The sequence below is a fragment of the Prosopis cineraria genome, unplaced genomic scaffold (genome assembly GCF_029017545.1).
Source record: "Prosopis cineraria cultivar Desert tree isolate PC_DT_omini unplaced genomic scaffold, ASM2901754v1 PC6, whole genome shotgun sequence".
Taxonomy (NCBI): Eukaryota; Viridiplantae; Streptophyta; class Magnoliopsida; order Fabales; family Fabaceae; genus Prosopis; species Prosopis cineraria.
In genome coordinates this window covers 8,898,854-8,970,942 of record NW_026555337.1, presented here as the reverse complement: position 1 = coordinate 8,970,942, position 72,089 = coordinate 8,898,854, and the positions used below count along the sequence as shown (strand labels likewise).

Here is a 72,089-nt window from a genome sequence, read left to right as displayed (position 1 = left end):
AAGCACAGCTCCAGTGCTCTACCTTTTCAAATCTAAGAAGTTGGGATGGTTAGCATTAAGTTTAATTTGACATTTTAATTTTATTATAGCGTGAACATTTTAATTAATATATATATAATATACTCCCTTTACACACTTCCCTCTCTAATTATAGGTGACAATTTTTACCTTTATGTCCTTAATTATAAGATATTTTATAAAACATTATTTTTTTCCTGAGATGTTCTAATAAATTATTAAAATGATTATTTAAATTTTAAATTTTGAACGCATTTTTTCATCAAAGAATTTTGAACGCATTAGAATTTGTGAAAACAATGTCATTTAATCGAGGGTAAAACTGGAAAAAAGAAAAAAACATATAAACTAAATTTACATATTTTCTTCATATATATAACTAGACAAGTTACAATGTCTTGTAATTATTTACGGAAGGAGTAGTAACAGCTTTAATAAATTGTAGTACCACCCCTAAATAATTTTAAAAAATAACATTAAAAAAAAGCAAAGACATAAACGACAAACCATAGGAAGAGTTAGATCATCCAAAATGTAAATGCACCTTCCGTTGTTCTTCGGGAGACTGCCAACGCGTTTAGCTCTGCTCCACTCACTCACTCACTCCCTTCTTAGAATTCATGGCTGCAGCAGCACCGGCTATGGCTTTGAACGGAATAAAGACAGGCACAGCATCGCAGGGACACCTAGAAAGAACAGCAGCGAAAGAGACCGAAGTTTTAATTTCTGGGTTCTGTCGCCACTTCTACAATCGTCGATGGGTCATAGGAACTGCAGGAAGCATCGCCGTTAAGGTCCATAATGTCTACATTCGCAAGTCCCAGCAGCTTATGGTCATGTCCCCATCAGGTATCATCCCATGCCGCCTCGAACTATCGTTCATCGGTGTGCATTGTTTGCGATTGTTTGGAATAATTGTTAGTGCATTTCGTTTGATTTCAGTATTTGTATTTTCAATCTTCAATTTGGTGGCCTTCCTTGTCATTTTGGCACTGGCATCTTTCTGGTTATTGGCATTCCTATCCTTACCTGATACCAATTGTGTATTAACTCTACGTTGTTTTTGTTCTTTCAATTTATATATCAGTTGTTGCAATGGATTTTAGATTGTTATCGATGTGCTTGAGTGGAATTTAGCTATGGCTTGGTGAAGGATAATTCATCCGTTTTATCATGTACCGTGTTGTTTTTTTTTTCTTTTTCCTGGAAATTTTCATAGGTGGTTTGTCTGCTTCATCTTCGAAACCTTGCCTGCGTAAAACTACAAAGTCTTCTGGTTGTGATTCTCTCTTCATGAAGGTAATCTATAATGGACTTACAACACCTGAGTGCTATTCTTTTTCCTGTTTTCCTTTAGGAAATGAAGAAATTTTGTAATATGTCCATCGCCCCCCCATTCTTATGTCTTCTCCTTTTCCTTCCCAAGAAAATAGACTATGTCCATCAAGGATGAACTTTCAACTGATAAATTTGGTCCTGTCTATTAAAGTTTCTTGGAATCTTTCGGCCATCTTGCACGTCCAATTTTCCCGTAAGCTTTGGACCTAATCGTTTTATTGTTTTATGTTATCTAGTGGTACTGCGTTCATGTGATGAACATTTGTAAGTCAGGAGCTCTACATGATTATATGGCACATACAGAATCCTTTTAAGAAACTTCCATTTTTATTTTGTCCTCCTTCATCATGCATGATGCTGTTTATCTCTGATTTGTGGATTGAAGCCTCCCAAAGCTATAGCTGCACTTGTTTGCAATGTTGCCTATACATTTGGGGGGACTTATGGATCAGCGTTGGAGCTCAATTTTTATTTGTCTCTGGGAAGGTTGATAGAAATCAATAATCTATATGAAATGTCCATTTGGATTATCTTTTTAATAGTTCCAGGACATTTACGTCAATTTTGGGTTGTTCATTCATCTTGTTTTTGCATAAACTGACGATTTCTCTGTGAGGCTGAGTGTTGTCACAACTTCTTTGTTGCTTTTATTAAACTTTATCAGCGGGCACTAGACTTGTCTTGTCCAAGTGATGGTCCAATACAAAGAGTACGAAGTAGTTTGGGGATTGGCATGGAACAGAATGTGTCAACCAAGGCACGGAAATCTGAAGGTGAAATTGATCCATTCCCTGTGAGTTCACATAATCTTACCTCTCTGATTGAAACTTAGACCTCTATAGTTGTTGCAATTTAATTTTCCACATTCCTTGAACAATATCCTCTGCATACTGGTAATTCTAACTTGCAGTTTGTAGGGTATTTGATATATCCTGCAACTTTGTGCCTTATAGTTTCAAATTAGATGCTTCATTATTTCATCCATCTTGAATGCAGCACTGCGTTGTTCTTGACATTGAGGGGACCACTACTCCCATATCATTTGTTACAGAGGTTCTCTTCCCTTATGCACGTGCTAATGTTGGTAGGCATCTATCTACAACATATGACACCCCTGAGACACAAGATGATATTAAGCTGCTTCGCTCTCAAGTAAGTATTTTATAGAGTTGTCTGACTACTGTATTTATAGAGCCATTTGATACTTTGATACACTGGTATCTTACATTCTTAGATATCTTGGTTATCTTGGTGTAGGATAAAGTGACATTTAAGTTGTTTATGTTTAGTATAATATTTGGAAGGCATCAGGGAAATGATATAAAATGTTATTTGTATAAGTTTGTAAAAATTATGGGATGAGAGATCAATACATTTTTGGGTGGTATGAGATATCTGGAAAGTGAGGGCATCCAGGCATCTAATTCAAATTTGTAATTAAGTTTTGAGCATGTTTGAATGTATTATCAAACAGCTTCGATATACATTTTGAATACTCTTTTGGAATTCTGAAAAAAGAAACCAGCAAAAACCACTTATATATGTAAAGTGTGGTCATGGTAGTAAGGCAGTATGGAAGCCTCACCATAATTGAGTTTCTAACAAGCGATTTTCAAACTTTCAACTAATTGAGAACTGAAGATTTTTATTTTTATTTATTTCTTGTTGCGTTCAAATTATTTGAAACATTGACCTCGTGATCACAGGTTCAAAATGACCTGGAACAAGGGATTGCAGGTGCTGTGCCTATCCCCTCAGATGATGCTAGGAAAGAGGAAGTCATTGCTGCTTTGGTTGCTAATGTAGAAGCTATGATTAAAGCAGATAGGAAGATCACTGCCTTGAAAGAGTTACAGGTAAACCTGATTCAGTAGAACTTTTATCTTTATCGAATTTATATTTGTGTAGTTGAAATCTTGTCGTGCAGGGTCATATATGGCAAACAGGTTTTGAGGGTAAGGAATTGGAGGCAATAGTTTTTGATGATGTACCAAAAGCTCTTGAGAAGTGGCATGCCTTGGGTAAAAAGGTTTGAATTACGAAATCTTAGCTCTGAAACTGATAATTTTCTCATTCTATTTGTCTTCCTTAGTTCCTTCGTAAGAGTACTTCCAGTGCTGTCGCTTTTTAGCCCCCCTTCAATGAGAGATGACTTAATTAGATAATGCCCCCAATTTATAAAAAATATACACAACCTTCCCTAACCAAAAACATATTACAACTAACCTTAATTTTAGATAAGGATTCATTTATTTTTCCTTTTCAGGTCATCAAAGACCTAATGCTGCATTATTTTTAACAGATACTCCTTCATTGGGTCTCTTTCTTTGTTTCTTTGTTTTTTTAAAACTTTTTCTTCCTCTAACATGGTGGCTGGGGGGTTCCTTTTATATGCAAGTAAATGGAAGATTTGAGATTGGTGGCAGCATAAAGACCTTCATCGTGAAGAAATTGGTCTTATTCCCCATCTATCTTAATCTATGCCTTTGTTTGACGTTAACTCTGTTATTGGTGACGCAGGTAGAGTTTTTTCACAAGAAACCAATGGTAAATGGATCCCCTAAAAATCGGGTTTAATTGTAACTTGCTTTTTGGTTTTAAAAGAGGCGCCCCTTTTTTTCATAATAGGACGGGTGTTCTTATGAATAAAATATCTCTCAGAGGAGGGTTGAATATTTCACTCCTTGTTTTAATTATCTGCTGGATAGTTATGGAACAAATGAAGTGATCAAAAGTTGGACGTGCTTCTCACATGTTGCATGGAAGGTATGTTTCCTTGCACCTTAATTTCTATTTTTAAACTTTGCAACAGGTGTACATATATTCTAGTGGTAGTAGGTTGGCGCAAAGGCTAATATTTGGAAATACAAACTATGGGGACCTGAGAAAATACTTATGTGGGTTTTTTGACACCAAAGTGGGGTAATGTTTTCTCGATACTGCGTTTTGACAGTGCTTGTCTTAACTCTTATTTCAGCTATCTTCATGCAGAACTCTTTCTTTTGCAGTAACAAAAGAGAGACATCCAGTTACGTTGAAATTTTTGAGTCACTTGGTGTTGATAAACCATCAAATATTTTGTTTCTGACTGATGTCTCTCAAGAAGCCACAGCTGCAAAGTCTGCAGGTTTGTGATTTTCTATTAATACCTCTATTTATATACTCATTAATAGATATGATTGACGCTTTTATAACTATTAGATTGCTTCTCCGAGCTATTGCTCCTATTAGATTGCTTCTTCGAGCTATTGCTCCTATCAATGCACAGGTCAGGAAGCCAAAACCTACCGTTTCTGCACCGATGAGTCTTATTTTTACTTCTTTATAATATAGCATCTGAATTACTGACTTTCCAATGAAACCAATAAAAAAAAAATCAAATAAAATTTGATAAATTATTGATTGTGTAATGGTAAGCGCCTTGAAAAGCAATTCACATAGAATATGCTGCAAGCTAGCTTTCTCTTCACTTCCGAATAATTCCTTGCTTCAGCTGGCAAATCAATGTGCAGAGATTCCAAAAAAAATTAAACGGCATGTTTCCGTTTAGATGTAAATAAAAACATTAAGAAGTATAGTAACTTCCATCTTGATTGAGGAACCTCAAATAAATAAACATCTAAATATGTCGAGCTCACTTTTTGAGCACTTTGATCATGATATTTGTCTGTCTATTGCAGACCATTCTACCTTGAATATGCAGAAACAAAAATAGGGAATTGACACACACAGATTTGTGTCTATGTTTCAAACTTATTTAAGAAATGCATGCTTTTGCAGCCCTACGGTTATATGGCCAAGTGAGAACTGTTCATTTCATTATTTTCTGCCCACGAATTGGTTTGTGTCCTTGTTTCAGGATTGGAAGTGGTGATTTCTGTTAGACCTGGAAACGGACCTCTTCCGGAAAATCATGGGTTCAGGACAGTCAATTCCTTCTTGGAGGTATGAGAATGAGAGTAGTACTTAAAGTGATTGTGTAACGATGTTAAATGTGCAGCAACAACTACGGATGTATACCTTATAACGTTCACTTCCAAAACTGAAATCTTTTTGATTCTAACATTTCAGTTGTTTTCCTTGTGTCTCTCCAACTTTAAATCCTTTAGTTACAGTTTAGTCAGTTTAAGTTTCCACCTTTAGACTGTTTTTAATGGTGGGATATAAATGTTTTGACTGTTCATTACTTTTTTCTTCAATTTAAATCCTTCACTCTACTGATACATGCAAGTGACAATTGTGTTGTTCATAAATGCATGAATTGTTTGTAAGCTTTTAGTAAATCCTTCACCCTACTGATACATGCAAGTGACAATTGTATTATTCACAAATGCGTGAATTGTTTGTAAGCTTTCAGTCTCGGGGCCTCACATTTAGTTAGCATTAAAGGTTAGTATAGATGATGTGATAAATTCTTTAATTGGCGGTGACAAGATGATATGATTGTTAATATTGCAAGTCTAGTAGAATTTTCAGTTGTTTTGTCTCTTGACCATACTTGAATGATGACAAGGTATTTAAGTTGGTCTAAAGTTATCTTCGTTCACTAGCCATTGGTATTTCCAACTTGGTGCCTTTTCAAACCAACCCAATTTCCTCTTTTTTTGGTTTTGGCCAATCAAAGCAACCTAATTAGTTTCTATCTTTTTCAAGGAAAAATAAGTTAGAAACACTGTTTTAACAAAAAGAGGAGAGTTTAAAATATTAGTTTAATTTTATTTTTGGATAATATAATTTTCATTCTTAATTTTTTTTCCTCATTGAACTTTTTTTAATGAATTAGTCATTGAGTACAACTTGATTTTTATAGTTTATTGACTTAAAAAATTATAATAATTGAATTGTTTCAAGTTAAAAAGTTATACAAATAGGGTTGTTTTGAGTCAATTATCGAGACTGGGTTATTCTGCTTCAAAGTTTAGAAGCTTTATTGATAATTAGAAAAACTGAGAGATTAAAAATTACATCCTCTCTCTATCATAGTACTTTATTAACTTAAATACATTACTTTCGTCAAGTTTAATGGAAAAAATCTATTCCTTATTCTCACTATATATATTTGAGTACTATCGTGTAAATATAATGCGGTTTAATGATTAAAGTTCACGAAGGCTTTGTAGGAAAAAAATAAAGATGAATTAAAGTATATATTTGAAAAATATAAATAAATTAGTGATCTATATTTTTTGTTGCTAGATGCAAAATAATTAGAATTCATGTTATCCATATATATGTGCGCGTGCGTGCGTGCGTGCGTGTGTGTTTGAACCAAAATCGGAGCGCCCAGCCTAATTATCGTGATTCTTGAAGGTCAAACTAGAGGGAGAAAGCTTGGCCCAATTACGATCCAACGACGCATGAATAAATAGGATAGTGTGTTTTGAGGGAAAGTTTGACATGGTTGTGCCTATTTTGCCCATTCTCCTAAATTTTTGGTAGACCCGCGTCCGTTGCTTCATACGATGGAGCTCTCCTCAAAGATTCAAAGGCACGAACTGTTATCTACTCTTGCAGGCACCAAACTCAAATTTGAAAAGGAGTGCATCGTTGTCATTTGCTTTGAATAAACAACAAGCACATAACTCAAGGATTCTTGACACCCTGCAAAATTTACACTAGACTTGACTAACACAGTTACTCAAATATCGATCTTGCATTATCTTCAACCTTGCCTTGTGTGACTTATCTTCTCCATGCAAACTTAACTTCGCAGGGTAGTTTCTCATATTTATCTGCTTCTCCGTATTCAAGGCGTAACATCCCAGTTTTATTTTGAGATTTAAGTGACATTAATATAATATATTTTTTAATAATTAGAATTTATCATGCAATTAGTTGAGTAAAGTAAATTTAGTCAAAAAAAAAAAAGAAATTAAAGATATAATTTTTAGAAAAGTAGAACATTTATAAGATTAGATGAGATTAGATAAAACATTTAAAATAATTATCTAATTTAACATATTATATATTATTTAAACAAAACAAATAATTAAAATTGAGAAAAATGCGCAAAGTGTTGTCTTTCAGATTTTAAGAGTCTTAATTATATACATATATAATGTATGTAATAAGCTTTTATTTTATATATATATATATATATATATATAAACAATATATAAAGATATAAAAAATTAAACATAATATGACAATTATCAAATAATGGGGGCCCTGCCCTATACTTGAACAGATTAGGGTATCATTGATACCCACGTTGCTGTGCGGAAGCGGAAGGAATGCGTCTTTTTTCTATAGCAGCGCAGCAGCACTGTGAGAGGTGCGAGAGTCAGATCACATTGTGACGGAGAGTGAGAGCTTTATTTGGGTTATTTAATTCACTTACTCTAACTCCTAAAAATTAGATAAGTGATCTAGCGCTCTCTCTCTCTGTTTTTTTGTTGTTGATATTTTTGAGATCTTGTAAGGAAAGGAATTAAAATTAGATGGATTTTAAATTTGTTAAGTATTTCCAACTGATTATTAAAATGTTACACGAGCAAAAAAAGATTATATTAAGAGTCTATATGTATTAATTTTGCTCAAATTATTGTTATTGAGGACTTGAGGGTAGTTTTTAATGTTTTGGGAAACTTACTATAAACGAATAATAATTTATTTATGATCTCATAGGCTAAGAAAAATTCTATAGAAGCTAAATCTATTTATAAATATCCCGAATATAAGGGTGTCAATTATATGAAACTGATAAATTGATACTTAAACTTTAGAGATAGAATGTGAGTTTTTGAGGGAAACTAGAATATATATATATATATAGTTTCATTAAATTTATGCTAGTTACTCCTTGTCTTTGTGGTTTACTCAAGTGTTCTTTAACTGCAACACACGAGTTCGAACTGACATAAAAAAAAAAATTATAGAGGTAGAAAAAAATGGACAAAATTTATATAAATTAATTTAAGTTGAAGAATGAAATAGTTTAGAGATTAAATGAAGAATGTTAGGAACTGTTAGAGTTAATTTTTGGATAAAATAAATTATTGAGGCTTATTAAATAATTATATTTTTTATTATTAATTTTTGTAGACTAGCATTTGCGTTGGTGGTTTTGTGGACATTCCAGAATGCATAGTTTTAGTTTAGAAAAGAGGAATCAATGGTTATTCTTTTTATATTAGGAAGCTTTTACACACTATTATATATATATATATATATATATATATATATATAAATGGTTCTAGGAGTGTTGTGTCCACTGGAGGTTTATTTGATTGATTTTGGATTGAAAATATATGTTTTGAATTGTCTAGCATGCTTGTGTGATTTCTGAAATATATATATATATATATATATATAATTACTTTATTCCTTCCAAGCATACTAATTTTTTTGAGTTATGATTGAATTGTGAAAATAAATTTTTATAACAATTTAATTATGTCAAGCATGCTTGTGTATTTGGAATTATTTCTGAATGTGATGCATTTTGTAAGGAGTATAAGAGAGGTTATGTTTGTGGTGGATGTATTGGGGATCTTATTGTTATTTTGGCCATATAGTAGGCTATCACCATTAATCTTGTGATTTGCATTTTTTATTAAGGCACATTTCCCTTAGTTTGGGACTGTGGAACAATGTACACCTTTTTTAAGGGAGGAGTTTAGTTTTTATAGGCAATGCATTTTTGATTAGGTACATTCTCAAACTAGACTCCTACTATTGAAATAAGTTGGATGGAAAGCACAAGGGAGGGTTAAGGATTCCATTACCTATTGTATGATTTTTTTTTAATATACTTTTGACTTGTAAAAGCAACATTCCTTTTGTGAATTGGTTTTGCAAAAGATATTATTTATGTAAATACATGCTATGAAATGAAATTTTGAATTGGTTTATTAGTATATTTAGAATTCTCATATGTTATTAAGACATTAGATCTCATGTGTTATCTCTTACAATTTTCAGGTGAGGCCGTGAGGGTTCCGATAGTTTACAAGAAAATATGTTAGAGAATTGAGTGATGACTCAATTGTCTTGTAGGTATTGCATATGTTCAATTTACACTTTTTTTTATTGCCAGGACTTATGAGCGTGCATTTAAGTTATATTTTATTGATTTTGAAACATTTAATAAATTATGATATTTTGAGTCACTACAAAAAACAGTGAATTAGTGATAGAATTTAGTGATAGAATAAATTTTTGTTGCTAAAATTTTGTCATTATTCCGTTATTAATCCATCAAAAATAATTTAGTAACAGAATTCACCAATGAAAAATTCTACCGCTATTTTTCAAGATATCTTATTCCAATTAGCAATGGAATTTGTAATGAAAAATTCTGTCACAACTTTTTGTCATAATTACATGAAAAATTATTTTTAATTTTATTATCTATAATATGTATTTATATATAATTTCTTATTATGCCATAAATAAATTATTTAAAAAATATAATTTAAAATATTTTATTATTTTAAATTATTTGTATTTTATGAATAATAATTAAATTGTATACTTAATTCTTCTTATTCAAAAATAAAAACAAAAAATACTATTAAATAAAAAATTTAAAATTGAAAAAATATATATTATATAGATACAAATTATAATATAATATATAATGATAATAAAATATTTTTCAATTTAATATTAAATTTATTATCAAAAGTAATTTTTTAAAATATAATGTAATAAAAATAATTATTATATATAAATTAATTTTACCATATTTATAAATAAATATAATGTTAAATAAATAAGTAAATTTAGATAATATATTTATTAATATATGTGTTTGTGTGGGATTAAATATTATATATTTAATTTATCAATTAAGATTAAATTTTTTTAGCTCAACTGGCAATATGGTAGATGCAAAGGCAATAAGGGTGTGAGGTTGTGAGTTTGAGCCTGGCCAAGATATAATTAAAGGTAATAATATTTGACATGATAGTGACAAATGATGTGGTGGTGAGGTGATACTAGTCTACTGGATGATGAGGTAGCATTGGTCTGTCGAGTGATGTGACAATGATGTTTTGGCCAACCTAAAAATTAGAGACGGACTAAATCTATTAAAAAATTAATGATGGATTAGAGATGAAATATATTCCATCACAAAAATAAGAATGACTTATACTTGTTTAGTAATGAAAATTTTTCATCACTATTCTGTCTCTAATTAGTGATGGAATTACAAATTCAATAGTATTTTTATGGATGAAAATATTCGTCACAACCTATTTAGTGATGAAATTTTTATTGATTATTCTGTTGCTAATCAGTTATTTTTTTGTAATGAGTCCTGTGAAATTATTTTAAAGAGCTATTTTATTTGAATTTGAATTGAGCCCTATGCTTTTTTTTATAAAATTCTCTCTCTTTTTTATGCTTAATCTATGGAAAATAGTTGTAGGCTTGAAAGCTTTAATTGTTTTATTGGGATCCCAATGTCTGTTTGACAAGTTATTAATAGTTTTATTAATATATGATTTTTTTTTGTTTATAAAAATAAAGGTGTTACACACGGAGCACTTAATTGTACTTATTTTCTCAAGTAATCTTATCAAGTTTCACGTTCATTCACAGTACACCTATTTTTATTCTCACAAATCACTTGACTTTCCAAGAAAATCATAATAAAGGACTTTGGAAACTCATTTCTATCTTCTGATTACAATCATTCTTTTGAAGACATATCCATCTAGCACGCTTGGCATACTTGAACATCCTAAAGGTCGTGACACCGAGACCCCTTCATTGAAAATTAGACCAGCAATATAAAACGTGAGAATTAGGAATTCATATCATATATAAGTAATAAATAATGCCATTTATTTAATTGTCAGGGGTGATGTTATTGCTGCTTTTGAATATTAATTAGGTGTACTAAAATATAGTCACATTAATTAATGAATTATCATGTTCACGTGTGTGACATCAATCCAATGCCAAAGTTTTTTTGATTTTTGATAGATCAAATAACAGTTTACAGCTATAACGTCCAAGACAAATTAAATACACGTACATGCACAAATTATATAATATCTTTCCACTGTGTTAATGTGTGTGTGTGTGTGTGTGTGTATAAACATATATTTTATTAGGTTATACAAATACTTGTATTACTAATTTTTGAATAGAAGTTTTCATTAAAAAAAGAAATTAGCTCAATAGCTTCAAAAAATACAGCTCCCATAAATTCTAGATGAGATTTTTGAATATTTTAAAATATGGCCAATTCATAAAATCAATTAGATATATTTACTTTTTTATCCTCATATTAAATTTATTATTAAAACATAATATATTTATTGTAACTAATTCTTAACTGACTGAATCTTTTCTTTTTTTTTTCTGAATATAAAATTGCTGATGTCTTTCTTCATCGCAGAGCTTTTCTTCTCTTTCCCTCTCTGTTTTTCCTAAGAACACTACGAGGAGGACATTAGACGAAGAGGAATCTTCATTTTTGGAAGCAGAAGACTAGATTGGAATCTATTATCTATCATTAGATTTTCACTATTTTCACATCTTTCGATAATATCAAATTTTTTGTGAACTATGTTTGATTCATTTTGAAAAAAATGATTATGTATTTTTCGTGTTACTGATATGCAATAATACATCATTGATATATGTATCTGATTGTCTAGTTATGTTTATTTGTGATAGTATATTAGTGATATATAACAATATATCAACGATGTAGTATCACCAATTAGTAACACAAAAAACACATAATCATTTGCCCAAAATGAATCAAACATAATCTATAAAATTTTTTGGACTCTTAGTTTATCATAAAGAGTCAAATACCTAAACTAATAATATAAAAAATCATGAATTTGTAGCTTCATTTCTCCACTGATGTGCTCCGTTCAGTCGATGTATCTCACTTCACATTTGTTTCTCACGATCATCTCTCTCGTATTCATTTTTTAAAAAAGGCCATTTTAGACTATACATCTCGCATTTATTATGTTTAGTTTTAGAAATTTTTTACGTTTTGAATCTTCTGATATTTGCAAAAAGCATATATTAAAAGGATAATTTTGTAAGTTAATTATAAACTAAATATTAAAAAGGTCATTTTTAAAATTTAAGAAAGCATGGGCTATTTTCTTTACTTAGTCTTATGATATGGGTTATGTGTACAAAAGCCCCTTAAATATATATGTTAGGCTTTTCTTTTCTAAATTATTTAAAAACACTTGAATAAGCTTATTTTCATTATTTTAATTGCATGTAGTCTTGATCAATGATTGTTTAAGTATATTAAACATTAAATTTATGTTTTATAAAATTTAAAGATGTATCTTAATCTTTTATCTAAATTATCAGTTTACAAGGAAATATTATAAATATATAAAGAAGTTATATATGTTCTATATATAACTATAACTAATATCTTAAATACATGTTTTTACTTTTTACTTTGAATGATTTTTTTAATTTTTTAAAATATTTTATAATTATCAATAGTTATTATCTTACATATGTTAGATAATAAGATTATTTTAAAAATTTAAAAAAACCAACAAACATTATTTTAATTTTTTTATAAATTTGGCCCCCCCAACCATATCCATGCTCTTCTGCCCCTGATTTTAGTCTATGCAATTAAGATGAGAATGATATGCGTTGTCCCTTTTGTTTCAAGTTTCAACTGCGGTGTAGTGATATATTTTTACTATTGTATTATAGTAGAATCAAGTTTGATTGGCAATAATCATCGGATCAGTCTCTCCATAGTGACAATCAATTCTTAAAAACTTGGAATATAAATTCATGACTTTATACATGAAATATTATTGATTAAAATATTAATATACCACAAAATAAATACTTTTAAAATGTTGGAGAATCTGATTTTGAACAATTCAAAATTATAGTGAAGAGAAGTAAAAGAAAATGCACTTTGTAAAATATTTCAAGACTGGTCTTTTCAGTATGTATAGACACACATAAATTGAATCGTACATAAATTAATTCATGACTGGGACATGTTGGTGCTTGTGGACGTAGACTCCTCCGAATATAGTACAGAGTAAAAAATTAGAGCCGGTTTCGAGCTCTGTAATATTGAGTTTGAAAAACTTTAGTTCGGGTTCCTACTTACAAGTCTCAGAGAGTCTCTTGGACAACGGCTTAATTAGCATAATGAAGCATTTGAGAGGCTTACATTACCAAATTAAAGAAGCTAGGGAAGAAATACCAACTGTGAAAAGGCTGGAAGAAGAAATTAAGAATGAAGGAGGGTGGGGGGGGGGGGAAGAGAAAAAGAAATTAAAGGCAAATAAAGTATAAATGCCCACCTGCAATAATGATCAAAACATGAATTGGAAGCTTCAAAATAAAAGGCTAAATGAAAAAAGAATGAGGGAAAAGAAGAAAGAAAAAGACGAAAAAGGAAAAAAATAAATAAATAAATAATCATGCACGCACACGAATGGATGATCAGAGAAGGAAAAAAACGAAAGGGAGGAAAGGAAAGAAGAAAAAACGAGAACAACAAATATAAAAGAAGGAAACGAAAGATAAAAAAAAATAAAATAAGTAAGAAAAAAAAAGAAAAAGATAAACCCATCAGATCAATGTTAATTCTTCCCTTCAATCATTAATCCTAAAAATCACATGTATAACATATGAGAATATTGGCTTTCTTTAGAACATCCAAAAACATTAAAGGATAGTTTATGAAAAATAATGTGTGGATGGCATTTTTATGAATTTATAAAATATTAGAATTTGTAATTTGTAAGAATATGTCCGAGTCGTGAACATTTTTTTTTTTGTCTGAGCTTTCTAATAACTAGATTTTATCTTCTGGGATATAAATTTTTATTTTGATTAGAGGGGAATGGAGAGGAGGAAAGATTTTAATAGATTTGATTTATAAAAGGGATAAGTGGGGTTGAAAATTTTTAATAAAAATAAGATACATTAGAGGAAAATATAAGTAAAATTAATTTAAAATTGTTTAACCCTACTTTTTCTTTTTTTTTTCTTTTTTGTTAAAATCTATCCTATACATATAAAAAATATAAACAATAATTTGTTTCGTTTTAAAATTTTTATTCATATACTTATTAGTTTAATTAAATTTATAATTTCGTTGTTGTCACGCACATACCCTTGTTTATCATTCATTTTTATTATAGGTCCTGTGCTTATCCGACAACAATTACTTAAGATTACAGATATACATTATAGGTAATAACAAACAAACAAATAAATTATTGTTCACAATTGCTAATCTATTCGGGGTCAACATTTCTTCGCATTCTCGCCTTAGCTTCTTTCGTTTCTCCTTTTGTTTATCGGTTCACCTTGTTTCACATTCTTGCCTTCCTCTTGTAATATGTTCTTGCACCTGTCACTGGTCACTGTTATAGCTGTGCCTCTCTTGTTCATCTCAAATGTATGCCAATTCATTTCTTGAATATCCGTCCGATTAATATTAACTTGCTTAATTATTGGATAATTTTTTCTGAAGAAACTTACCGGCCTATGGATTTTTTTTATGGAAAGTAAAGTTTGGAGTGTGTTGCACATTTTCGTGAGATATATATATATATATATATATTTGTTAATTGAATGATTGATAGCTATAATATATCTTGATTTATTTAAACTAGTATTAACTCACTCATAACCTAAGTGCGAGAGAGAGAGAGAGAGAGAGAGAGAGTAAGCTGGTCAAATAAGGGAAAGTAAAAGAGGGGGGGGGGGGAGTATGCTGGTCAAATGAAAGAAAAGAAAAGAAAGAAAAAGAGAGTGTACATGTGGGTGCATATGTGTGGGAGAGTGTGGGTATATAGATACAAACATTCAAAATATGTGGAGAAGGAAGTGGGAAATGGTGGGGTAGAGGAACTCAATTAGTATTCCCTGCCTAACACGTTAGTCAAGGAGTTGTGTTAGTCTCTTGTTATTTTAATATAAATCCTTTCCTTTGAAAATTAATATACAATAAAATACTAAGCAGTTAATATTTTGGTAGGAAGATTTGAGCATTTGGAGTTAAGACAAGCGAAGCATTAAAAGTGCAGCTTCATACCTATTATCAAAAGCAAATGTTGCTAGACAATAAACATGTTAATAAAAGATAAGTAGTAGTGGCTTTAACTTTATGAGATTTTTATCTTTTCTACAACGATATTGTTAAACAAATGAGCTTTTATGGGAAAAAATCGACGTATTCCCTCTCCTTCCAATTTTGCAAAGTTATATAACTTTGTGTTCAACATCCATATTTTTTTGAATGCTCTTTATTATAATCCTTGGGAAGAAGAATTGAAAAAGCTTCTCCTTGCTCGTTTGATGTAAGTATTTAGTTAGATTCAGTTCATGTTGACTCGCTCATTCATTTCTGGTATTTGCATTAATACTGGCATGCATTTTGCATATTCTATTCTGGTATTTATTATAATCAGTAAAATATTTTTCATTCCAAATTAAAGCATACGAAATCAAACCAAGCTGCGATTACATTCCAGCCAGTCCCTGGTCAGAACAATATTAACTCATGAGGCGCTTGTCAGATAGCAGGAAAGCAAGGCATATTTGTGAAAAGTCCCACTCTGTGAAAATCAAAGTGAAATAGCCCACTTGTTGTAGCCGCAATTTGTGACCCATGCTGTGATTAAATTATCCAACCACGTACACGTGGCGTGCTTCCACGGTTCCACCACCCTGCCTGTGTGTAGACTAACTCTCACTGTGCAGCGTTAGTCCTCGGGTTGGCTGACAAGCTCATTCTTTAACTCGAGTTAAGTGTTTGCTTAACCCTTAAAACTTTCAAGCAATCACGCCATTATATATATATGTCAAAATCGGGCGCTTCTTTTGAAGGTGTGACAAAGGGGAGCTCCCACAAGAAGCGAGCAGCAACTTCATCAACATGCCTCGATTTCATGCTCATCACTTCAGGTCAGCGTCCATCTTTCTCACATTACATTCTCCCTGCTTCCTTTTAATTATTGCTGTCATGGTAGAGTTCGAGCACACGTAGCAGAACTCTCTAGCCTCTGAAATCCCCCATTCTTTGATCGAAGTCTGGAAGTGGGTGACTTACCACCCCGGAAACATGGCTGGCGGCCCTGTTAGGCGACATCCTCATTGAACAACGCAAACAGATACACCTCCAGGTTCATTCTCGGCCTCAGAGGCGTCCCTTCGTTCGCAATTTGCCTTCTCAACAAGTTCCCGTTAAACGTCGCCGCATTCTCAATGTGGCCTTTTAGGATTGAACAAAGACGACGACGACGACGACCTGGGTTTCAGGGTGTGCTTTCTCTTGAGGACCAACACAGGCTACGAACCTTCCTCCCATGGCTTGCTCGCCATGCTTTCCAGCGATTCCCTCACCACCTGCTCCAGGAAATTCAGCACCGCCAGCGACCCCTTCATGCAAAAAGCTGCCTGGTCGTAGGCGAGGGCAGCCAAGCTGCCTGGTCGTAGGCCAGGGCAGCCGCCTCCGCCGTATCGAACGTTCCCGTCCACACTCTCACCCCGTTTCTCGTGGAGTCCCTTATCTCCGCAGCGAGTTTCCCCCACGGCCTCCTCCTCACTCCCCTGTACTAAGTGAGAAACGGGGTGAGAGTGTGGATATAACGTAAGAAAGACAAGAGGCCGTACGGGGGAGTGAGGAGGAGGCCGTGGGGGAAATTCGCTGCGGAGATAAGGGACTCCACGAGAAACGGGGTGAGAGTGTGGACGGGAACGTTCGATGCGGCGGAGGCGGCTGCCCTGGCCTACGACCAGGCAGCTTGGCTGCCCTCGCCTACGACCAGGCAGCTTTTTGCATGAAGGGGTCGCTGGCGGTCCTGAATTTCCCGGAGCAGGTGGTGAGGGAATCGCTGGAAAGCAAGGCGAGCAAGCCATGGGAGGAAGGTTCGTAGCCTGTTTTGGCCCTTAAGAGAAAGCACACCCTGAGACCCAGGTCGTCGTCGTCGTCGTCTTTGTTCAATCCTAAAAAGCCACATTGAGAATGCGGCGACGTATAAAGGGAACTTGTTGAGAAGGCAAATTGCGAACGAAGGGACGCATCTGAGGCCGAGAATGAACCTGAAGGTGTATCTGTTTGCGTTGTTCAATGAGGATTTGAAGGATGGACCGACGTCGGAGAGGAATTATGGGCTGTTTCAGCCTGACGAAAGCATGGTTTATGATGTAGGGCTCTCTAATATTAAATCTTCGTCGTCGTGTTCTTCTTCATCGTCCTCAGATCCTTTGGTTGATCTTACCTCCTCTGCTACTAAGGTAGAAAGCTTCGTCTCATTCGCTTTCACCATGGTGCTCATCAGGGGCAGAGCTAGCCTTGGAAGCTGAGTGGGGCCAATTTTTTTTTTTTTAAATTATACATACACGCGCGCAAGCGCATATATATATTGTTAATTTAATTTTATTATATTCTTTATAATTAATTTCTTAAAAATAATTTATAACTTTTAAAATAATATTCGATGTTATAGGTTCCTGCACTTTCTTTTCAGCATTTTAGATCTTTATATTTTTATTTTTTAATATTTTAATTTCTCTAAAATCCTCATACTTTATTCATGAAAAGATCTGGAACACTTAAAAATAAAAATATAGAGATTTAAAATATTAAAAAAGTACAGAAATTTAAAGTAATGTGTTTTTAAAATTTAATGACATAATTTATAAATAAGATAAGAAATCATTTTCTTTATTCTATAAGTAAAATAAGAGATAATATTACATAATGTATATATATTGTACCTAGGTATATTAGGCTTCCTTTATCTTTTCTGGAAGAGGGAGGGGGTTAATGTTTTTAATAGGCTAAATATTTTAAAACCCATATAAATATATGGGAAGAGGAAGGAGCCCCCCTCACTATACACCTAGTTCCGTCACTGGACTGCTCATCGCACCCAAATCGGGTCCAAGTTTTGAAGTGGATCAACATTATATTCTAGCAGCCCTGTGACGCGACTGCCAAAAGACTTTCTACCATGGAAACATCCGTCCAGTGCCAGAATCTGCACAGAGGAGACGCACCAGAACTCTTCCTCTGTACAGATTCAGAGGGAAGAGAGTTCAGGTGGTGAGAGTGTCAAGGTGTCGTAAGTCATGCCAATGGATGAAAAGGGCGTTGGTAGAAATCCTTTTGGCAGTCGCCTAACAGGGCCGCCAGCCATGTTTCTGGGGGTGGTAAGTCAAAGAATGGGGGATTTCTGAGGGTAGAGAGTTCTGCTAAGTGTGCTCAAACTCTTACCATAACAGCAATAATGACAGTACAGAGTCATGATAGTAAACCAGGTTGAGAATGTTCATTTTTGCGTTACCAAAGAGTTGTTTTGTTCTGGGATTTGAAAGTAGAGGTTTATATGTTGCCTGAATTTCAATTGGTTAGGCGGCGGTGCTTAGAGTTCCATGACTGTGGTCAAAAGAGAAAAAGAATCCAATCAATTTGACGCTCATGCAGGTTTGCTGTTCCTCGACAAGCCGCGTTTTGGTCTTTCTTAATATTATTGGCTATCGTTGGAATGCACTTCCCAGATTCATCACCATTCCATGCAAGCTCTCTCACGTTCTGGGCTTTCATCATAGTTTCGGTGCTCATCTATGCCAACGCCACACGTGCAATAATGCCTTTTCGGTTTCCATCCATCGCAGACCTCTTAAGGTCAGTGCATATATGCATATTTCACAAAGCAGTACGTAATTCATTATCAGGGCTTGTACCATTTCTCATTGTGATGGACTCGATCGATTACTAAGAACAAGTTGTTTATGGCTTATGCAGGTTGATTCCTCGAGATGAAGGTCTTGGTAATGTAATCCAAGAGTTAACTGATGTGGTGGAGAGGCAATTCCCGCAGTCATCACCGGTGGAGGAAAACTCCGTAAGGGCGTGGACTTTGATCGCATGTAAATGCATCTATAAATATACAGGAGACTTTATATCGGGATCTCTAGCATGTGTTATATTAATGTCGTTCCTCATCTCCCGTTATGAGACGCCATTATATGTCTTCCTCGTCTGGGCTATATACGTTGTTTCACGTCTCAGCAACAACGAGGCAGCAAGTGATTCTGCTACAGACACCACAAGCGCCTAGATTCTCTAGTCAGGTCTCCTGAGATGGATTACCCTTACATTATTTTACTACTCATTTCCACGGTTGTGCTGTTGGACTAATTTTGGAATATTGTTACGTATTTGGTTTTTTTAAGGTTATTTGTATGTTATACCATCATGCCATCTGACTTTGGGATGCGTCTTCTGCATTCCGTATTTGCCTTTTCTCATCACATACATCTCTGTTTTCAAATATGTTTCCTTCATGGAAAATATTCCCATATAATTGTTTAAAGTGCTCATTTATTACCCCACAATATTTTTATTTCCCAAGTATAATATAGATGCGTAAAGCTTTTATTATGTGTGCACAAGGATCCTCTCATAATTTATAGAAAGAAACAGGGCAAAAGCACGCGTCGTTTTTCTCTCTTCTTTTTACTCATTCATTGGTAATAATATGGAAAAGTTGTTCACGTCAGACAGATGTCGTTAAAATTTAGTGTTGAGATTTGATTCTTTTGACATTTTAATTATTATCACACATACACCCAATGATTGAAATTATGTTTTGTCACAAGAAACCAACGGTAAATGGATCCCTTAAAAATAGGGTTTAATTGTAACCTGCTTTTTGGTTTTAAAAGAGGCGTCCCTCTTTTCCACAATAGGACGCAGGTTGAATATTTCCCATACATAATCTTATGGTAAGGAGGCTTCTTGAAAAAATCAATCAATTGAAAGTGCGCCTTGATGCCCCCACGCCTGCGATCACGTACCCTCTCCATGTAGTCTTGTCTGGCTGCCTCATCGTTTTCCTCAGGTACGGACCGCCCTTTTCCCGTCCGCTTTTTTCCTTTCTCTCTCCTCTCCCGTCATTTTTGTCTCTTAACTTTTCAAATCCCCCGTTTCGGCCCCGCTTTTAATAATCCCACCCTCTTTCTTTTCCCCTCATGAATATCTTTAGCATGCAGTCTTTTCGTTGATTCGGCCTCCAAACAATTTGACTGTGTTCTTGTCCGTATTTGTCCTGCTCCCCGTCGTTGCCATTTTCTTTTCTTTTCCTTTTTTTTTTTGGGTTCTGTTGGTTTCGTTACATGACATTTCGATCTCCAAAAATCTAAGTATGCGTAATTAAATCTAATTGTTTCTGTCCCTCCAAAGTATAATATAGATGCATGAAGCTTCTATATGTGTTCATAAGGATCCTCTCATAATTTATCGAAAGAAATAGGGCAAAAGCACGCATCGTTTATCTCCTTTCTTTTGACAAGGAAAAGTTGTTCCACGACCGATAGATGTAGTTTTTTTTTTTTTTTTGGCCTGAAGATAGATTAGTTAAAATTTAGTTCTTTTGACATTTTAATTATTATCATACATACACCCGATGATTGAAATTATTTTTTTTTATTTTATATTTTAAACCCTTTAAAATTAAATCAAAATTATAATTTTACATTCTATTTCATTTTTCAACAAAATTATAATTATTTCCTTCATATTTTAATATATATTATAAAATTATGTACTTTAATTTAAATTTTTCCTATGTTACAGAAAAATCCATCCTCAGGCAAGTGATTTTTTTGGTTCAATAATTAAGTCGAAGGTTATATATCAATAATTACTTGAGAACTCCTTTTATAAAAAGTCAATATATATTGATTGTTTGTTTATTTATGGAAACAATTACCGTTGAATGTATTTTGTGAGAGAAACACTTGTATGCTTAAATAAATAATTCTATATACTGAAAATGATTATTTTCAATTAAACCGCCTGACGGAAGTATACAATTTAATTGTGACGGGGCTTACAGGAAATCGGATGGAAAAGCTGGAATAAATATTGTGATTCTTGATGGTTGGAGGCTGAACGTGAAGGAGCTTGTTGATTGTTTTTTAGCTTTTGTTCGCTTTACAATGGAAAAGCATTCTAAAATATAACATAACGTTTTGTTAAATAAATACATAAATTACTACAAAATTTAAAAAAATCATAAAATTTACTTACCCCCACTCAACAGTTCATATAATTTACGCACACTTTAAAAATAAAATAAATTTATTTATATAAATATAATTCCAGTATGTTTAAGAAGCTGGATAAAAAATTTGCCCAACAAGGGGGGAAAAAAAAGGCTGCATAAGAAATGGGGGTAAGAAGGGGACTTGGATTTTTCCGTGCCTAATGCCTTCTCCTTTCGCATTAAGATAAATTATGACACTTGGGTTCAACCCGTCTGTGTCTAATGCCTGTGCGACAGAACAAAGTGAAAAAAGCTTGCTTTCCTTAACCATGATGATTCTAACTAAAGCCCCCGTAACAATATCCCCAAAATTAGTACCTATTAAATTGCTTATTTTGCATTAAGATAAATTATGACATTGGACATTTTAGAAAATATATAAGCCATAAAAGTCATGGTTGATTTTATAGAATTTTAATTAATTGGAGAGATTTATTCAAGGTAGAAAATTAAAAGATCAACCATGCTTTCTCTTTTCCACTTATAAAATAAATAGGATAGATGTCAAATTAAATTAAAGTTAGTGGATGTATGATATTAAAAGTTAGTTCTCATGGAAGTTTTATTAAGTAGCATTAACTTGGATTAGGGGTCATGAAATAATTAGGATTAGAAGGGAGAGAAATGGGTTTAGGTGGCAGCATTTGTTGTTTGAGAATTCATTTTCAGTTGAGAAAAATAAATCAATACCACCGTTTCCCATTTTCTCAATTTTCCACCTATATATACCCCATTAGTCTTATGCTCTTTCATTTCTTTTCTTTCCTGCTGCAATCAAAACCGAGAGAGTGAGAGAGGCGGGAAGAGTTGAGGAGATCACGGGAGGAAGAAAAGAAGATAGCCAAAGAGTAAGTGATCCACGATAACGAGGATGAAGAAAGATTATCAAGCTAGAGAATCTAAGGTAGCAAAACTTACATTTACTTTGGTTATGAATTTGGTTTTGCTTCTGTATGATAACTTGATGCTAATGGATGCTGTATGTATGAAAATGAGAGCTTTTAAATGCTGAAACTTGAGTACATGTTTGAATATGATTTCTGAATAAAATATCTCTCAGAGGAGGGTTGAATATTTCACCCCTTGTTTTAGTTATCTGCCGGATAGTTATGGAACAAATGAAGCAATCAACACCTGGATGTGCTTCTCACATGTTGCATGGAAGGTATGTTTCCTTGCATCTTAATTTCTACTTTTAAACTTTGCAACAGGTGTACATATATTCTAGTGGTAGTAGGTTGGCCAAAGGCTAATATTTGGAAATACAAAATATGGGGACCTGAGAAAATACTTATGTGGGTTTTTTGACACCAAAGTGGGGTAATGTTTTCTTGATACTGCGTCTTGACAGTTCTGGTCTTAACTCTTATGTCAGCCATCTTCATGCAGAACTCTTTGTTTTGCAGTAACAAAAGAGAGACATCTACATTGAAATTTTCGAGCCACTTGATGTTGATAAACCATCAAATATTTTGTTTTCGACTGATGTTTCTCAAGAAGCTGCAGCTGCAAAGTCTGCCGGTTTGTGTTTTTCTATTTAGTACTTCAATTTATTTATATATTGATAAATAGATATGATTGATGCTTTTGGAACTATTAGATTTCTTCTCCGAGCTATTGCTCCTATCAATGCACAGTTTCTTATATTGTAGCATCTGAAGTTCTGAATGACTGACTATGGTAAAGTGCCTTGAAAGCCAATTCACACAGAATTTTCCGCAAGCTAGCTTTCCTCTTCAGACTTCTCTTCTGAATAATTCCTTTCTTCAGGTGGCTAATCAATGTGCAAAGATCCCGAAAAATTTAAACGGCCAGTGTTTTTGTTTAGATGTGAATAAAAACATTATGAAGTATAGTAACTTCGATCTTGATTGAGAAAACATCAAATAAATAAACATCTATCTAAGTATGTCGAGCTCACTTTTAGTACGCAGTTTGAATATGATTATATTTGTCTATCTTTTTACAAACCGTTCTACCTCGAGTATCTGGAAACAAAAATAGGAAATTCACACACAAACACAAACATCCATTTGTGTGTATGTTTCAATCTCATCTAAGAAATACATGCTTTTGCAGCCCCATGGTTATATATATGGCCAAGTAAGGACTGTTCATTTCATTATTTTCTGCACATGAATTGGTTTGTGTCCATGTTTCAGGATTGGAAGTGATGATTTCTATTAGACCTGGAAACGGACCTCTTCCGGAAAATCATGGGTTCAGGACAATCAATTCCTTCTTGGAGATATGAGAATGAGAGTAGTAGTTAAAGTGATTGTCTAAAGATGTTAAATGTGCAGCAACAACTATGGATGTATACTCCATAACGTCCACTTCAGAGACTGACATCTTTTTAATTCTAACATTTCAGTTGTTTTTCCTTGTGTCTCTCCATCTTTAAATTCTAACATTGCAGTTTAGTGAGTAAAGTTTACAGTTTTAAACTGTGTTTTTAATGGTGGGATTTGTTCAGATCACTTGACCCAAGCCAATAATAAATGATTAAACTGTTCATTACTTTTTTCTTTAATTTAAATCCTTCACTCTACCGATACATGCAAGTGACAATTGCATTGTTCATAAATGCATGAATTGTAAGCTTTCAGTCTTGTGGCCTCAGATTTAGTTAGCCTTAAAGGTTAGTTAAGATGTTATGATAATTTTTTTAAATTGGCGGTGACAAGATGATGTGAATTTTAATATTGCAAGTTTAGTAGAATTTTCGGTTGGAGTCACAAGCCGGCTAGTTATACTTATTTAGAGTGGGTATTTTTGACTCTTGACCATACTTGAATGATGACAAGGCATTTGAAGTTGGTCTTAAGTTATCTTCGTTCACTAACCATTGGTTATTCCACTAACCATGCTTGAATAATATATATATATATATATATATTATATATTAATTATATTTATATACTCTCTCTCCCTCTCCCTCTCCCTCTCTACACACAAGCATATAAAGGGGAAAAAATCTATTTCTTAATTTCACAGTACATATTCAAGTATTATGATATAAATATAATAAAGTTTAATGATTAAAGTGCAGGAAGGCATTGTAGGAAAAAATAAAAGATGAATTAAAGCATATATTTTAAAAATAGAAATCAATTACAGTGATCTATATTTTTGTTGCCAGAAGCATAATAATCTTGATTTATATCTATACACTATTTCTATATATAAAGTTACAATTATTATAATTCATATTATCTATATGTCATTTACAATGCCATTTATTTCATATGTAATCTTAAACACTGGAACATTTTCAGTATAGTTTAAAATCAAACAATTTAAAAGCATTCTAATATATAGCATAACGTTTCGTTTCAAAAAGTCATAAATTCTTACAAAATTAAACAAATTCATATAATTTACTAACACTTAAAAATAAATTAAATTTATTTATATAATACTAGTATGTTTAAGCTAGATAAAAAGCTTCGCGAAAAAAAAAAATGCTTCATAAGAAATGAGGGAAAGAAAGGGACTTGGTGGTCATTTTATGATGTACCAAACAGCTGGGTCCACCCTATGTTCCTATGTTGCAAAACCCAAACAAAAAGTGTTCATATTTCCCCTGCTTTTCAAATTTCTTTCGTCTGCTTTCCTTAACCATAAGGATTCTAACAAAAGCCCCACTTTTTCTTTCTTTATTTTTAGCATTTCCTCCATTTGTCAATGTTGCTTGACTCCACTATCAATGATGAAAGTGATATTAATAATTAATAATTAATAACCACAAAACAAGAGATAAACAACAACAATGACTGCATAAGCATCATAATTTTAAATTATGAACCATAATTACATTAGCCACCTCTACACGGTTGATCCCAAAACTTTGCTCCCATGTCCATGCTATTCTATAATTGCAATTTAAAATTATAATGACTTCAAATTGATACAGACAAGACAAATCTATCTGACCTGGTCTTGCTTCCAATAATTCCAATAAGAGTCAAAACGAAAGACGAAGAAACAAAACTGATATCTTGGACTGTACTCTCAAGAGAATGCTCGTCCTTGAGAAGAAAAGTCCATCTTCCTCTTCTTCTTCTTCTTCTATGCATCGAATCGATCTCTGTCTAACCTCCTCTTCATCAAACAGATATATGACACATACAAACAACCTACTAGACTCTCCGAATTTGGATTTATTTCATAGCTATATTATGAGACAAGGCACGTGGTACCGTCAGAAAAAATATGTGCAGTAATCTAGGACAATTCGAAATGTTATCGTGCTTCATTGTTTGCTTCCTTTGCAGTCAAAAGATGATGTCTCGAGGAAGAAGACAAGAAAAGCAGGGGAATCAACGAAGAAGAAGGAGAGAGCTTTGGCATTTCATGGAAGAAAGAAACTCGAATTATACCGTCATGTTTGGCACCTTGTGGAAGAAAGCAAGTCAGAAACCTCGCGAATCATTCTGTAAATCAGTAAACAAACAAGAGGGGGGAAAACAATCATAGGTTCAAGAAGGAGACTCCGACTCAGAGACTCTGGGCGACGTCACCGGAAACAGAGGCAGAAGCGGCGGCTCGGAGTCTCTAGGAGTGGTCAACGGCGAGGGGTGCAAATAAAACCCCTTCTCGGCGATGGCCCTCTCCTCCTCCTCCGACGAAGACAGCGAGGCGGAGGTTAAGAGCGGCGAGGACGACGACTTGTCAAAGGGGTCGGAGCCGTCGTCATCGTTCAAGGGCGTGACAGGGCTGAGAGAGAGGGAAGGAAAATCGAGCAAGCTGGGAGAGAGAATGTCTGGCTTGCGAGACGAAAACCCAGAATTGGGAGGGAAACTGGGAGCGAAGGTGTTGATGGTGAGAGAGTTCTTGAGGTTCTTGAAGCCCTGTTTCTTGGGCGTGGTCTTCACTGGCGGGATAGGGAAGGTCTTGGACGGCGGAGGAGGAGGAGGAAGGGAATCGGAGGAGCCGGTGAGCATCTGAACGACGTGCTTGAAGGAGGAAGTATCGGCATGGACGAAAGTGGTGGGGTAAGGATTGGAATCAGATCTAGGGATGCTTCTGGGAGACTGTATGGGAGAAGGATTCTGGGGCTCGCGAGGTTTTGAGCTGATTTCCATGGATAGAGAGAGTGAGAGAGAACAGAGAGGCAGAGCAGGGAGTGAAAGAAAAGGTTTCAGCGAAACAAGAGGCAGAGAGGGTTGCTTATTTGCCCCCGTTTTGTTTCTTAGTGCTCTCCCTTTCTTTATACTCTTCTCCTCTGTTTCTTTATTATTATTATTATTATTATTTATTTTTGTTTTTTTTTTGAAGGAGGACTATCTCTTCCAATAACAAAACCTAATATTTTGTAAATCAAAATCTTAACCAAAATTATTTCATCTTTCAAGCCTCCTAAATATAAGTCAAGTCTATCATTAGATTAATTTAAATCATTGTTCTTATAATTGAACCAAACCATTTAGTTTAATCAATTGATGCAGAAATTGGCCCATTGTTCAATTTAGATGCAAGGAAAAACGGTGAGCCAAAGAATTGGTTGAATTGGTTAAAACTGGTGGTTAGACACGCAACACATTTTTTTTTAATTTTTTTTAAAGTTAATCCATGTTTCTAAACAGTATAATTTATGCATTTCCACATCAAAGAAGTATGAGGAAGGAAGAAAAATGAGCAAATATAAAGGAAATATTTACGCTTGTATTCTAAAATAATGGAGAATTAATGGATATTATTTTTTTGCTATATATTTATTTTTTATTTAAATGTTTCTTTTATTATTATGGATGGCTATTTCTTTTCATTTTAAGCATATATGATCTAAAATACGTTAATTTATTCTATATCATCAATATTAGATATTATCCATATTAAGGTATTAAATGCAAATAATATACTTTTCTTAATTAAGTTGTTATATACACAGTAAAATGAAGGTCGATATTCAGATTCCCACTACTTGTCTAAGTACGAGAGCTTCTGCCACTAACACTAACTTTAATTGATTAATTAACTACCTATTTTCCTCTTTGGTTGCGAGAGGGAAAAAAAACAGAGAATGGTAATCAAGAAACACATATGCTCGAAAATTCTGTCGTAGCTGAGCCTTAATTTTATCTGCGATACTATAAAAAACTTTTTTTGTAGATGAGTCTTAATTTTATCTGTGATATTATTTATAAAACTCAGTTTAAAATATTTTATGACCTTATAAATACTTTATTCGTTAAAAAATATAATGTATTTTTTAAAAATTTAGATGCTAAAAATATAAAATATTTTTAATGTTTCAAGATATAATTATTGTGCATTTTATTAAAAGTGTTCCTAATAAAAAAACTACTTTATATTTACTTTAAAATAAAATATCATATTAAATAATGATAAATATAAAAAATTGCATTAGTTTAAAAAAAACTAATTACTTTATTGATGATATACTTTGATAAAAATATCTTATATTTTTTACAGTAACACATAAAATAGTATTTTAAGATCCCATGTAAGCACACATGAATGTCTACCAATTTAAAAAGTTAAATAATATTAAGGATTGATGTATCAAAAGAAAAGTATTAAGGATTGATAGGTTTACCGAGTCAATAAACTTGTTAGGTTTTTTTTTCTTGTGATTTTATTTAGGAAAAATTAATTTTTTAATTTTTTTAATTTTTAATTCACTTATAACTCAATCTCTCAATTATGACTCACTGTAACTCAGTCCCTCAACTGTGACTCACCTATAACTCAATCCCTCAACTTTTGAATCACTTACAAATCAGTCCCTAAACTTTTATTAATTTTTTTTCATGTTAGCTTATATCTCACATCAATGAGCAAGAGATGAGTATTTTAGAATAATATATGAGCATTTTTTATCCCTCTTATTTGATAAGAATTTTTAAAAAAAATAAAAAAATAAAGACCGAATTATAGGTGAATCAAAAGTTGAAGAATTGAGTCATAGCGAGTTATAGTTAAGGGACTGAGTTATAATGAATTATAATTAAAAGATTGAGTTACAAGTGAGTTAAAAGTTGAAAGATTAAAAAATTTATTTTTTCTTTTATTTATATTCAATGATATGATAAAGCTGCAAATTCTAATTCTCATATTATTTGACTTTAGAGTTGAGAGAGTATTTGTTTGATTGGATTGGAGACGACACATTCTTACATTAACATTTCTATTAATAGGAACTTAATTATTTGACTGTGCACTTTCAAAGGCGCGTGTAATGCACCCACCAATTATATGACGGCCCAACTCTGTCTCTCCAGCCCTACCTCACCAAGTTCACAACATGACAAACATACTGCTTCAAAGGTGTCAAGATCATCCTACCCAAAAAAAAAAAAATGAAAAATAAATATCAATATCAAATCAAAATTGCAATTTTTTTTGTTAAATTATTTTCCTATTAAAAAATTAAATTTTTTTATCTTAAAAAATAATATATCTTAAATAAATAATATATAATCATAAAAATGAACGGTCTAAGTATTGCTCAAACAAACTAAACTCGGTTTCACTTACTATCATCCAAATGGCCTCCCGTTCTTTTTTAATTATATTCGTTTTATGGTAAAAAAAATACACGTTTAAGTTATAATATTTTTTACCCAAAAAATGTTAAACTATCTTTTTAGTAAACATATTATATTAATCAAGTACATATTGATATTTTATCATTAAAATAATAAACGTAAAGATATTTTAATTAAAATATATACCATTATTATCATCACATTTATGCTTGAAATATATACAACGATCACATATTGCCGGCGGGGCTTTCTAAGTGAAACGGACCGTATTCTTTCCTATAAATTTTCAAAATTGTCCCTAAGAATTAAAAACTATGTTTTTTTTAAATATAGTGAATAAAAGGAAAACATTATCAACACCACACATTAGCACCAATTGATATGTCATTAAATAAATTAAATCTTATTGATAATTATAATTGATCAATTTGTGTCTTATAATAGTGCAAATGAATCAGTTCGTCTCAAAAGACGAAAGTGCAGAAACAGAACCTTATGGGATTCAAAGTTGCATTCTCACTATCTATTATATATATGCCATTTCATATCCACTGTCCATTGTAGTTTCACATTTCTTTCACAATCTTTTAATAATATTTCGAAAAGTAATAAATAAAAGGGTATCCAGTTCTTATTACTTTAAGAAACGTTCGCATCCATATCATTTTTATGGGAAATTTTATGTATTGCTAATATATTAAATCATCCATTATATATGAATTCAATTCAATATTTAAGAGACGTTTGTAGGTTTTTGATGTTGGATGATCTTGCTTTATTTTATATATAATAATATGATATTTTATTTATAAAAAAGCTTTTGAAAATAAGATCTTAAGGCTGTTTTTTTTTTCAGTCAAACGATCTTAAGGCTTTTATAATATATAGAAGTAAAAGTAAATGGTTAGTACTTAGTATTTCAGTTTCGTCATTGATGCTTCAATATTTAGTTTAATGCCACAATTTAAAATGGATAATTGAGTAAATTGGTACCTAAACTATATATAAATTTAGGAGTGAATGAAATTATAAATTTATTTTTTATACAATGTTATTTTTTAACTTTTAAAAATGATTCATCAATAAAAGTTAATTTTGACTGTTGCTTAATCAGAAATGAACAAAATATAACAAAAAGGGACTAAGAAAATTTTATTAATAATTTTCTGAAATTTCTAAGATCCTTCTCTAATCAACTAATAGTCAAAGTTAACTTTTATTAACAATTGAGGCTAGATTGTATTATTTTTAAAAGTTAAAGAAAAAATTGCATAAAAAATGAGTTTAGAATCTCAAACACTCTTAAACATGTAATTTAATGGTCAATTTGCTCCTTTAACAATTTAAAATCATAACTTCCATGATTAGATCAAATAGATAATTAAATGAATAAAAAATACTGTGTATGGAGAGATGTAGTGAGAGAAATATATCATAGTTATTATAATTAGATTGGAGATAGCGAAGAGGTGAAAATAACAAGAAATTGATGAATCGCTTAATTATCCAATCGTAGTGAATTAAAAATTAAATAAATTGAACCAATCACGAGAAGTTCCACCTATCTCGACAAGTCATGGCCAATGTTTATGGTCACTAGACATTTCATGTTAAACCAGTTACATTGATGCAAACCCTAAACCTATGCTTAGAAAATATCAGAGTGTAGAGAGAGAGAGAGATGATGAGTTGGTGTAGCAAATTCATTGGTATGTAAACAATCATGAGTTTTCATTTCTTTTCTTTTGGATGAAGAAAGATGCGCGTAGTCTAAATAACGTTGATTAGTTCATAAGAATTCCAATATCACAAGTTATGAACAATGTGACTTACTTCAAATTCAAATTTAAATTTAAACCCCCATGCAAAATGCATATATGTAAAATAAAAGGCATATATTCTCGACGTCCTTTTTTTATAATCTTCTAGAGAATAATATTTTGAATGAGATAGTCTCTCTTTAATCATTGTACATACAATATAGAATGAGACTCTAGCTTTAATCTTTTCAAACAAAACAAGTTATAAAGAGTGAACGGAAAAATACGATGCCGAACGTGACTATGAAGTGGGAAATGAGTAGGCCTTGAAGAATACTTGAGAAGCCAAGATATTAATTAATATTAATTAATAATAATATGAACACGACGGCAATTCCTATGCGATATGTCTTCAAGTCTCGATTCCTCTCTCTCTCTCAATATATACATATTAATCTCGGGAAAAAGACTTTTCTTTTATTTAATTATCCTTTTGATCTTGTTGGACGACACAGGTGATTGGAAGCAGTAACACGTTAATCATTGATATTATGTTAAAATAATGAACCCTTTGACACTGTACTCTTCATATGTGGTTAAAAACTTAAAATAGGATCTTCAAGACAATATTGTATCAAACTATAGTTTGAATTAAGATAGTTGTATATACCACTTATATATTATCCAGCGGCGTGCTTGGTTTGGATAGTTAAAAGAGTCAAATTAACTTATCTTAAAGTATTGAATTTGAGTCCTAGAACATGTAACTATATTAAATAAAAAATCGAAAACGTCTCTGATATACCCATAAGACCATCAATGGCAAAAATAGTTCCACACAACAGGGTTCTGGGTTAGTTTAAGTAGATCGTAGTAATAATCACAGGCTTCTCAAGATTTTGGATGATGGAATAAAAATGCCCCCCCTCCCTATATACTTGTTTTTTCGATAAAAACTGCAGATCACACACGCGCGCCTGCACAAAGTTCCAGATACACAGACACCTAGAAAGTTTGACGAAAAATTAAGTCCAACTGAAGTAACCTATGGCCTACAATATGCATGCAGCCAATTAAAGTAACATGTTGCTATATATTATCAAATATATGCTGTGTTGATTGTTGAATTATTTGCAATTCTTTCACAATAAAAGTTCTACAATATGCTTTTGATTAATAACTGGACACACACACACACACACAATGAATAACGATAATTGACTTTACTATTGTTCTTTCATCTTATAAAATAAAATAGATAAAGTTTGGACTACTTAAACCTTGATCATATATAAAATAAGAAAAGCTAGTGGGTGGTCCGGAATTGGCAGGCTTCATTTGAGATTAAACGATGAGAATTTTATGTAAATTAGAGTTAATTGATTAGTGAGTTTTAAAATAAAAAGGTCAAGGTTTTTCAACATTTGTTCTCTTTTAAGCAATATCTCGGATTTGAGTATTATAAATGAACAAATTTGACATATCATATCTCTATTTTTAATCATTTCCAATGACAACCCAAAGCTTGGTTAATTATAAAACTAATGGAATTATTAACCAACTTAGGCCAAATTAGATTGGTCATCATCAATTGTTGTCATCAGACAAATTCTAGAAAAGTAGTGTTCTAAGCTGTAGATTACTTATATTTGGTTTGGACAAAAGAGTACTGCTTTTGATTCTGTACGTGATAGATGCTAGGCAGACACAGAAATGAAGAGGGATGAGAACAAGAGAGAAATTAATTAACGAAGAAAAGTTCTTGTTGGACAAGCCACTGAATTAATTGGTATAAATGATTTGAGTCTTTGTGATTATGAAGTGAAAGAAAGACTTTGATTTAATTATTTTATATCTTCTTTCATCCTCTTCACATCACAAAAATAATCTCCCCCGTAATATTGAAGAGTTTTAAACAATAAAGTGAGGTTAAGTTAATCACAAAGATCGCTGTGCGTGAATAGGTTAAAGATAGGTATATAAATTAATATTCAACTGTTAAATTGATTTTACGTGGTTGAAATTAAACCTCTTTTGATCTTTTGGTCAAAGTTAATGGCCCTACACAAGCCTTAGATTTCAACAATGTCATAGTGGAACTCCATGATAGAGAAAATATACTTGGGCTTCAATTTGATTAACTAGGGTGCTATACATAGCTAGTTATACTCGTATATCTTGTCTCAAAGGATAATCTTTTGTTCCCAAAAGAAAGCCTAAATTACTATTTATGCACGTTTGATGGTTGAAAACAAAATATGCCTCTTGGACATGCTTTGATTCAACACTTTTGAATTTTAATGATACCTTCGCCCTTGGGTGATGCCCTTTTCTTTTCTTGATGAAATATTAAAGTTTATGATGCTATGTTACTCCTCTATTAAGTATATTTAAGATATTTTTAATCAAATTATACTCTCTAACTTTATTTAATTGTCTTTAAAATTACATATTCTTTTCATATTTTTTCTTATTTAATAGAATGTCCCAACTAAAAATATTATTAATTACACCTTAGCTAAGGATATTGTTAGAAAACTCTACGTTAAAAGACTTAAGATATCTTATATTTTTTAACATGATATTTTAAAAAAAATGTTTTATAATATTGAACTGATGAAATATATGTTTTCATTCCAGTGTCAATCAAATATATTAATTGCTTATTAGTAGGATTAATTCTTTTACAATATTTCCTCAGTCCTAATTCAATTTGTAATCCATTTTTTAATAAAATTGTGCATATTAATATAACCTTAATCCTAAGTTTATTAAATATACTTTGCAATTTTATTTTTTAAAATATAAATAAAATTTTCAAAAATATCCTTAATTATTTAATATAACCTGCTTTGTAAAACATTAAATGAAGAGAGAGGAAAATATAATAAAAAAGAAAGGGTAATACCGAAACAATCATAATTAATAAAAATTTTATTTTTATTAAAATATCTTATATTTTAATATACTGTTACTCCATAAATGCCCTATAAATTGGGGGCGAAGAGATTACTTAATGGAAGGGTTAAAAGGAGGCGGTGATAGTGGAGAATTAGATGAGATTGAGAAATGAAAGAGAGAAGATTTGGTCATAAAAGAAGAGAGACGATTTAACGCAAGCGAGAAAAAAGTGTTGGCCAAGTTGCGTTTAGTCAAGCCTGGCTAGTAATGGGTGACATGCATGTGATTCTTTTTGTTTTTTCAGTGATGAAATAAAAGACTTTGAACCGTACGAGAAAGAATATTTGTTAACAGTGCGTGACTGATCACACTAATTAGCTACTCTCTCTGTTTTTATATATATATATATATATATATATATAAAGAAAAAACTGCATCGCACATATTAAAAAAAATCAGTTGATTATAATAATTATATTTAAAAATAAAAAAGTAAATTAAAATGTATTGTATTAATCAAAATAACTATATATTAATTGTTTCTTGTTAATACAAATTATAATGGATGATTTAAAAAATATACAATAAATATTTATTGCAATGGGTAATTTTGTTTATAAAAAATATAAATAAAAATGATATTTTTAATAATAAAAAATAGAGGGAGAGTACTGCTATAGCTAGACAGAGGATAACGGGGAAAAGGGTTCACTATTTCATAGATGCATGAAATAAATGTTAAGATCATAACTTAAATCTTTATAATCTTTTGTGATTATTTTTATATATTATTTTAATATAAATCTATCATATCTTTATTTAATATTTTAAAAGATATTTATTATTATTTAGCATAATATTTTTAGTTGATAAGAAGCTTTATATATATATATATATATATTTTATCTTTCTATCTTCTATAAAAAAGACAATCATTATAATAATTCTTATTTTTTTATAATAAAATTACTTTCTCGTTGATTGTGTATTTTTTGCTGGGAGTTTCCTCACGTGAAATTTCTGATGCCATCTTTTATCATTTTTCTCTAATAAATTTTAATTATTTTGTCATATCTACATTCATTGATTATTTGCATACTTCTTAAAAAAACTGTTTTTGTTTTACATCAGAAACAAGAAATTGTGTTGACAGGGTGATTACGTTGTTGTTGTTGTGTCCCCTCTCTCTACTGTTTTTTAATTCGTAGTGCTTTCCTCGTCATGGCATGTGCGTGTAGTAACAGCTGAGAAAATTATTAAAAAAAAGGCTTTATTTTCCACCAGAGGAGGCCTTGTGTTCTTTTTCATTGGACTTCGTGCCCCTAAAATATTGGGATGCCACCCAATAAAAGTTACTTTACCGCCTTCAGCACCACCTTTGTGAAATTTATAATGCCTCTCGCACAAAGTGTCGTCATGATCAGCTCATTGTTATTATATGAACAAGCTAATGGTTATCAACTCCCCTCAATGCAAATTATCGGGTCAAATCTAGCCATTTTTAAATGCCAGATTCGTTAAAATTATTGTAAATAAATGTGTAAAAAAATTAAAAAGAAACATTAAAATGCATCCTTATTTCAATTTACTATACTTCTTGAAAAGCTAACTTTTCATGAATTTCATCATTATTAAATTTCATCATTATTTTTTTTTTACAAGGGGTTTAAATTATATTTTCAAATAGATAGGTTAATTTTATTGTTTTGGGATGGTGTGAAAAATGGCATATATACTGTAAAGATGGGTTACAAATATGTAAGGGAGAAAAGAATTGTGATTGTAAAAGATCCTAGCTCGGAGAATTAATAATGACGTTTGGCATAAGATTTGGCAGCTTAATTGTGTGCCTAAGATTAAGCATTTTCTTTGGAAATTAATGATAGGTGCTTTACCTACTTATGATGCTTTATGGAAAAGAAAATGCTTGAATGACTCTGTGCGTAAAATTTGTGACGATGAAGAGGAAACATATGATTTTGTTATGTTATCGGGCTAGAGCTGTCTAGTTAGGTAGTCATCTTAATGGAAAATTAAAAGGTTCTTGATAACTAGTATTGAATATTGGGTTACTACTGAGCTTATGAATAACAACCTTTCTAATATGATTAAGTGCAGAATAGCTTTTACTTGTTAGGATATTTGAAAACTTTGATGTAGCTTTGAGTTTGAAGGTAAAATTGTTGATCCTATTGAGATGAATGTTTTGGTTGACAAACGTTTGTGTGAAATTAATAATGTGCTAATTTCTAAATCCATGAGAAAGGTTGATGTAAATAAGAAAGTGAAGTTGCCTTAGTATTTTCCAGATAAAGGTGGGGCTTTTGATGAGATAAAAGGCTATGGTAGTATTGGGATTGTTAGAAGAGATAATTTAGATAATTTTGTGACAGTTATAAGTGAAAAAGTGATAAGTTCTTCAATTTTAATTATTGAAACTTTAGCTTTAAAAATGGCTTTACTACTTGCTAAGGAACTTGGAATTGTGAGTATATGTGTTAAGGGGAATTGTGAGGTCTTATATAAGATTGTTATTGATAATAGGGCTGTTACTTGTGACTGAAAAAGTGTTGGCATTATCAATTATATTTGTTGCTTATGGCCTTCTATGAAGAATTATTTTTTGTCTCTTGTTTGCAGGGATTGAAATAAAGCTGTGGATTTTCTTGCAGTGGATGCTAAAAGGAAGATGGAACCGATTGGTTTGGTGCTGTCAGCTCCATCTACATTGGCTTAGATTATGCTTCTTGACAAGGCTAAAGCTTTGAATAGTGATGATGTTAGTAGGAATGTATCTTTTGTAAAGAAAGGCATTGATTGATGACTTTTATTGTATTTTGTATTCCTGTCGGTTTTTTTTTCTGGTTTTTATTTTTGTCAAACTGGTCATTGTATTTCCTTTTTTGTTTGGTGTACTTTGGTGTGTTAGGTTGTATGTGTAGGTCTTTTTGAGTGTTTTTTAGCTTCGGCTATTGATGTTTGTAATTATTTTTCTGTTATCAATAAAATTGACTCTTTTTCTGGCAAAAAAAAATTAACATTAGGTTTTTTTTATTTCCACAAGAATCCCGCAGTTTGTAGTATTATATTGGAAAGATATCAACAACATCAATAAAAATAAAATATTTTAATTAATACGTCTGTCTTGAAATTTTTCTGAAAAATAAACTAATCTGTTAAAGAAGAAGTAAGAGATTCAAACAAATTACTTATTTCTCTTATGTAGATTGTGGCTTGAAAAGTAATTATGCTCAGCAAGCATCCTAATTTATTAAGGGAGTCAAACCCTCAAATTTTATAAAAATTGAGCACAATAAATTTACTTCAACTCTCCTTCCATTTATTTCCCTTTGCCTATTTATTCTCTCCTCCTATTTTCAAACAATAACTCTTTACTTGAAACCCTTTTCAATATAGAAAATCTGTAGACTCACATTTGATGGGGAATTGTTAAGCTGTTCATGTCATAAAAAATAGAGAAAATTTATAGACTAATATTTGAAGGCACTATAATTTTCTTATTTATTCTCTTTTTCTATTTTAAAACAATGACTTTTCATTTTTAACGAATGTTATCAGAGTCAAGTTTTGCTTAAAACCTTTTTTTTTTCCCAATATGGAGAGCTTGTAAAAGTTAATCATTTTTTTTAAAAAAATTTAACCTTCAAGAATTAATATATTTAATCAATCAAACACTTAATTAGAAAAAAGTAAACTATAAGTACTAAATTCAAAATTAAATAAAAAAACTATAAGGTCTTGCAAATTATTTTTTCCTTAAGTAATTTTAAACAATTTATTTATTTTTCTTAAAAAAAAAGGTATGAAGAAGCTTTACAAAAGGTCAAAAAGACCATTTGGTAACTACAAAATGTTGGTGAAAAGAGGCTTTCTCTGCATTTTAACATTGGCAGTTTGTAAGTATCCAATTTGACAAACCGACAATCACAAACATATTTCAGAGAAGTTAGAACCTCCGAAAAAATGGTCCCAAATTGGTTACCCTTCCTAATCTGCAAATTCAATGAAAATTAATGCAGATAGCTTGGATAAAAAATGATACCGACCAAACAAATCACCAACCTGAGAATCCCACCTGTGATTGAGATCTTCTACAATCATACATCATGCATTTAGCAGAAAATTTAAAAAGACTTTGTCTAAAACCAATCATCAAACTAATCATTAAATAATGAGTGAACATAGTACATCTAAATCTATTAGCATTAAGATTAATTTTATTAATCAGATCTACCTTGTATGTATTCGGCAATGATACACGTGCAGTAGGATATTTTTTTTCCCGGTGTCGCTCTATTTCCTGAAGGATGAATGTGAATGATATGAATGAAAAATTGAGATAATTTCTGTAGAGCATTGAAAAGGACCAGCCAGGAAAAAAATTAGGAGGAAAATTATAATGGCATTTAAACTTTGAGAAAGCCCCCCTAAAATGAACTTTTTTTCTCCCTTTTTTCACTAGATGTGAATACAATACAATCTACGTATGAGGGATGGACAGAAATATTGGGCCTCCAGAATCAATGTTTTGGGAAGCTAGATTAAGTTACTTCGATCAAATGGCCCGAGCAACATTTTTGAATTCATTCAAACAAGATTGAAGTATTTTTTGACGCTTCAGGAGAGACTCTTGTTCATTCTGAAGTAAATCTATGGCACCAGGAGCCACAAACATGTCCATGAATTTCTCATCATTCACAGCAAACAAATCTAACCCAAGAGCCACCACAAGCCGTTCCCGACTGCACAGAACCCATAAGAAAAGGGTAAGTTTTAAGCATAAGGTCATCGTTTAAATGGAAGACAGAACAAAAGCAGGCATAAAATTCATTTAGTTCAAAGACACAAAGACATTGTCTATTCTAGTTCACTCAGCAACTTCATCTGATAGATACTTGCTACAATATTACTGATGGGTAAACTAGAAAAATTTATGTGTGACAACTTGGTACTCTAACCCGAAGTTTCCATCCACATGGAATGCATAACTTGTAATGTATGAATATCCTCTACCATAATGTAAACATACTTGAAATATTTTCCTTGCATTTTCCTTTAAATAACCCGATAGGGAAAGAAGATCACTTGCAATACTTATTTAAGATAGCATGTTGTGTCTCATTATATACCCAATATGAAATTAAATAATGGACACCTGTTTTATGTATCAAACTCTACAGAGATTATTGATCCCTATAATTTAGGGTTTATACATGAGTTTGTGAATGCTTCTTTTCAAAAATTTAGGATTTCTTAAATTATAATTATAAATGAAATAATTATTTGAACTAGGATAACAAATGAGCGAGATGCTTTAGGGGCTCTAACTTCTAAGGTCCACTGAGCATATTTTAGCTTTAAAAACTGAGATCCTCGGCAGCAAACAAAACGTTGTTTCGAAATAATAATAAACCACATCAGTATTAATAAAAATTAAACAATTAAACAAATATGATAAATTACTTCAAGGCCTTCTGTTAATACTTCGCAACTGTATGAAGTTCTTGTATGAAAAATACTTGGATTTAGACATCTTCGAAGTGAACAGAAAATCTGTAGGATGTTTGAGTTTCAAAGTGATAACATCCTGCGACCATGAGTTGATTTACAAAAGATAAAAAAAGCTTACCAGGGGGTGAGAAATCCAGAATTTAACGTTGATGCCACGCCTCTCTCAACAAGCACTTCACGTATGCGTGCAAAATGCTGTGCCGCTGATAAACATATTTCTGAGTACGCGGAACCTGACTTTTCCCCATTTCCCAATAGAAGGCCACCGTTCTGCAATCTCAGACTATCAGAATTTTTGTTATTTCCTGTCATTCTTGACATTCTTTTTCTTGGTCCAAAATCATTGCAATTTCCAAGTTCCTTTTTTGCCCCAATATAGACAGGATCACCTGGTTGATCAGGAGATGGAGTCTCGGGGATAGTCATCTGGCTTTCTCGCAAAGCTTCTCTAGCATCTGCAGTTTTACCTGGTGTTGTTTCCTGTCCATTCTTTTCTGGGGGTATATTTTCCTGATCACTCGTTACATTGCGGGAAGCTGACTCTGTATCACTCAACTCAAAGAAAAAGGAAGCAGCAGAAGCCTGCCTAAAAGAGGTAGCATTTAGGCCATTACTTAGTTGGAAGTCATTAACATAGCAGACCTGTGAGTATGGACTGGTAACTGAATCAAGGTGGTGTCTGACTAGTTGCTTGCACTGCTTAGCTAGATCCCTTATGAACCGACTGTAAGCATGCCTTAAAGCAGCATGAAAACCAACATAACCGTTCATATTTCCTGTTTCACCCCCATCTGCAAGGAAAAATAACAGTTGGCTTTTCTAATCATTGTCGAAGACACAATCCACATGATCGCCACTATTCTAGTCAGTCAAAGCCATATACGGGACTGTATTCCTTATATTGAAGAAGGGGCATCAGATCCGTAACTTTGATGTAGATTGAAATAAACTACTATAACCACAACAGAAGAAATTTTTAAATATGCTGAAGATGGACATATTGAACCTATTAAGAAAAAGACAAAAAGAAGAAGAAGAAGAAGAAGAAGTCAGGATGGAGATTCACTTACATTCTGAGTCATGACTGCGATTTCTTTCTAGAGCCAAATCAAATAAACTTCCCAAAACAAAAGCAAGCCTATCACAAGCAGTGTCAAGAAGAGGTGAAAGCCATGATTTAGCAGCAGAACGAGCAATCTCTGCAGCAGCCTCTGTTACACCTCTTCCCCCACCTCGCCCAGCATGAGCAAGTAATATATTCGCAACCTGTTGGAACGATACCAAGGAATTGAGTTGAAAGAAGCGGGATTGATACCAATACCAAGTAATTTCAATGTAAAGCACAACACCTTTTCCCTTGACACTGGGGGGCATTCAATGGAATATGCAGCACAGCGAAATTCATGCATCACCCTCTCAAAAGCAGCTCCTCCATAGAGACGAAGTGTAGCATTTGGGGGTCTTATATCTGCTATGACCCCAGGCCAAACCCCAATACCACTTTGAGATTGCTCTTCTGCTGTTGTTTTCCCCCATTGTTCAGGGGAAGGATCAGCTGCGCCATCAATCAACGCACCCTACACAAATATGAGAAAAAATAGTTACTAACTTGAATCACATGCCAACTTATTACTTATAAAACCATTTTGCTTAACAAAATGAGTTTGGAATTCGGCTCTTGTTACGCACTACATGATTGCTGATAGAAGCTGCATATAGCATAGCGGATTTCCTAAGATGTGCAATATCTGAAGTGGCCTTAATTTTCGAGTCCATTCTAGCAAGTTCAGTAGTGACTTCGCTGCAGCGCTGTTCAAGCAATGCTAGAGTTGCTGGTGCAGCATCTTTGTATTTCTTCTGAAGCTCAGCCTCCAAATAATCTCTCAGACAGCCAAAACCAATATTGGGTCTAAACTTTTCTTCATCGAATCCTCCCTTGACACCTTCACGCAAATGACGCAGAACCTCTGAGTCTACCTGAGAAATCTGCCTGCGGAATTCATCATTTGAAACAGTTCCTCTATCTTTTGGTAGGGCCACAAAGAAAGGGCGAGTGCTATCTCCAAGGTAACCGCTTGCACTTAAGTAACGATCCACTTCCCATCGATCACTGAATTCCTGCATACAATAGATAACTGACTCCCAGAACAAACACTAAAACAACATTATAGTTTGTGCCATTATCTAATTCCATAAGCCTACTTCCACCGGCGGCATACAACGACTTTCGTTTGAATGACATGGAGTAATTAAATTGGACTTTTAATTTTACCCTTCATAAAAAAGTGCTTCCTAAGTTAATCACTTGGCACTTTGTAAAGTAGTTGTCATGTTGTCCTTGTGACACATTTTCATTTAAATTCATGCAATAGCTCGCAATCTATAAAGTATTGACTTGGACATTATACATCTATTATTTAAGCAAATTTTGACACTCGATTATGACTACCAAACACTTAAATTCAGCCTCCCGAATTGCAAGGGGGGCATTCATACACATCGATCGAAGCCAAGTAATAAAATAAATACAACGCTGTAACTGACCCGATCATACCTTAAGACGATTATCAAATTTGGATACAACAATCACCGTCCGTCTAAATGTCGGATCAATGTCGCGAATGGCATCCAACCACAAGGATGAGCACCACTCAACGCTGCTTTGCTGAAGGAACAAGAGGATGCGATGGGGAGGACTGGCCAACGCTTTCACCATTGAAAGAATTTCATCAGGTGTGTTCTCCGGTTCTCCCTTCTTTGCCTGACAAATAACGTTACTCATTTACTAAAGCAAAATATTAGGCATCAAACAAAGTTCAAATATGTCAAACATTCTATTCTCATAGATTCCTTCATAGTACTCACTTTAAGAACAAAGCCGGGGGTATCGATGATAGTAAGGTTTGGGCAGTGAGCATATTCTGCCCTCATTACAATCGGTTTAGGAGATACTGACGTCTTAGTTTTCTTCAAAAGTGCGTCTGTGCGAGACTTTATAATGTCTGCTATGGTAGATGCCGAAACGACAGTGCTTCCATACTCTTCCGAATCCTCCTCCTGTGTTTTCAATTTCAAACCTCAGGTTCTTGAACAACACCATATCAATACACAGTCACACCAATAGAAAATTAAAGCACTAAACAAGAGAAAACGAAGAATCTATTGAGTAACAAATTGTAGACTGGACAAACTTCAAGCAGTGAATTCAGGTTCCTAAAATATAAACGACAACGGATTTGAAAATTTTCAAAAGCTCCGAAATTAGAAAAGAGCACGAAACCTGAAAACGGCAACGAGGCTCCAGAGCGGTGGGGTCGTGAACCATTTGGAGAATGAGGGGCCTGCGAGTACCCATCTCGACCTCGCGCACATTGAATCGGAACCCAAGCAGCGCTTCAAGGAGAGAACTCTTGCCATCGGACTGGCCGCCAAGTGCAACGATCTCAGGTATCGGGAGCTTCTCACCAAAGGCCACGGCAGCAGCCTGAAGCCGATTGTAGGCCTCGAATCGAGACTTGAAATCGGAATGGGAGGACGATCGAGTAACGGAAGAATCATGAGAGTTCGAGTGAGCATACTTCCTGGACGAAGCAGATTTGTCTGATGGAGTTTTGGACGGAGTGGAGAGGAAGGCATTGGTGGTAGCCATTGCAGCCACCAAAGCCAAAATGAAACGGAAGAAGATGAAGAGACCGGAGCGGAGAGATTTCAAATTTCAATTGTGTGAAAAAAGAGACGTTGGATTTGTTCTCCAAGAAAGGGATCAACCTTCTCAGTTCAATAAATTAAAAAAAAAAAAAAAAGCAAGATCGTCCAAAAAAAAATCAAAAAAGTAGTTCGGGCCAGAGTTTAATGGACTGGCCTTCAGTCATATTTCCAACACTGCTTCCGCCCAAATTACTTGCCACATATTCATCCTCTTTATAAATTATTTCTATCAATCTCATTAATATTAATATAAAAAATATTAAAAATAAAAGTGTATAAAATTTTAAATATTTTTTTATATAATAAATTTAAAAAGTAAGATTATATTACTTTTTCTCTATCATAAAAAATAATTTTAAATATTACCTCAAAATTTGCATTATGATTTATAAATGAAATCAAATAAACATTTTAAAATGTACTTTATAAATGAAATTGGAGAGAGTAACTTTAAGACCAAAAAAATAAGACTCCCACGTGTTTTTTCCTTGCATGAACACAATATATTTCTCATTATTTTTCATATTTATAAAGCATGGTGTGGTACATAAACTAAAATATCTAATCAAGATCGTGTACAATTATGATTCCAAGCTTCAATACAAAAAACATGGTCATTTATAATAAGGCAATAACTAAAATGGTCGAGCAATTTAGTTTTTTTTTTAAGGAGAATGCATGTTTTAACAAAAAAAAAAGAATACACATGTTCAATGTCTGAAAAGATGTATACTCCTCTCCACCTTAAATTATAAGTCAATGATAGAATTATTTTTTATTTATTTATGAAACATGTCATTAACTTTTTATTACAAATTGTTTTATTCCCTTTAATAAAATATATATAATTAACAAGATACAAATTTAAAAATAAAAATATATTAAATATTTGGATGCAGTTAATAAAGTTTAAAGTTTTTTAATTTTAATAAAAACATGTTAAAAATATTTATAAAAAAAGGTGGAAAGAGAATCATCTTTTGTACAGAGAGGAGAGAAAGATGGAATGAGAAGGGTGATTATTTATTAATATTGGATGTTTCCAATGCAGCTGAATCTGGCCTACAAAGTATGACCAGTAAAGGAGCAAGATCTTATGAAGTCGTTAATATTCTCTAATGATCTATTGTTGAAAAGGGTCACTGAGATGGCGACACTTGTTGAAGATAGAATGGGCAGCGATTTTGTGACGGAGTGGCGTGACCTACCAGTGAGGCTAACGCAGTTCCCGCCGGGAAGGAAGATCCTATACACATGTACCTACGTTTAGATTTCGTAGTCAACCTTCAATATCACTCCTCTTCTCAGTACTCACCCCACAACCCCCTGCGCTCACATGAATTCAGCATCGCGGTCTCTGCTTTTCTCATTCATAAATCACAAGATATCAATGTCGTGATAAAATAAACATTCCAATATACTCCTCCAATTAAAAAATATAAATATTTTTAAAAAAATTGCACATTCTAATAAAATATTTTATTTATTATAGATGCTCTTAAAAAATGTATTAATTATATTTAAAAATATAAAAAATATTTTTTAATATTAAAATCTTCAAAAAATACTTTATATTTTTAAATAGAGAGAGTGTTATTTTTATATATGAAGCACAACATTTATTATTTTTTAAATTTGTTTTAAAAAGTCGTATTAGAATTCAAATTTTGTAAATTAAAAATATACTTTTTGATCCAGTTGGATAATATTTAAATTTAACTTAATAGTATTCAATATCAGATAATATTATATAAAAAAATTGTGCATCATCTTCCATCATTTGAGCTGACTAATTTACATTTTGAAGTTCAAAAATACACACAGTTCAAAATCACACAAAAGCCTGATCTACCCAGCCCTACTTGAGTCATTCGAACACACATCAGGCCGGGTATTAGGCAAGGGTCAAATCTTAGACAAATCACAAATATCAGGTTTAATCAGTTAATTATGATTTACCTATATATTGCATACTCAAGTTTAATTATCTAATTAACACCGGCCATAATATGAATCACTCAAGAAACTCCAAATCTTAAGACAAATCACCGACATCACTATCCCACGAGGTCACGACCATTAGAGTTTAATCAGAACAGGTTTGATAATATTTTTAGAAGCGAAATGTCAGTTAATTAAGTTTAAATATGAAATCAACCCAGTTACAAGTTACTTTGACTACTATAATTAATAAGTTATAGAAGCAATTTTTTTTAATTTTCACTTATTTAAATCAATTAAAATGCTCACATTTTCAGGTGAATTATTGTGGTATATTATAAATTAAATATACGCACATACACATCACATCTTCCGAGAATCAAGAGAGGAAATTATGCCCCGAACAATGAAACAAAAGCATGCAAGCACTTGATGACCTCATATACAGACTTCAATGTGGCAAAGCAACCAAAAAAAAAAAAATAAAGAAAATACAACTTTAATTTTCTTGTCCTGAGAATATGGAATATTTTTATTCGAAATTTACACTTTAAATATTAGCCCCAAACTTTGTCTCTGCTTCTCAACATTAATTTCTCGAAAGCTCAAAATCACTCTCACAACATATGGCTCGTAACATCATCATCAGCTTCCTCAAGCTCACGACTGTTCTCTCTCTTCTTCTCATCCCTCTAGTTCTCACAGAAGACATGGATGATGAAGATGATGATATATACGTTCTTGATCATTTCCCTTCTTCTTCTTCTTCTTCTTCTTCTTCTTCACTTCAAACGGGAACGAGAAGTCGATTCTTGACGAGAATTATAAAGAAAGGCATGCATTGTGATGCCATGATGACTGGTTTCAACATCTGCAATGGCGTTTCTGCAAGCAAGGGAAGAGGATTGCTTTTCTGCTGTAAGAAGCACTGCCGGAACGTTCTCGGCGACAAGAACAACTGCGGACGGTGCGGCCACAAGTGCCGGCAAGGTCAACGGTGCTGCGACGGAGCTTGTACGGATGTTTTGTTCAATGAGAATCACTGTGGCAAGTGTGGCAGTAAGTGTTCGCCTGGTCTTCCATGTGACAAAGGGTGTTATGGTTATGCTTGAAGTTGTAAGTAACCGAATTGGATATGGGTTTGCTTTTTCGTGGGATCATTTAAATTTTGATCATGCTCTAAATTACTTTCATTGCATATGTTTCTGAATTTCAATATCTTTTTTTGTTCACATAAACATTAAATTAGTTATGAACTTAAAAAATAATTGTTAAAAATAAAAATATAAAAAATCTGCTTGTATATCAGGATGGAATGAACACTTTGGCCTCTATATTTTGTATTTTTTAAAATGTTATACTCTTGTTGACTTTAATTTTAATAATCTTGCAAGAAATCTTGCCAAAGAAATACTATATCGTTTTGATGGTGTTGGAATTTTAGTAATACAGCAAGTTTATCTTTTGATAAACCAAACGTTGAAATTGCCCCCGGACTGAGAGTAATAATAATGATATTGATATTGCTTCCATTAGTAACCACTAGGCCTTAGACAACCGGAGACATTTGTAATAATAAAAGGATAATGAGTCAAGTATATAGCAGTGGAAGACTAAAAGCATGATTATGCATTGTTTGGTGGAGTATTATTTAAGTAGTACCACCATCTCTCACCCAAAATAATAGTAAACAGTAGTAACACTATCAAACAACTATATATATATATATATATATATATATGTAAAAATTACTCCCTCCATCACAGTTTGAGATAATATTATGCATGCTAATAAAACCTAATAATAACATTTACAAACTAGTTTTTTGAGGAAAACTTACAATCAAAGATCCCTAGAGATAATTAATTACGCTGCAGAATCAAATAATTATGATATTACTCTGCAAGCTTAAAGGACCTAAATATAATTAAAATTTATTGTGAAAAGACTAAACTATCCCTATTATATTTTTGTTGTGATGGGAAAATTGGTTGTTGTTAAAATGAAAATAAAACTTTTTTTAAATGGAGATTTGTTCACCATATTATCACAATTCCTTTACCAAATTAATATTTTGTAGTTGTTAATGAAGGAATTAACTATTGTTAGAATGAAAATAAGACTTGTTTTTTCTCAAATGAAAACTTATTCACCGAATCACAACACTTATTTCTCTCAACTACTAAGTTATTTTTTTTGGAGTTGTAGTAAGGGAATTGACTATTGTGAGAATGGAAATATGATTTATTTTTCTCGAATGAAAACTGCTAACTAAATTATAACACTTGTTCCTCTTTACTACCAAGTTAATTTTTTTAAAGTTGTCAATCAAAGAATTTATTATTGTTAAAGTGTGAAAGAGACTTTTGTTTTTAATGGGGAGTTGTTGTAAAAAGAGCATATATATAAACATGAAGAGTATTTTTATCTTTTCACAACAAATGTAAATATTTTGATCCTGCAAAATAATATTAGAATCATTTGATTCCGCAGCGTAATTAATTATCTCTAGAAATCCTTAATTGTAATTTTCCCTTTAAAAAAACAAAAATACAAACTTCCAATTTTCAAAAATATCATTTTCATTTAATATAACTCTAAACCTACATACTTAAAATATTACAATCATTTCAATTCTCTCTTTACTTTACTTTAAAGATAAAGAAACTTTATATTTATCAAATTATTTTATATTTTAGGATAACAAAATACTTTCAAAGTAATTTTATAATTTAGGGCGAATAAGTATATATAATGCAGCCACAAACCGCGATGTTCTTCCAAATAGTCTAGTGCCTGTTTCGTAAGTTTATTGAATTTCACCTTCGTGGCTTCCACTATACGCACATTCGGGTTCCTTTGACTCACATGCTGATCCTGCCCTTTTATGTGTTTTTTTAATCACAATTTATATTTACTTTCCAATGCCCTTGCAATATGTAATGGCGCGAAACCTCTGATAAGTATATGGTAAATCCCCACCCACTTGGAATCTTAAGATGTCAGCGCTTCCCTCATAAGTATATCGACCCTCATAATTGTGAATAGGTTCTCAAATTTTTACTCAGGGTCCGTTTGAATTTCAGTTGGGTATAATAGATTATGAAAATAATTGATTAAGTGGTAGATTTTAATTATAATTGATTATGTTATAACGCAATCTGTTTGGATACTCATGTTAGTAATTTTTTTAAAGATTCAAATTTTATTAAGAAAAAAAAGAAGAGAAAAAATTTTGTTTTAGTTTTATTAAATTTTGTGCTTTGTTTGTGATTTTTTTCTTGGACTTTTTATGTAATTTGCTCATATAACTTTGTAACAAAAAAATGCAAAAGCGGAGAAGCTGAGATTTGGAGCGTTGGAAAAAAATCAATTTTTTGGGGAAAAATCGATTTTGGAAAAAAGTGAATGTTTGGGTAAATTATGGCTTAATCGATTTTTTTGCCCCTAAAATCGATTAAATCCTCAATCCAAACGGACAGTCAGTGGTTGATTCAACTCAATTTTTTTAACGTTGATTCAATTAAAAGTTATATATATATTGATGACTCGATGGTTAAAACCCAATGTTTTCAACTTCAAGGCTTTCTTTTTTATTTTTTTTTGCCCACCCGATCACTCTGAATAATTTGGATCCAACTTGAGTTGTGCACCTAGCTATAATAGGTGAGTCTCCTAACTAAAATTTTTTACATACACAAAACTCAAATTCTAAACCTTACTTAAATAGAATCAAGCTACTTATTATTCAAACCAACTCCCATTGATCCATCAAACCTTTCTTTCCTTGAGTTCACCAAGCACTTTTCCTTCCCTCAACTCCTCTCTCTCCCCCTTTTGGGCTCAGGCCCATTAGTTTTGGGCCAAACTAGGCCTTTCTTATAATTTTGATGATATCCAAATAATATATAATAAATGCATAATTATTAATTGTTCTTGTTAATTGAAATAAGGCCTGCTTACACATGACTCATCCGTAACAAATACTCTATCAATTATCCACTTAATAAAACTATCAATAAAATTAAATTTTTAAAAAGATAAATAATTGTGTTAATTAATTGGCTTATCAAACCTCAATTGATAATGTAGAAATTTAAATTTTTGATATCTCACTAATTGATTGTGGCAATCTGATGATGATGATGATGATGATGATGATGATGATGATGATGATGATGATGATGATGATGATGATGATGATGATGATGAAAAAGGCCAGTTTTTTACAAACCAGGGGCGAACATATGATGACCCTTGGGGGCTGTGCCTCCCCTAAAGCCCCAGCCCCTCAAACACTATATGGTAGTGTATGATGCAAAACCCCCCCCCCCCAAAAAGAAAAGGTCATCATGTATCCTAATTTTTTTATCAAAACAAAGCCACATTACGTCCTAGTTATTTATAGGAGTATACTTATATATATTATATATATATAATACAATATGCATACATTTTTTTTATTTATACTTCATTGGTTCTATCTATAGGACAAAAAGAGAATAGTTATTGTGATCCTATTTATAAAAATTTTTAATAATTATTGTGTCTATTTTTATCATTTTGTTTATATTGAATGTTGGGAATGTTGTTAAATGTTAGAATATTTTATTTTTAAAATATATATATTTAATAAGGATAAAGTTAAAATCTTTTAAATTTTTAAATAGAGTTAATGAGATTTAAAATTTTTCTTAATTCCAATGAAAATGTTGGGAGTGACTTATAAATAGAATTGGAGAAAATATATTTTAATAAAAATAGTATACATTATATTTAGATATATGGTATTTTTTTTATTTTTTGCAATTTTCTTGAAATTCTTATATAATTATACTTCTAAGAATTATCAGGTAACAGTATTTTTCAACGAATAAAACTATTTTTAAAAATACGAAATATTTTTTTTTTTTTGGTAAAAATTGGCCTCCCTCATTTTTAAGGCTGGTTCCGCCCTTGTTACTAATGACTTGACATAGTTACAGTTTCTTCCTTTTTTTTTTCCCTGGCATCAGTTCTACAAGAAAAATATATCAAACACAAATTAAAACGATTTTTAAAAGACTAATAAGCGTGCACTGAACTGTAATAACCACAGATTTATTTATTTATTTCAGTTTTCTTGGAGAATTAACGCCCGCAAGAACGGGTGGGGGGAAGCTCTTAACCCTTAGTCAACTGGCGATACTATTATACCTACCAGGAGCTTAATTATTACTTTCTTAATGATTTGATTCGGAAATCAGAATGTCTAACCTCTAACCTGAATCAGTCAAACAAAACGAAGATACATGCTCTTCCATTTATATTAAGAACCCAAAACAAACTAAAGCAAGTTGGCCATTTGACCTCTCATTATAAGTACATTTTTATATGGAAATTTCCAGTTTAAATAACCCATGAAAACCCCTTGAAGTAACCCGCACTACTCTAACTCTTGCTGAAAATCCAAAAAAGTAATTACTTTCTCTTGCCTTCAAAGAAAACCTAAATGGCCAAGACGACCTTCTCCAAGCTCACATCAACCATTCTCATTCTTCTCACTTTCCTAGCCCTTCACCTTCCACGGGCCTTACCAGCAGATACAGAAGAAGAAGCAGCAGCATCTTACAATGCATCATTATCTGATCATTTCATATCAAGAAGCAGGTTCTTGGGAAGCAAAGTTCAGAAAGGAGCTCGTTGTGATCCCGACAACAACAATATCTGTAATGGCGTTTCTGCAGGGAAGGGCTCTCAGCTTCTGCAATGCTGCAAGAAGAAGGGTGTCAACATTCTTGGAGACATGAACCACTGTGGCAAGTGTGGACACAAGTGCAAGCAAGGCCAACGATGCTGCGGTGGGGTTTGTACCAACGTTATGAGCAATGTTAATCACTGTGGCAAGTGTAACAAAAAGTGTAAACCTGGGATTCCATGTCAGTTTGGTTTTTGTGGGTATGCTTGAAGTTAATATATAACGAGGGTCTGATCTGATCATGCCCTATGAAGCTCTGATATATTCCCGTAAGTGTTGGGATTTGAAATTGTGTCCGTGTTATTAATTTCTCTACCTGATTAAAAATGTAATGTATTTTTTGATATTATTTATTAGTCAATCCCAACATATTTCACTAAAATCAAAGAAAATATTGAATCTCATCATTAACTTTATCTTAAAATTTAATAAATTTTCATTTGTACCCCTAATAAGGACAACAAGAGTTATTTTTAATAATTTTTTTAACGTTTAATACAAGCAAAAATGTTAAGATAAACATAAAAAATAGTGAAATATCATATAAATAAGACTAAAATAAATATTTTTTGTGTCTTATTAATATGACCAGAGGAGTAAATCATTTTTTGAGGGATTGAATATTAAAAAATGTAAAATATTTTTAGTATTTCAAAGTATAATTAATATTTTTTAAGAATACCTTTAATAAATAAATTATTTTATATTTAGTTTTAAGTAAATTATCCTATTAAATAAATAAAAATATGAAAATATAATATTAGTTGGAATACAATTAACTAATTTATTAGAGGATAAAATTTGATTAAAAAGTGCTTTATATTATGAGTAATTTTCACGCTTGTTGCTAATTGAAACTTGAAAGTACTTGAAAGGATTTTGTCAATAAGACATAATCACTTGCAATAAATATGAAGAAAGTTGTACTGATTAGTTAACTTTGTTACTGGTTATTAATGAAAGAGTTTCGGACTTGATAATCTCCGTCTTCGATCGTTTTATTCTTTCGTTGGATGAGATTTACTCTTGTTAATTTAATTCAGAAATGCGTGCACATTTCTGGTTCTTTTCATGAATAATGGCTGTAATATATTAATTATATATGTACATGGAAAATAGTTGAGCACGAACTATATGTGACACTGGCTGCCATGTGTAAATTATTAGTAACAAAAGATTAATTTGTAAAATGCACGTAGAAAATATTTCATGCGGATTATAAAAAGAGACGTGTTTAAGATTAATCCTCAATAATGTACCGAAAAGGTTAAACACATGCTGCCTCTGGTCCTTAATTATTATGAAACCTTGTTAATCACTTCAAATAAATTAAAAAAGTTTAGTTTGTTAACTTTATATCAAATTTGTCAATAAAAAAAGCCTTATGAGAAGGATTATGGAAATCTTTTAGAAGATCTCTATCTGAATGTGATAAAAGGCCAGAGGAAGCAATTAATAACTCGTTGATCAGCGTATATAGATTTAGAAGAAAAAAATTTCGATCAATCAATCAAACATATGTATATATAATTTATTGCATTATCAACAATTTGTCTAACATAATAAATTATATGATAAGTTGCATCATTTATAAGCCATGATTAGTGTAACTTCTTGTTTAATCTCTATGCAATATATAGAAAAATATGTTTAACTGAAACTTAAAAAAGTGAAAGTAATTTATTTTATTATTTAACCCGTTTGTGTTGAAATACATGTCAAGCAACTGTTTATACAATATTAATGTCTTCATGTCTAGTGTGATCTGATGTGAGCCCATGAAATTTCTTGAGGTCTATTGATTGATTAATTAATTAATTAATGCTAGATTTGATTTTCTTTATTCTATTTTATTTTAATTCAGTATGCCTTTCTGTCACATGGGAGCCAGTTAGGTTCAACTTGTTGACTTTGAGACGTTCATAAATCAAAAAGTCATATATTTTTTTGAAAAATGAAAATTAATGCCAGTTTGGATTTCCATTGACCTCATTTTTCCTCTCATTTGATCTGAAACTTTCTAAAAGCATGTGAAGCTGTGGCATCTTGCAAAAAAGTCTGACTTCAAAATTTGCACAAGTAGTCATACATTTTACTTGAATATATATACCTGCCACTTGCGCTATACGCACTTAAAAGCATGATTGAATGTCTGTGAAAAAAATATATCCTATTGTGCCATTTATTTACTTTTAAAAGTGTATATCGATGCACAAAATGAATCTTTATTCCTAAAGCTATAACAAAGACAGTAAGAAGCCATTACCCATGCACTCAATGTATAATATATGAACCTACAGCTTTTATGTGTAGCTTCGTGCCAAACATGTTTTAATAAAATTTGGAGTGCTGGTATTTATTTACTATTAATAAAGGAACTTTTGCATGCATGACCCATATCATATCATAAGACCAAATAAAAAAAACAGCCTATTCTTTTTTAAATTTTAAAAATGACCTTTTTAATACTTAGTTTATATTTAATTTATAAAATTGCCTTTTTAAAATTATAACATTATGCTTTTTGCAAATATCAGAAGAGACTAAAAATGCGAGAAATCAACAAATAAGAGAGACAAATGCAAGTTATAGTCACAACGGAAGAAACAACTCAAAGACAATAGAAAACAAAGCATTGTGAGTGAGCCACAGTCATGCCGGCGGGAAACGGATCTACAGATTCATCATTTTTTATTTTATTAATTTAGGTATTTAATTCGCTTTAATAAGCTAAGAGTCCAAATTTTTTTATGGATTATGTTTGATCTGTTTTAGACAAATGATTTTATGTTTTTTGTATTACTGATATGAGATACTACATCATTGATATATGAGTGTACATTAATGATAAACAAGTTTATCTCTAATTATCTAGTTATATTGATCTACGATAGTATATCAATGATATACTATTATATATCATTGATATATAAGCCATACAAGTGAAAACTTACCCACTTGTTTATCATTAATATACAGTCATATGTCAATGATGTAGTATTACAAATTAATAACACAAAAAATACATAATCATTTGCCCAAAACGAATCAAACACAGTCCGCAAAATATTTGATATTACCGAGAGATATGAAGATGGTAAAAATTTGATGATAGATAATAGATCTCAACCTAATCTTCTACTTCTAAAAATGATATGCCAAGCCAACTTTAACCAAATAATAAATAACAATTCTTGATAATGTAGAATTCAAAAAAAAATTGAATTGTTATTATCTAAAAAAAATATTATATTTTATTTTAAAAATTTAGGTGCATATAATACGGAATCCTGAGTCATGGATTAGTTATATAGGATTTTTTTTCTCTATTTTGGATATATAGCATCGAAAATTTTATATTTGTTGAGAGAAGTTTTTGTTAGGCATAAAAAGAATATCACATTCTATAAAGGGCCACAGTCCAAATTTTTAAACTCTGTTCACAATTTTTGAGGCATGTATATTTTCCACCCACTGTGCCAATTTTCTCTAAATATAATATAAAATTCATATATTTATAAGTCTTTTTTTTTATGAAAATTTATAAGTTGTTTTTCTTAATATAGTGATATTGTAAATTTTCAATTGAGTTTTTAACGCCTCTTCAATTTTGGAAAACTTAGAAATGAATAACAATCTGAGTTTCAATAAAGGATAGGTCTCACAACTCTTAAACCTTCATAGGCTTAACATGATCAAGTATGCACTATTAGCACTAATAATAATTAGACAAAACATTTAATTTTTTTTTATTGGTGAATTCCTTTGGCTTTCCTATAATTCAGCATTTTCAGCCAATAATATAATTTTATCACAAACCAGGTAGAACACCCACAGCTGGCAAGGAGCACACAGATTCATTCTCATTCAACAGAGATCTTGCAATACGGCACATTAAGAACCATTTCCCTCTGAACAATCAACTAAAATTTAAGCATCCGGTAACATCTCATGTAATCTGAACAAAATTTCAAAACAGAGACAAACTAATAAAATGTGTGCACCAGCTTCTCCCAACAGAAACAAGCAAAGCAAAATAAAAGTGTGTTTGATCCATTCCCCCTAACCCCAACAGTGTGTATGGAACAAATTAACTTAGTCTACTCTCGACAAGTTAAAAAACTGGCTTACATATTACAACCTCTTAAATTAAACTTTGATAGTAGTATGCAAGAACCGCCACCAGCAAAAGTACCACAGCGGCACATGAAGCCCATAGCCAGTAGTTATTTGACCTTCTTCGCTTCAGAATGGCTTTCGGGATCGATTCAGGACCTTTTGTTCTACTCCTCGACCTGATGGTAGTCTCCTTTGAAACCTTCTCCTTCACGGGAGCCAGGGTGTCGACAGTTTCTGCAACCTTTTCTTCTTCTGCAGCTTCCGCTACTGCTGCATCCTCTGGTTCATCAGAATTGGGACCAGATGCAGCAGATGCTTTCTTCTTTGCTTTCTTCTCCCGATCCTGAAATCAACCAAGTACCCCTTTCATTCAGAGCAATGTACAAATGTCTGATAGAGAAGGAAAAAAGATTGCATAGACATTTACCTTAAGCTTCTTCTCAGCTTCCTTTTGTGCTCTGAGAGCTGCTTTTGCTGCATTTTTCTCAGCTAACTTCTTCTTCCTTTCTAGAGCTTGTTTGGCTTTTAACATTTCCTCTTCTCTTTTCATCTCCTTCAACTTTAATGGATCGATTTCAGGCTCTTTGGCAGGAGTCTCCTTCTGGGGATTTACAAATTCAGGTTCGCTGACTTCAGGTGCATCCTTCTTATCCAGATTGGGTTTTGAGTCTCTTCCTTTGTTTGCAGTTTCTTTCTGAACGTTCTCGCCAGGCAAAGTATCTTGTGGAGAAGATTTGGGCTCCTCTTTCAGCTGTTTTACGCTGGCTTTTGGCACTGAAGTAGTTTCAACAGGTTTTGGTTCTTCCAGCAGTGGCTTTTCATCAGGGTTCCTCATCCGTCCATCCCGGCTCAACTGCCGCGAATCCAATGAGGGCAGAAGTCTTTTCTCATAATCGTTCCTAAAAGCCTTGTCACTACTCCAGAGTGACATAAACTTACCAACCTAGAACAAAATAAAATTGAAAAAAACCAAAATCAAAATTAAAATATAACATCACATAAAAAGTTAACAACTAAGAACAGGGGAAATGAAGTTAGATAGTTAGTGTAAAACATTTAGTAATATCAAACCGTGCTCCAAAGAATGAAAACATGGTGGACAAACCTCTTGTTGTGAAAGTTCCTCGAGAGCATTAATATCTTTCTTTGCAGCAAGCTCCCGTGCTTTATTCAAAAGCGTCCGACTTTGATAGAAATATGAATTCTAAAAAAATGGAAATAATAAATTCAAACTACAGATACTATTATGCTGCACAACACAAGACTGAGAAAAATAATAAGGCTTTTTCAAATAATGATAATGTCACCAAAACCAAGACCACAAACAGCACATCAAACAACATATATCAACCTAGACATCAAAAACAAACATTATATATCAATCAAACTAGCAGTTGAATGATCATGACATTGTCTATTTGATGAATTGTGAGCATCTTGCTACTATGTCAAATAAATTTTTCAAACGGCAAAGGTACGGCACAAAGTTGTGTGTGTGTGTGTGTGTGTGTGTGTAGAGAGTGAGAGAGAGAGAGAGAGAGAGAGAGAGAGAGAGACTATGGGTTTGTTAAGTGCTAGGGTTGGCCAACTTAGTGCGCATACCTATTCATAATCAGATCCTATCACAATTGGAATAAAAATGACTTAACGTAGCAGAGAAAGAGAAGACTATAAGCAATGAAAAGCCACAAAAACCCTGCCAACTATTAAATTTGGCTAAAGAAAAGTATGAAATAAGCATGGAAGCTGGAGTTGAGGCAACTGGCAACCATCTAATTCAGCCAACTATTACTCTCTCTTTTATCAGAGGTTTTCCCAAAAAAAAAAAAACTATAGAAGAATTCATAAGGCTTTACATATCTCTTTATCTGACTTAAATAGCTTCCAAGGCGCCAAGTCCAGTCACTCTTAAATGCATTCCAATAAAATTATTGTTTTCAACTCTGCTTCCCTAGTAACAAGTTGATGAAGAGATGTAAGGCACTGAAAAACAAAATTAACCCATCCATTTGAAATGCCATAGCAAATAACATATTTTCCAGTTCAGCAGAATTTTCCCCATTCTTGTGCTGCGTTAACATTATTAGGACCATGATAGCAAACTACTATCCCTAGCAACAACAGCTGGAAATGAAGGTTGATTCTCACAAGAAAACTAGACATGTCTGAAATTGCTACATGTTACCTAATTAGTGCACCTTGTTCAACAAGTTCTAAAATTTGAAAAAGACACGATTTTTGGAACAAAACACTAGAATAACTCTTAAATAACCTAATGAGGATCAAATAAACTTGTCAACAAAAGATTACAACGTTGAAGATAAATTACAAATTATAATCAGGATAACATTAACTGATTAACAGGAGATAATTATTATACTCTCTAGATGTAATTAAAAACCATAGCAAACAGATACACATTCTGGAATAAAGCTTATTGTTGTCATCTATATGATAAAAGATTTGAAGAAACTCAGATTCAGGATTCATTACTCTCACTGACAACTGGGATTTCATTTAATAGCTTTTTGTGCACAATGTGTTATAAGAACTACTAAAATTAAGTGATCTGGTCATAGCACCCAAGGCCCATAACAAGAAAATCGCAACTGCACCAAAGCAACTTCAATATTCATACTCGAGCCTAAATCCCAAAATTACTAAACCAGAGAAGTTAGCATAGACAACAATTGAAAAACTACCATGAAAAAATATGTAAACCTGTTCCTCCTCAGTTAAAAAGGTGAAGGGTTAAAAATCAAAATAGCTTTGGATAACAATAAAGGAGACAAATTGGTAACACATGAAGAAAACAATATATTTGTGTGTGTCTGCGGCAAGAAAGTAACACATACCCCTTCATCACGTTGTTTTCTCAGCTTCTGAATGCTCTCATAAGCGGTTTCCCTCTTCTGAGTCACAGCTGCCAGTTCATCCTGCAAAGACTTGATATCCTTGTCTATGGCTTTTAATTCCTCATCAAGTTTGTTGATTTTGGCTAGAACTAGTTGCCTGTCCTTCTTTGCTCCATCCAGATCCCCGCCAATAAGCTACAGAGGAAATAATTTCTCAAGAACTTTTGACACGTGAAAAAAGTTTGAGAATAACGGATAAAACAAGAAGCTAGACAGCTCACACAAAAGAAGAACTATTTTACCTTAACCTGATCTTGAATTGTTTCTTTCTGCCCCATGGAATCCTGCAACTTGGCCCTCATAGCAGCATTGGCAATAACTTTCTCCCTTGTGCCCTCAAGTTGTTTGATTTCTCGAAGGAGCTGCTTTTCCTCAGACAATGGAATGCTCTCATGTTGTATGCGATAATTTAAGCCATAGATCTGGATCCATTGATGAATGGAGAATAGATGTTTGTTGAGTACAAACAATATGAAGTGAGGAATTCAGCATTGAACAAAGATGTACTATTGTAACATACCATCTCATTGAGTTCCTCCTCAGATGAGCATAAGCCACCGCGGCCACCAGTGTTGGTAGAACGCAGCTTACCAAGTGCTTGTTGGAGGGGTTCAATTTCTTTTCTTTTCTCATCCAAAAGATTCCGAAATTGCCTGTCATCATCTCTCAAAGCCTTAATCTGAGAAATCAACTCTGCCCGTTCTGCCTGTAATATAGACAAAATATCAAGCCACATTAGAATGTCTATTGAGATGGAGTTTCAAATGGGACGTCATTCGATAAGCATACAAATTTCATGGAAATGAATGTCAAAACCAATAAATATGCAGCACTTTGTGCTTACATATTTGATAAATAAATTCCCGGCAGATTTTAGCTCACAAATATGTTCATATGCTGGCCACATTTACTTTAGTAAAGATCCTGACATTTGTTACTAAATGCACTCACATTCAATTCCTAACATTCACAATTAAACACACTCACAAACAAGTTCCAATATTACACTCAACTTTTTGTCGGATTCTCAACCAAAGAACCATCAAAGCAAGAGATAAGAAAAGTCATATTTATCATATATTCAAGTACACGAACTCATCTTGCACAAGACAAATTTTTTATCCCAAAAGCCACATTATTCACCGCATTATATCCACTGTGCTGGCACACAGTGGCTTACGTCTATAAATCTGATAGGTGTTTAAAGCTGAGTGCCATAATATATTTGACTTTTGTGATGAAGTGCTCATAACTAGAAAGTGGATAAATGTTTCACTAATAGAGAAGATAGACACCCTGCGAATTAGTCCATTGGAATGTCCACGTCTAATTTAATTGGTATTGGACATTTAGCTTGACAGAGACCAGAGAAATCTATTCCTTTTTTCAGATCTACTAAGCAAAAATCAATTTTTTTAATCAAATCATGGTGAAATAGTTTCCACTCACCCGCTTCGCCTTTAGCGCTTCAGTGATCTGAAATCGGGCTTGATTTTTCTTGTTAATCTCTTTATCAAGCTGATCAATCTTGGATTTTACATTTGGATCATCATAAGAGCGAAACCTGACAAAATAAAAGGAGTATATTTGCTTAGGCGCAGGCCACTCTTCCACCGCACCCTTTGGGACACTGGAATCTGAAACTCCATTCCCTTCAACTCTAGCTCCTTTAACAGGTTCATCTCCATGTGATCCAAACTTTATTGATTCAGCAACTCCAGAATCTCGTTCTAATTTTCCATTCTCCTTCCCAACCAAAACAGATTTGTCTCCTTCAGAACCGTTCTCCACTTCCACCGGCCCTTGAACCATCTCAAATCCAGCGACCTCAACAGCCATAGCTCCGAAAGAAAGAAAGACTCACCACAAACCGCCGACACAACCTGATTTGAAAGTCAAAGGTTATATTTAAATAAGGAAGATTCAGAAAACGGATACAATTCTATAGTTTGATCTCAAAGGCTCAATAAATAGAGACGGAAACGTTAAATAGTGATTATTAATGAATTGATTGAGAATAAACATAATGACGATGCCGCATATCACGATCAAAAAACCAAAATTATAAACATTATCGCCAGCAGATTTGAACTTCATAACGACACAGGGATCTGAAAATTAAAATCTCAATCTCAATCCCAATCATGTAGAAGAAATCATGAGAGGGAAGAAAACAGTATCGCTAGATTTAAAAAAAAAAATGGTTTTAAGGTAAAGATCAGGTATCGTTATACGAATCAACCAAGCATGTAAAACTAAATCCAACATGAGAAGAGAAGATGTCACAATTCTGGACCGAAATCTGAATACCTAGAAAGACCGATCAAGCTTCACATAATAAATCCAAAGGACAACAAAAAGGGATTGACACTTTAAAACAGGAAAAAAAAAAGAATCTTCACAAACAATAGGAAGAGAACAACATTGTGAGCACGAATATGATTATCAATACCGAGAAGAAGAGAGCGAAAAGATTGCGCAGGAGAAGACCCCTTTTGACAAAGGGCTTCCAATTCCGAATTTGAGCAAAAACCCAGGGGAAAAAAATAACAGGAATAGCTAGATCTCGCTCTGAATATTTTTTTCCTCGGACCAAAGCCTCAAGTCCCTCAAATTCTGTAGCAGAGAGAGAGGGAGGGAGGGAGGGAGAAGACTATATTTACAGTGCGACTATAATTATGAAGGAAGACATCGAAGGCTAAGCACTCAGCAGTTGGTTGTATTTTTTTTTTTTTTGGGTTTTTCTTTTTTGCCAATTTTTTTGGTTCGTCTAAAGCGGGTTGAGCGAGGTCAAAAAAAAAAAAACGGAGAGAAAGAGAGAAGTGGATTGCGCTATTAATTTCAAACAAACGGCAAAAGGCATAAACTTATCGGCTCAGATACTTGATACTTCATATTTCAACGATTTTATATTCTTTTTTATTTAAAAAACGATTTTATATTCCTCTTTTTGCCTTTTTTGAAAGAAAATAAGGGACTGTTTGAAATTATTTTTATTTTATTATTTTGAGAACTGATGTTCTGCAAAACATGTTTTGAGAATAAAAAAAATAATAAAAATAAGTGTTTTTTTCATTCTCCCTTATTCTCCAGAACAATAATCACAGAACATCTAAAAATTGTTTTCATTTTTCTGTTCTTCAAAACAATATTATATTTTTTCATTCTCAAAAACACTTTTTAAAAACACATTACCAAACGAATTTTTTTATCCTTTTATCCTGGAGAACAGAAAACTATTCTCAAACTAGATTTTCAAACAGGCCCTAAAGTTTTGGGTTTTGAGTTTTTGCTTCTCGTTGTTTAGGTGACAAAAACATAATTATATTTTTATTTTATATTAACCAAATATATATCTATATGTGTATTATATAGGTAGTGTGTGTACATTAAATAGTTACTTATTATTATATAAAAAACCTAAAGTGGGTCTCAGATATTTAAATTGAATCTAAATTAAACCTGCCTTTAGGATGGCAAAAAAAAAATGCCTTTCTATTTTTAATAAATATGATTACATTTTCTATATAATGTATTTTTAAAAAAAATGAAAATGAACTTCATTCAAACATTTTAAGATAAGGGTGCAATTCAATTCATTCAATCCATTTATTTAATAATATTTCCTAAAAAATTTATTTAATTTTTGTATTTGAATTAAATAAATGGTACTTCCAACAAATTAAGGGCTTCAAGATAACATTGAGAATATTTTCTCAAAAAATTAATATTTTTGGCCAAAAAAGTATTAGAAATGAATCTTTGATGGGTAGCTAAATCATTTAATATGGAGATATCTTTCCTTTTTTTGACTAGCATGGGGATATCTTTTCATGGTTCAATTTTATACTTTGATCAAAAAGTATTATAAATACCAACTTGTATCCATAAAATATCAATGTGAATATATAATTTATATATAATAATACCTTATTAATTATATCTCATAAAAGGATAAGAAATATAATGAGAATTTAACGATGGGATACCCTAAACAAGAAGCCTAGTGATACGATTTTTTTTTGGGGGGGGGGATGAAGGGATTCGAAATTATTATTATTGTATCAAATATCGTAATGTTACTAGGTAACTCAGTAGAATAGCATCTTCCATAAGAGGTCAGATACTTTTATTGAAGTCTTCACTTATATTTTAAATAAAATGGGACACTCCTAAATCCTAATATTCTTATATATATGTGTGTGTGTGTGTGTGTGTGTGTGTATTTGGCCAATATATATATGCACACACACGACATAAAAGCTAGCGTTATAGATACAGCAATTTCCTATAGTTTTTTCACTATAATACTTGTATTTGTTATATAACATATAGTACTACTGGATCGTATTTAAGCATGGATTGCCCTTTTTCAATTTTGTAATTTGTAATTTATTTTTGTAGCGGGTGCAAGATTAATAATAAAGATTTGACTCGAAAATTCTTTAGTTTTGTTGGGATTTAAACAATATAGTTATTGATATTGTTTGAATTTTAAGTGTCATGTCATGATTTATGAATTACAATTTAAATTGTATGTAATGATATGTTTGAACACAGAATTGTCGTCTGAATTATCTAAAAATATAAATTTATGTTTAAACTAGATTCCACACTTATGATAAGCATTTTAATGAATTCATTTTTTTCATATATTTTAATAAGTTCAATCTTAAAAAATAGATAAATGAGATTATAACATTTTAAAATAAAATATGTAAGAGAAAAGAGGCAGATATTTAAGGGTTTATTTGAAATTATTTTTATTTTATTAATATGATAACTGGTGGTGTTTTGTATAAAATATTGTGAGAAAAAAATGATGAAAATAAGTATTTTTCATATTTTTCTTTATTCTCTAAACAATAATCTCAAAATATCTAAAAAATGTTTCCTTTTTTATTCTCTATAATGGCATTTTTGTTTTTCAAAACACTTTCTGAAAAAACATTATCAAACATATTTTTATTTTTTTGTTTTAGAGAATAAAAAATGTTTTCAAAACAGGTTGCTAAACAAACCCTTAAATTTTGTTCAATTAACTTGTTTAAAATTACAAACTTTCGGTATGATTCTGAAATGAGGTCAAAACTTATCATCCCACTCAACTTTCAATGAGGATTCTCAAAAACTAAATATCATTATAAAATTTATCCATTTGATTGCATTTCGAAATCGCGCCAAAAGTTTGTAGCTTTCAAATTGTGCTGTAAATAATAGAAAGTTTGGTTAAAAATGCAATGAAACGAAACCGTGCCATAAGTTAAGTGTGATAATAATTTGAGTGGGATAGTAAGTTCTCACATCATTTTGGAACCGTGCCGAAAGTTCGTAACTTTTAACTTTTAAGCTGTTTATTAATGTAAATAAATTTGGTTAGAAATGCAATTAAATGCATGAATGTTTAAAAAAAAAAACAAATTCAACAAAAACAGTGACCAAAACAAAAGCTCATGCAGAGGCGCAATGTCATAAATTCAATAAGTCTCTATTACTTTGTAGCTGGCTCGCAAAGTACTCAGCTAACAAAGAGATTAACTTAGATATCTATAATCATATGTAATAAGTTTGAATATTTTGTATAATTTAAATGGTAATATTTACTCTGCCTTCCTGTATATTTATTTTTTTTTTATTATTATGGTAGGACAGAGAAATCATTCTCAATATCATCTCATGTTGGCAGGGAGCCAGGGAATGAATCTAGAATTGAATCTATGGGGATAAAATACAAAATTACATTATAATCATGGATAAAATTAATTTTATCATCTTTAACAAATAAAAATAATATAATTTTTAAATATTTTTTACAATTAGTTTAATCCATAGGGTAGTTGTCCCCTCTAAATCTATCCCTGCATGGTGGGTTTTTTTTTTTTTTTGCCAAAAAAGAACCAGTTTTATTAATCACAAAAAAAATTATAAACATTAATAGCTGAAACTAACAAGAATTAAAAAAAACTTAGATATAATGTAACATACAGCTCATGCAAAAAAGAAAAGCATAAAAAAAATCTAGATAAAAAAAATCAAACAACAGTCTAAACTCTAAAAAAAAGTAACATCAACCAATTCCTATTTTAGTCCCGTTAAAACAGTAATTAGAAACAACATAATTATTACTCTCTGCCAACAAATCAACAAACAGCAAAAGAGATAAAGAAGATATAGTTTTAAAAAGTCATTTAGGATGACACATCATTTTTAAAGCACATTACTACCAACAGGTTAGCAACTTCATTTCCTTGGCAAGCCACCAAAGAAAACAAACACACTTGCTAGATTTAAAGGCTGATAAAATATCTTGCACTGCTTTAGAACACTTCTTAATGCTCGTGTGGTGGTTAAAAAACTTGAAGATATAATGACTTAATGAAAACTTAAATTGATAATGCTAATCAATAAAAGGTTAAGGTCTAAGAATGCCCTTGATGTTTTTTTTTTCCAGGTACATCCCATATCCTAAACTATTTTTTGATGCAATTTCAACCCCAACATATTTTTTTAGGTGCAATGTCACTTTTCGTTAATAAATCAAAATGTTGACTGTGAATTGCCGAAATGGCTTTCCACATGTCAAATGGGCCCTACATTAATACCATGTAATCAATTCTCTCTTACCTTGTCTCTTCATCCATTCCCTTTCTCTATCCAGATAGCTCCCCATCTCTCTCTCTTCTTTTCTATCCTTTCTCTTTTATCTCAACCATTGTCATCCCTAACTCCTCCTCCTCTTGCCCTCCAATTTTGTGTTGAGAATCCTAAGCCCTCGCCTTCGTCTTACAGCATAATGACACTGAGACCGCCTGTTGCAAACTGAACCCCCCACCATCTACATATTGTTGTGAACCCTACTAAACCCCAGGTGTGCAAGAAGCTAATGCCAATGTCGACAATAAGCTCTTTGAAGCTATAATTGTTGTTTCTGTTCACCTTCTCCGTTACTGTCATTTTGGTTTGATGCTTCACCGTCTTCTTCTTCCTTCCCTTTGCCATGGGTTGGGTTTGGCTCTTCCAATTTCTAAATCTCAAAATGGTGTGACTCTTCATTCAGAAATCGACTATGTAGGAAATAGACAAGATCATCATAAGTCAAAATGTTGGAAATTTATGAGTTTATGATGGTCTATCATGATTCAAACTAGAGCACAGGCTTGTATGCATCCTTTTTTTCCCTTAGGTTTGTGATTTTTGTTTTGGATTTTATTGATTTTATCATCCCTTGTCTCTCACTCTCTACTACCATATTTCATTTGCTTTTCTCTTTTGATGTGCTTTTTAATGGAGTTTTTGAATATGCATCTCTAGATTTGTGTGTGGATTCATGTGCATTGTGTCACTTCATGCTTGATTGTAATAATTATTGGTACTGCCTTATTCGACTTCAATTTTCTTGGAAAAATTCTTGGGAAAATGATGTGGTTAGACATGGTTTCACGATTTTGTGGCTAGATCTATTGGAAGAGAAGATTATGTGGCTAAGTTCAGATTTTGTAGCTAGATCTCTGAGGAGAGAAGATTTCAAGATGGGTTTACAATTTTGTTTGGTTATAGGATTTTTCAATAAAAAAAAAAAGGATTGGTTTTAACCGAAGAAGATTGAAAAAGCATGAAGAAGAAGTGGGTGGGATTTTTTTTTATTTTTTTTAAATATGTCACATGACTACCAACAGTGCACATAACTATTAAATTTTATTGACCAACAATCAACACAATCAGACCATTAAGCAAGGTGATATTATACATAAAAAAACACATTGGGTGAAATTGTGCCAAAAAATAATTTAGAAATTAGGATATGGGATGTGCTTGGAGAAAAATATTAAAGGCATTTTTGTATTTTAGTCCATCAATAAATTATTATTAATATAAAACATGAAATTTGTAGGAGCTAAAAATATTAAAAAAATATTAGTTCCTTCTCCAAATTTTTTATTCTTTTAAATTTTTCTACCTAACAAAGTAACAGTTATTATTATTATTATTATTTTACCCACTAATAGGAGTGAAAGTACAGGCTGATGAGTTTACGGTCGAAAAAACAGTACATACAGGTTGACGGCTGTTCGAAGGAAAAAGATGGGGAAAAAATTAAAATTAATTATTAAAAAAAAAACCCTTGAAAGTGCTGGGGGAGCCGCGAGCGGGTAGTTTTGAGCGAACGATGCGCACGGGCGGCGATGGTTACGAGGTAACCTGTTGTGGATATGAGATTGATCTGAGAAGGTGGGAAAGTACAGGAATAGCCCTGGGAAGTCCAAGAAAGACAGAGCGAAATTTGGTTCGGAGTAATTTACACGTGCTATCCGAAACGGTGCCACCTGTGGGTTTTATTATCTCTGTTTGTTTGTCCCCAGTCCCCACGGTGGTCCAGCCTCTCTCATATGCATCCCTTCCTCACAGAGCTTTTTGGCGCCACTCACTGTGCAGCTCCAACATTAGATTCTCTTCACACTTCCATTTCTCTTGTTTTCTTCTTAATGCCTCAGACTTGAGACAACATTTGTAACTTGCACTCTTCAAAACGTGTACATTCCCTCATCTCATTATTTGTATATTTTACACATATTCTGAATACCATTTCCATGGTCCGCCGACGAGTTAAACGGGTTGGCATTTTTTTTTTTTACAACAAAACTTGGGTGAATTGAATCTCGGGATTTTATTAAAATAATCAATGTGTGTGTGCGTGTGAGATTTAAGGTTCAAAGAGTGCCTCTATATATGCTTACGAATTGTCCATTTACGAAATTCTCACACTAACAATCAGTCAACTCTTGTACTTATAAAATATGAGTTATATTCTTGTTTTTCATACATAAAGAAATGAAACAAAAAAAAATCTCATATCTAAAAGATAGATTAATAATATATAAAATCCAGACTGCATCTAAACAAATGGATGTTAAACTCTTTATATTAAATATATTTAGATAGTCTATTTTACCAAAATGACTTAAGTAATTGGTTAGATACACTATAAATTTTATATATTTTTAATCTATCTTCTACTTTTTAAATTTGAGGCTTTTTTATTTTTTTATTTTTAATATTTCCTCTACTATTTTTTTCTTTATTTTTTTTAATTTTCTTCTTCTTCTTGCATGAGTTTGTACTTTTTTTTTAGTATAAGAGATCTCAAGTTTATTTATTTTCTTCTTCTCCTATCTTTCTTTTTTAATATATTGTTTTTCATCTTTCATTCTTTCATTTCTCTCTCTCTATTTTTGTTTTTGGTTTTGGTTTTGGTCCCTAATCTAATAACTCATGATGCAATGTCAAACTATTTACATTAAATGTGTTTAAAAATAGTTCACTTCATCAAAATAATTTAAACCATTTGATTAAACATACTTTAAATTTTATATATGCTTAATCTATCTTCTATCCTTTAGATATGGAGTTTCGTTATCTCTAATATTATCAACTAGGCTAATCTTTACTGTTAATATGTTGAATTATTAAATCACTTTTAATTTGGTAATACAGAAGAGAGAATTGCTACAAGACGCCACATTACATATACTTTTGTTTTTTTTAATAAAAAAACACATATATAATTTTTTTTTTGATTTCATTACTCAATATCCTGAAAAATCTATGAGTATTACCATCACCTGTCCAAATTAAATTAGACCCTTACTATGTGAGATGATTGTTATCAGTGGCAACCTTAAATGTACTTTAAGATGCATTTGACATTTTTATTTTATGTAACTATGTATTTTAAAACTTAAACTGAAGATTAAAAAAAAAGTTGATTGATTCAACTCTCTCTATTAGTTAAAGCAAGTTCTCTCATTATCACATACATCCTTCTAATCACATAGTTTATTGTCTTGTTGGGTTGTATCTAAATACCACTTCAGTATCTATTAATTACAACACACTTATATGTAGCATTGTGCTCCTCCATTGTTGGCAAAAAATGCTTCCTTGGATACTGAATTTTTGTTTGCAATGCAAAATTGACAAGAATCCTCTTTCCGGCTTCAATCTAAGACAATATTATCCTTCCGACTTTTAAATTCATACATCACTACGAGGAAGATCTCAAAATTGCTTTTCAGCTAATAAGCCTATCTTTGTTTTGTTTACTTTTCAACTTAAGTTGGAGTGGTCCAAACTTAGATTAGGATGTAAAAATCCCATTATCCAAACCTAGGTTAGGTGGTTTGAAATTGCTTTTAAATTCATACATTTGGTTTATTAAAGCATTTGGCTCCCGTGAGAAATTTAAATACAATCACTCAACAAGCATTTTATGTAGCACAATAACAATATTTAATTTAATTAAATGGTTGTAAAAAAATTTGTTATATAATATTCAAAAAGTATCAAATTTTAAATTTTTGGGGGAAACAACACAAGTAACAAGTGTTTTGATTGGACCAAAAAAAAATGAGTGTTCTGATAATAGTGATTATTTTAAATTTTTGAAGGAAGATATATCTTGATATTTTTAAAGTATTGATAAAATTTGATGACTGTAATTATGTTGTTATTCATTAAGTACGTGTACTCAGCATCACCGATTCAAATCCAAAATGATATTTGATGTTAAACATCTTCCTAGCGAAAGATATTCACAAATAGATAAATAAAACTTCTTGGGATTAATTATTTTCTGTTCCAGAATAATTGCATTCATTATCACAGGAGCAAATAAACGAGGGACGATCAAGAAATAAAATATTGAATGAGTAGCCCATGTGATCCATGGTGAAATTTTAAGATCACCAAATGCAGATTGTAGTACAACTTTATGTTTCTTGCTGGCCCATCAAGCCCTGGTTTTGGTTTGGTTGAAGGGGAATGAAAAGCAGTAAAAGAAACAAGAATTAAAAAATAATAATAAAATATTTTTAAATTATATAAATAATAATCCAATCTCTTAAAATATCATAATTTTACTAAATTTTTTAAAAATTTTTGTATTAATAAATTTTAAATTGAAAAAATTATTTTACTTTTATTGATAAATTATATTTTTTATTCAATTCTTATGATTCTTTGAATAAAAATTTTTATTTCTTAAATAAAAGTTATGAATAAAGTTTGTTATTTTGAGAACTTGTTTTTTAATAATTAAAATTATACTTGATAAGTTATAATTTTTTGTTCAACTTTTGTAATTCACAAAATAAAAATTATTATTCCTTAAGTCTTAAGCAACAGTTGAAACTGGACTTATTTTTCAACAATAAAAATTACACTTGATAAGTAGAGTTTTTGATCAACTCTTGTAATTTACAGAACAAGAGTTGTTATTTTTTAAATAAAAACAGTGATTAGGATTTGGTATTTTTAATAAGGTAAAATAGTATTTTCACTTTAAAGTTTGTTGATGTAGAAGTTTATAAAGACTTCAGTAAAATTATGACATTTTGAGAGATCAAATTGTTATTTTTATAATTTAAAAATATTTTATTATCATTTTTCCTTTAAAAAAATTATACAAGTAAAGTTATAAAAATTTAATAAAAAGAACATACAAATTAAAAGAACAAGGAAAATTAATTAAAATCTTTTCATCACATTTTTTCTTTTTTTTAAATTAAACTCATTAAAATTTTTTCTTCAACTAAATACACTCTAACTGTTTCGCGGCATTGCTATTTCCATTGCACATTTGACTATTTGAATAACATAATGTACAAGTATGAATATCTTGTAAATCTCTAAAATAATATTCCTTTATCTTGACTATAAAAATTAGTTGTGGAGTTTTTTTATTTTATACAAAATGTCATTATAAGATCTAATAATTGATTAGACATTGATATATGTGCGTGTTCTTTCCGATCAAAGACAATTTGATATCAAAAATACAAAGAGAGGAAGGTCTAACTTGTTTAACATTTTTTACTAGATTCTCTCACGTTGATGATATTTACTTTAACCATTAAACATGCTCAGTAATTCACGTGTCCAGCCTGTTAAATATATGATCACCTAACATAACTGGGTTTTAATATTTTAGGAATCAGTCAACCCAGTTTAGCAAATTAATAAACTAATTAATAATTGATGTGAGCTCTATGTGAATATCTAAAAGTAAGATATTAACTTTTCTTGTCTTTCATACTTCCCATGTCCCTATATGTAAAATATTTTTAATTAAAATATATAAACTAATAAAATTTAATTATTTAATTAATAGCACATTAATATTATAATTTTGTCCATAATTGTTATAAATAAAAAAATGAATCTTTTTTTCAAAGTAAATTAATAAAAATATTTTTTTATTTTTCTTTTTAATGTAATAAATGTATAGTGGTGAAAGTATTTTTCTTTTTTTCTTTTTAATATAATAAATGTATAGTAGTCAATTTATTAAAAGATATACTAACAATCTCTTATATTTAGAGAAGAAAATTTAAAAATTTTGTATATATAAGGATGGAGGGGAACAAAAGTCTTGAATCCTATGATAAGACTTTAATTATTTTATTGAGCAAAATCCTTGAATGATTGTAGATTAACGGGAGTTTAACATGACTAATTAGGAGTTGAGTCGACAATTCTTCATTAAATTGGTTCATTATTGCAAATGATGAACAAAGTTAATTGAAAGTCATTGTCCCAACAAGATCAAGCCCATGAAAGGGATGGCCATTGACATAAATATGGTACTTTTCCCCCTTTGAGTGAAAACCAAAATGAAAATTTAAGGTTAAGAGGCACATCTATCAACCTAACTTGAAGGGATTTACTACATAACTAAACTTTCAAAATTTAATTATATAATTAAAATTGATAATTACCCCACTTGATGACTCTAGCTAGTTTGATTAAGAAACTGAAATTTATGTAACAGGTGGATTTTTAATTTAAGCTTGTCAAAAAAAAAAACCACTAACCATACTCCAATCCAACTCTTAAAACACTCTCTTGGTCTCAATTTATACAATATCTCTTTACAAAATTAATTACTTATACTAATGAAATTTATTAAGCACAGTTTACAATCTCATCTTTTTATAATCTTACAAAAATACCCTTCATTAATAAAAGAGTGAGGGATGGCAATTTATTCAAGGAGTAAATTAAAATGGGCAATGTTGACATAATCATTATTAATGAAACTTTATTCTTTAAGACTTCATATATTTCATGACACCTGATCATCTAAAAAATATCTTATAAAATGACAGGAGAGTAACTTCAATATCAATACTTAATATAAAAATAATAATGGAGAAGGCAACAACTAATGTATCAAAATGAACAAGGAAAGTTCTTTCAACAAAATTAGATGAGAAATCTGATGACTATAATAAATATTTTTGTCTTGAGAATAAAATTTAATCACTTGATTTTATACAGTTACTAGAATTTTTTAGTGGAATTATCATAAGTTTATTTTAAAATATTTTTAATTAAAAATTATTTTTATTCATCAGGATGCTAATTTTTTTATAAAAGATCAGATAAACTAAATTCCTATAAGTCACCATAATATAAATTGTAAAAAATTGAAAGCCCCTAAATTTATCGAACCAATTGGGCCGAATCGTGGGATAAAGCCCATATTCTAATTAGGACTCGGGAGATCAGATGGTTTAAATGGTCTAAAGTGTCGAGTTGGACGAACAGTACGATGGAGTACACGTGGCAGAGAGATAAAGCAAGAAAGCTGCGTTTACCCAACTTTCACGTTTGGTCAACATTTGACATCGTGGGGATTACATTTTTGTCGTCTTCACTCCAATCTCATTTCATATTATATTCTCACTATGTACGGAATGGCTGGTACGTTGGAATGATGTGAAAATAAATCGAAATGAGATGACCTCCTTTGGTATGTTTCAAATAAAATAGGAATATTTTTGGCTTAGGTTTAGTATAATAGAAATATGATAGAAATGGAAAATATATAATATTAATTTACCAAATTATCATGAGCCAAAAAATGATTTGTAAAATACATGAAGATCGGGGGCAAAATTAACTTTGCATGATTTATTTCTACATCAACAATGCTGCCCCATCGCTCAAACTCTAAGACTCTGGCTAATAGCTATGTCACTTGCAAACGAAAAGAAGTGGGAGAAGGAGTATATTTCTTTTATTCCTTACAAATTTTTTTTTATTAAAAACAATTTTATTTGAGGGGAAGGGGGGACCCTTTGTGAAAAATTTAATTTTTTACTTGTGAAAAATATTAAATTAGATTTTGCCCTCTCACTCTATATTTGAGTTTCAATTTGGCCCTCCAATTAGTAGTTCCTAGATTCATCATTGGGTGGGGGATTAAGTTCCACGAGACCCCAACCTTACTGGCAAGAGGAGTTAATTTTAACAGGCAAAAAATGTGTAGTGTGCCTTTTTCATTTCCCCTCAACCAAAAATATTTGTGCAGTTTTATAGTGTGGATCCATGTTAATTTAGTAATGAATTCCAAAAATGGCTTTAAAAGGATTGACACAAACTTTATAATTTCTATAGACATATTTTAATTTGTACTAGGGAAGAAAAGTATGCAAATTAAGCTAAAGATTTAGGGGGCCATCAAAAGCGTTGAAAAAAATAAAAGTTGGGACTCTTTTGGT

General features: G+C 31.8%; 6 protein-coding genes across 8 annotated transcripts; 3 read left to right on the top strand and 3 right to left on the bottom strand.

The window, feature by feature from the left end:
• Window positions 1-555: 555 nt before the first annotated feature.
• On the top strand, window positions 556-5,421 carry LOC129313526 (probable bifunctional methylthioribulose-1-phosphate dehydratase/enolase-phosphatase E1). 2 transcript variants are annotated; one of them, XM_054956732.1, is made up of 9 exons: window positions 556-867; window positions 1,238-1,317; window positions 2,021-2,129; window positions 2,408-2,508; window positions 3,063-3,212; window positions 3,284-3,385; window positions 4,169-4,278; window positions 4,365-4,483; window positions 5,216-5,421. In XM_054956732.1, exons 1-9 carry the CDS (start codon window positions 639-641, stop codon window positions 5,305-5,307), a joined length of 1,092 nt encoding a protein of 363 aa, XP_054812707.1. In that variant the 5' UTR covers window positions 556-638; the 3' UTR covers window positions 5,308-5,421. The 2 variants fall into 2 exon arrangements, with proteins under 2 accessions (XP_054812707.1, XP_054812706.1); XM_054956731.1 differs by having other exon boundaries at window positions 557-867; window positions 2,021-2,149; window positions 2,353-2,508.
• A 19,740-nt stretch (window positions 5,422-25,161) lies between these two features.
• On the bottom strand, window positions 25,162-26,591 carry LOC129314275 (VQ motif-containing protein 4-like). Its single transcript, XM_054957667.1, has one exon. The coding sequence runs from the start codon at window positions 26,486-26,488 to the stop codon at window positions 25,883-25,885; it is 606 nt and encodes a 201-aa protein (XP_054813642.1). The 5' UTR covers window positions 26,489-26,591; the 3' UTR covers window positions 25,162-25,882.
• Window positions 26,592-37,781: 11,190 nt separating this feature from the next.
• On the bottom strand, window positions 37,782-42,843 carry LOC129313705 (dynamin-related protein 5A). 2 transcript variants are annotated; one of them, XR_008594025.1, is made up of 9 exons: window positions 42,389-42,843; window positions 41,974-42,165; window positions 41,663-41,869; window positions 40,798-41,226; window positions 40,458-40,685; window positions 40,179-40,374; window positions 39,498-39,899; window positions 39,227-39,378; window positions 38,205-38,339 (listed from the first exon to the last, which is right to left on the bottom strand). XR_008594025.1 is itself a non-coding variant. In XM_054957021.1 (8 exons), the coding sequence occupies exons 1-8, from the start codon at window positions 42,755-42,757 to the stop codon at window positions 38,153-38,155; spliced, it is 2,481 nt and encodes an 826-aa protein (XP_054812996.1). In that variant the 5' UTR covers window positions 42,758-42,842; the 3' UTR covers window positions 37,782-38,152. The 2 variants fall into 2 exon arrangements, 1 of the variants encoding a protein (XP_054812996.1); XM_054957021.1 differs by having other exon boundaries at window positions 37,782-38,339; window positions 39,227-39,899; window positions 42,389-42,842.
• Window positions 42,844-45,375: 2,532 nt separating this feature from the next.
• On the top strand, window positions 45,376-45,941 carry LOC129312710 (protein GRIM REAPER-like). The gene has a single exon (XM_054955388.1). It carries the CDS (start codon window positions 45,384-45,386, stop codon window positions 45,867-45,869), a length of 486 nt encoding a protein of 161 aa, XP_054811363.1. The 5' UTR covers window positions 45,376-45,383; the 3' UTR covers window positions 45,870-45,941.
• Window positions 45,942-50,191: 4,250 nt separating this feature from the next.
• On the top strand, window positions 50,192-50,856 carry LOC129312631 (protein GRIM REAPER-like). The gene has a single exon (XM_054955306.1). The coding sequence runs from the start codon at window positions 50,249-50,251 to the stop codon at window positions 50,702-50,704; it is 456 nt and encodes a 151-aa protein (XP_054811281.1). The 5' UTR covers window positions 50,192-50,248; the 3' UTR covers window positions 50,705-50,856.
• Window positions 50,857-54,388: 3,532 nt separating this feature from the next.
• Window positions 54,389-60,179, bottom strand: LOC129313646 (proton pump-interactor 1-like). The gene is made up of 8 exons (XM_054956925.1): window positions 59,981-60,179; window positions 58,978-59,411; window positions 58,049-58,234; window positions 57,771-57,950; window positions 57,469-57,663; window positions 55,719-55,817; window positions 55,041-55,556; window positions 54,389-54,956 (listed from the first exon to the last, which is right to left on the bottom strand). Exons 2-8 carry the CDS (start codon window positions 59,365-59,367, stop codon window positions 54,639-54,641), a joined length of 1,884 nt encoding a protein of 627 aa, XP_054812900.1. The 5' UTR covers window positions 59,368-59,411; window positions 59,981-60,179; the 3' UTR covers window positions 54,389-54,638.
• Between the last annotated feature and the right edge of the window lie 11,910 nt (window positions 60,180-72,089).

Excerpts from the sequence above, each read along its gene's own strand:
- LOC129314275 (XM_054957667.1), bottom strand. The coding sequence starts at position 26,488 with ATGGAAATCAGCTCAAAACCTCGCGAGCCCCAGAATCCTTCTCCCATA.
- LOC129313705 (XM_054957021.1), bottom strand. The coding sequence starts at position 42,757 with ATGGCTACCACCAATGCCTTCCTCTCCACTCCGTCCAAAACTCCATCA. Across the intron at positions 40,375-40,457 it reads CCCCAGTGTCAAGGGAAAAG|GTTGCGAATATATTACTTGC; the intron begins GTGTTGTGCTTT and ends TCGTTCCAACAG. Across the intron at positions 38,340-39,226 it reads TCTGGATTTCTCACCCCCTG|TCGGGAACGGCTTGTGGTGG; the intron begins GTAAGCTTTTTT and ends GGTTCTGTGCAG.
- LOC129313526 (XM_054956731.1), top strand. The coding sequence starts at position 639 with ATGGCTGCAGCAGCACCGGCTATGGCTTTGAACGGAATAAAGACAGGC. Across the intron at positions 2,509-3,062 it reads TTAAGCTGCTTCGCTCTCAA|GTTCAAAATGACCTGGAACA; the intron begins GTAAGTATTTTA and ends TCGTGATCACAG. Across the intron at positions 4,279-4,364 it reads TTTTTTGACACCAAAGTGGG|TAACAAAAGAGAGACATCCA; the intron begins GTAATGTTTTCT and ends TTTCTTTTGCAG.
- LOC129312710 (XM_054955388.1), top strand. The coding sequence starts at position 45,384 with ATGGCTCGTAACATCATCATCAGCTTCCTCAAGCTCACGACTGTTCTC.
- LOC129313646 (XM_054956925.1), bottom strand. The coding sequence starts at position 59,367 with ATGGCTGTTGAGGTCGCTGGATTTGAGATGGTTCAAGGGCCGGTGGAA. Across the intron at positions 55,557-55,718 it reads AGGAACTTTCACAACAAGAG|GTTGGTAAGTTTATGTCACT; the intron begins GTTTGTCCACCA and ends ATTTTGTTCTAG. Across the intron at positions 54,957-55,040 it reads AAGCTGAGAAGAAGCTTAAG|GATCGGGAGAAGAAAGCAAA; the intron begins GTAAATGTCTAT and ends GGTTGATTTCAG.
- LOC129312631 (XM_054955306.1), top strand. The coding sequence starts at position 50,249 with ATGGCCAAGACGACCTTCTCCAAGCTCACATCAACCATTCTCATTCTT.